This window comes from Felis catus, chromosome C1, assembly GCF_018350175.1.
Source record: "Felis catus isolate Fca126 chromosome C1, F.catus_Fca126_mat1.0, whole genome shotgun sequence".
Classification (NCBI taxonomy): domain Eukaryota; kingdom Metazoa; phylum Chordata; class Mammalia; order Carnivora; family Felidae; genus Felis; species Felis catus.
In genome coordinates this window covers 130,713,419-130,785,507 of record NC_058375.1, presented here as the reverse complement: position 1 = coordinate 130,785,507, position 72,089 = coordinate 130,713,419, and the positions used below count along the sequence as shown (strand labels likewise).

At 35.5% G+C, this 72,089-nt stretch overlaps 1 long non-coding RNA gene across 1 annotated transcript; it reads right to left on the bottom strand.

Annotated features, from left to right (window-relative positions):
- Positions 1-30,039: 30,039 nt before the first annotated feature.
- Positions 30,040-49,642, bottom strand: LOC123379387. Its single transcript, XR_006583774.1, has 3 exons — positions 49,558-49,642; positions 35,234-35,434; positions 30,040-30,240 (listed from the first exon to the last, which is right to left on the bottom strand). It is a non-coding gene; the product is annotated as an uncharacterized LOC123379387 (long non-coding RNA).
- Positions 49,643-72,089: the final 22,447 nt, after the last annotated feature.

Here is a 72,089-nt window from a genome sequence, read left to right as displayed (position 1 = left end):
TGTATTATATACTATTTTCTTATGATAAAGTAGAGGAAACAAAATGTTATTAAAATTATATGAAAGACAAAATACATTTACAGTACTGCATTGTGTTTATGAAAAAAAAAAACTGGATATAAGTGGACTTGTGCAGCCCAAACTTATTTTGCTCAAGGACCAACTGTATTTGCATTCTTAATCTTGAGGTCCTCATTTCTAGGTCTTTTTATCTGAAGCTTTCGGCAAGGGTCCTGTTCAGGTGCCTCTGCTGAGATCTCCTTATGGGGGTGAGGGAGAAAGAAGAAAACCTTGAAGACACTTGCCCCACTCTGACCATTACCTTTTATTTTCCCACTTCTAGCTTTCCCTCTTCCCCCTATTTCCCACCTCAAAGTCTTTAAAACAGCCAGAACCTCTGTTTGTGGCTCCCTCTACAGCGAGACTACCCTGCGTCTGTGCTGATCCGCTGACCCTCACCTGGTGCTTCATTCCATAGGGGAAAATGGAAGAGGAGAAGCTGGAGTCATCTCTGGTTTTAGACCTTTTCTTATACCATCATACTAAATGATTAAAGTGATTAGGCTCTTTCATTTTTGGCTTGTTTCACTACTCTGACACCAAACAGCTCAGCTGAGCTCCTGACTCTAACCTGTGTTAGTTGCAATCCATATTGTTATCCAGTCCCTAGAGAAGACTCATGACAAAACATTTCCGCACTATTGATAACCTTTGAGAATTTAGTGTTGGTGTGCTTACTTTCTATAATTTTAGGGGACCACATCGTATCAAAACCCATAATGCTTGAAGAGCAACTGGATGCCTGAAATTTGGGATTTCTCCACCCTTCACTGAACAGCTCTATTTTTCTCTTTTATTAATCCCTCCACCACACACTGAGTAGTCTAGTGTAATCCCTGAGCAAACCAAGACTTGCCACCCTCATAATCTACCATTTTGGCATTGCCGAAGCCTGATCTTTAAGTGTGTCATTTCTGACAAAACTTTTTTCTTTAATCTATGCTCTTCTCTCACTATATACCCATTGTGTGACAGCTTAATCTTACTGAGCCACATAGAACAGCCTGGTGGAGAATTTTATTTCAGCAGCCTTTCAGCAATATTTGCATCCGTTTCTATAGACAAATACTCCTCATCTTTCTATAATCCCTATATTTGGATCCACACCTTCCTGGGAAAACCTCCAGCATGGTTTATATATAATGACTATTCCAGATTGACAAAAAGCTGTTGGATTCCAGGGAACTCATTCCCAGGGCTCTGAGTCTATAACAGAGAGGCTGCTCCACACATTTGGGAATAAGAAATTGATTATATGGAAAAGCGAAAATAAAATACTGAAGTGCTGATGGTGTTGGTGGTAGGGAGCCTTCATGTTAGATGCTAAGACCTGACAATGAGTACTTTGTATCAACAGGCAATTTCTGCTGATAGCTTCATTTGCAAACACAAAAATAGTTTCACAAAGCTCTTATAATAAAAGAAAATAGCTTCAAAGTATAAAGAAGCAGCTTACTTGCTTAAGCAGAGATTTACTCAGGACAAGAGATGACAGAGAAAAGGCCGTGAAGCTTCCTGGTCCCTGAGACATGTCCTCAGTTTTCCTCAGTTCTGAGAATTCATCGGGAAGGGGCATCATGTCAGGGTTGAGCCTTTTTTCGTGGGGTAAGTGAGCCAAGTCATGTGTAGTACAGCAGGATCTTTTGAGAAAGTAATCATTGCTTGTTGTTCCTAACACCCCATCCACTGGTATTATTGCCTCAAATTGGAGTGTACATCAGCTTACAGCATAGAGGACACAGTAATTTCGCAGTCGACTTTTTTTGAATGCATAGGGAAAAAAAAGTCACAGCACTTTTTATTAGCAAGCGCCTGGTTTTAATAGAGTAAAAGATTTTTGGAATTCTCAAAATGTGGCTTAGAGTATTATGAGGAAATTCTAAAGGAGTTAGAGTTTTGAAATGATGCCATAAAGAAGAAAGAAAAAGTTGTTGAGTGAAGAAGAAATTGTGATGATAGAAGAGCAGTTTTCCCAACCTCAAGCGAAGAAATGATACTTTAAAGATTTCTTCAGGATTCTGCATAGAGAGGTGACTCAGTAAGATTGAGTGATAAGAGGTAACGAATTTAGAAACCAATTAGGAAGTTGTATCAATACCGATGTGTTCTCTGTACTTGAAACCTTGTTTAAAATTTCATTAAAAAAACAAAAAATGGAAATGGGAAGACAAAATTATCTGTCATTGGACTAAATAGTGCCTCACAGGTTACTTTGAATTTAATTATAGTGACATAAAACAAGTTTCCAAAATACACCTGACTCTGGATGATATACCTATTTATATTTAATATATAATTAAGTATATGTTTGCATGACATTTTATACATTTATATTAAATACATTTTACATTAAATATAGAATATTTAATATAAATTATAAAATGTTATACAAACCTATAACTACACAAAATAAATATATAAATATAAAATCTTATATAAAGTATAATTAATTATATATTATATTATATTATATTATATTATAAATTTATATGTATTTAAGTCCCTATTTGATATTATACTTTCACTTTGGGTGACAGAAACAAGGGAACAATTTGTCAGGACTTGTGTCTAATGACCAAAGAATATATTCTGTGAAAGTTTTCCAAGGATAGCTACATGTATTGGTTTTCTAATGCTGCTGTAATGAATGACCACAAACTTAGTGTCTTAAAACACATATTTATTTGGCATGTCAGAAGGTCTAAAGTCAAGGTATCAGCAAGATCTCATTTTTTCTGGGGGCCCCAGGGGAGAGTCCAATTCCTTGGCTACTGATTCCTTTCATGCTCAAGGTCCCCAGCTTAGCCTTCAAATCCTCTGTCACTCTCTGAGTTCTGCTTCTATTGTCATATCTCCTTCTTTGAATCTGATCCTTTTGCCCCCCTCTCACAAGGACCCTTGGAAGCTCAGCCTCATGCTCCATGATCATCTTCCTATCTCAATATTTCCAAAGTCTGAAAAACACTTTTCTCATTTAAATTAACATACTCACAGGTTCTGGGATGGAGAAGAGGCAGATTTGGTGGCCCATTCTACCTCAGTATACTTCAGAGCACAGTGCATAACCCTCATAACAAACCATTGATCAGAATCAAAGGTGTATATTTGGCATCTTACAGCAAAATCTAATGTCTTCTTAGAGAACATGAGGTTTTTGGAAAACCCAATTAGTCATTTCTAATTTAATTCTTATACCAATTTATGGTTTTATTCTTCCCAAACAGGCACACAAAGAAAATTAACTATATTGGTAATCATTGAGGAACAAAAACATTTTCTTCCATAGATTTAATTAATGTGAGAGAAACTTTGAAATACAGGGCTGAAGAAGAAATTGTGATGATAGAAGAGCAGTTTTCCCAACCGCAAGCCACCCTCATGCCATTGATACACTACTCATTTATACTCACCCCATAAATGATACTCATTTATCATTCACCCCATTTGAAAGCAAAAAAGGTAAAAGGCAAAACGATCTCCAAATGTCATTAAAGATATAGTTTTTGCTAAAATTAAATCATTTTAAAATTAAACTTCATAAGTTTACATGTTTTTATATAAAAGATTATTTTAAAACATTCTAGATAGTTACATGGTAAGTCATTAAATAGAATGATTTACGCTTTTACAAACTTATTAAACCTTTTGACAGCCAATCTTTTTCCATGAAAGGTTAAAGCAGACCATATGTTCCATTGGGCACATGACAGTCCTAACTATTAACAGTGTCACCTTTAACTTTCAGAACGGTTTGATGATAAATCATATGGTCACCCCACTATTAATTCTTCCTATATCAAAACAAAAATGGGAGATGATTCCATTCATTGTCTTTCTTTTCCACATTACTATACATAGAGGATAAAAAGGGAAAATGTGAAAATGTCTATAACTAAAAGGGGATGTCTTGAGCAACAGGTGTTGTTAAGGACACGAGAGACTGCAGGCAAATGCGGTCTGACACAGGAAGAGAAAAGCAGCCTGGGACTCTTGCTGACACCTGGGTGAGGCCTTAGTACTGAAGGACTTCTTTCTTTATTTTTTTTAATGTTTATTTCTTGAGAGAAAGAGAGTATACACAAGCAGGGGAAGGGCAAAGAGAGAGGGGTACAGAGGATCCCAAGCAGGCTCTGTGCTGACAGCAGAGAGCCCAATGAAGGGCTTGAACTCATGAACTGTGAGATCTGACCTGAGTCAAAGTCAGACATTTAACTGACTGAGCCACCCAGCCGCCTCAAATACAGAACGATTTTGTAACTGTAAACATTAATGAAGAAAAGACCAACAGACATCCAAGAAACACCAGCACCTAAAGAAATTAAAAACAGACAGAAGACATCATGTCCAAGGAAACAGATGACTGAGTAGTCAGAATAGGAATCAAAGTAAATGAAACTAATGATATCAGAAAGGTGAGAAGAGGTACTTAATCAACAGAACATCGGTAGGAAGTGTCAGCAACAGTAAATAATAAATATACAAACTTTTCAGAGATCTTAAACAAGAAAAAAATACCATTTTAAGTTTATTTTTTTTAGTAATCTCTACACTCATTGTGGGGCTCAAACTCATGACCCCAAGAACAAGAGTTGCACACTCCTTTGAATGAGACAGCCAGGTGCCCTGAGAAAATGATAACATTTTAGTTTAAAAAATAATCAGTAGTTGTGCTAAACAGTAGACAAAGCCAAATTTGGATTTAGGTATTACTTTTCAAAGTATCTTATCAGAAAGGAATTGTGAGATGAAAAGTATAATATAAACATTAGAAAGAAGAAGGTAAAGAAGTGGAATTTATTTATTTAAAAAATTTTGAAGTATTTATTTATTTATTTATTTTTGAGAGAGAGAGAGAGAGAGTGAGCATGGGAAGAGCAGAGAGAGAAGGAGACAGAGAATCCCAAGCTGGCTTCTCACTGTCAGCGCAGAACTCAGTGTGGGGCTCAAACCCAGGAACTGTGAGATCAGATCATAACCTGAGCTTAAACCAAGAGTCAGAGGCTTAACCAACTGGGCCACCCAGGTACCTCAGGAAGTGGAATTTAAAGACAGAAAAGAAAGAGTATAAAAGGAATTACTAATACAATCACCACTACTTTTAATATATCGATCTTGTATTCAGATACCCTGTTAAACTTTTGTTGTTGTTTTTGTTTTCAATGTTTTATTTATTTTTGAGAAAGTGCAAGTGAGGGAGAGGCAGAAAGAGAGAGGGGACAGAGGATCTGAAGTGAGCTCTGTGTTGATAGCACAGAGACAGATGTGGGGCTTGGACTCAGGAACCGGAAGATCATTATAGGAACCAAAGTCAGATGTTGAACCTAGTGTGTCACCCAGCTGCCCTACCCTGTTAAACTGTTTAAAAAATAATTCTTATTTACTTAAATTTACCCATTTATTCTTTGGATTATCTACATAGATGATAATCTGTAAATAACAAAATAAAATATCTTCACTTCTAATTATTATACTTTGACTTTCAAATGAATATAAGACGATATTCACAATAATCATAATAGCAAAAAGAAAAAGAAAAAGAAAAAGAAAAAGAAAAAGAAAAAGAAAGAGCCTCCTTTCCATTAGTGAGGAGATAAATCGACAAAAGTATGATGAAATGCAATATAAACAGTTAAAAATAATAAACTGACTTGTAAATAGCACATGCATGGATTTAAAAAAATATGATATTGAGGACAAAAGCTGCCAAAGGAAACATGTGCTGGGATACATTTTAATATAACATCTTAGACTAAACATTAAGTATTATTATTCATGGTTTGTGGATTTCACACATATAAGTAACAGCCAGAAAAAGGATGAGAAACATTTACTTTAGATATATTATAATGGATGTTTGTTGGAAGAAAGAGAAAGAACTGGGAATGAGGGATAAAGCACATAAAAATCAAAAATAAAAAGTGGGGCATTTCTTGGACCAGTGTAGATGTTATGCTACCAACTAAGGAATATTGATTAAAACAGTGCAATCCTTCCCATCTAGAGCTTGGTGCCTCAAGACAAAAAGAAACCAACCCCAAACTAACAAAATAGAAATAAATAAATAAATAAATGAATAAATACATACATACATAAATAGGCAGATTCATTTAAAAAAAAAAAAGAAAACCAATGATAACACATTGACTGCCATTTCTAGGAGACACTGGTAAAGAAAGTGATATATGTGATTCTCCATGCTTTTATAACTAGAAAAGTGGCTACAGTGGTCCCTCCTCAGAATAAACTCTAAGAAATGCATGCTCTATGGGCTCATACCATAGGGATGGGTGGACACTTTCTCATTAACACCTCCAAAGCATACAGAAATGGAATTCAAAATTAATACAAACTTTGGATAGCAATGTGATTATAAATAAATCTGGATTATTATGATAGATGATGTTAAATGCTGGTTCTTATAGTGCTGTCTGATAATTATCAACGTCTTCACCATGAAACATAATGTAGTGATGGTCATTATGTGAGCAATAGCATGAAAGGTGCCAAGCTGACTCATTCCCAAAGAATTGTGCCTTGTTGAAGATTACCTATAATGCAGCAACTTTAAAAAACTGGTATGCAAATATTTATGAATTTAGAGGAAAAAGGCACCCAAACTCATAGAATTACCTGAAACTAACAAAAGTAAATGACTTAGTAGAGTGACTGAAACTTGTATTTAAGTAACTTAAAGTAAGGTTTATATCCAAGAATTGGAAGGAGGGAGTTGTAAATGTGAAGACCTGCTTAGAATAAACTTCATTTCAGATCTAAGATACATGACTTTTAGAATAGGAATTTTATCATATTTGTGGTTTAGCCCTCCTCACCTTCTGACTCCACGGAAAATAATATAGTAGTGATCGGGAAAGTCTGAACACACTACTTGTGTTCAGTATTAGGAGTACCAATATTCAACATGCTATAGAGTTGTTTGCTCCCAATTTAACTTCTGTCTTTCAAATAGTGTTTGTATTCATTGGCTCATCTGATGATTTCTGGGGATTTAGATGCCAGGCTTGATTAAGTCACTGCCAAAGCTTTGCTCATAGACAATCTGGACTGGGACTATTGTTTCCCCAAGGGCTTCTTCTCAGTGTTCGCTATGTGAATCCAAGAGGAAAACAACAGGTCTTGTTGATCAATAGATAGAATCAAATACAGCTGAATGGCAGCCTGTGGGACAAATCCAGGCGACATTTTGCTTAGATAACTAACTGGCTGCCTCTTTTTTTTTTTTTTTTTTTTTTTTTTTTACAAACTCCACTTGTCAAAATCTCTGACCTGGATAAAATCTCCATGATGCTCAGAATTAGGGAAAGGAGATTGAAAAACTCCCTTCGGTGTTACAGGCTGTGTTTCTTAAATTTCAGTCTGTGAACCACCTACTTTGGATTCACAGAGACATGTTTTTTTTTTATTAAATATTCAGTTTCCTGGGCATTAAGGCCAATTAAGTTATCTGAAGTAGACACCAAAAACACACATTTTAACAAGTTCTTCACATTCTGAAATCGTAACTTAGAAAACCTTAATTTTAATTCAGTAGTCTTGGGTTTTTTGTTTGTTTGTTTTTTGTTTTTTTTTGAAAGAGACAGAGAGAAAAAGAGAGAGAGAGCATGGGGAAGGGCAGAGAGACAGGGAGAGGGAGAATCACAAGAAGGCTCCATGAACCATAAGATCATGACCTGAGCCGAGATCAAGAGTCAGATGCTTAACTGACTGAACCACCCAGGTCCCCCTAATTCAGTGGTATTGGTAATTCCTTATCATTTCTTATTAGAAGTGCTGTCAAAGTCATTGTTTATTATAATGCAATGAGTTCTAAAATTATAATGAATTTTCCTGAATAGAAATCTACCTTTGAATCATTGCTCAATTGTGCAGCCATCTGTTTTCATGTATTAAAGAACAATGGGTAATTCCATTGGGTACAAACTGGATCTAATCCCACAGCTCTGTGTAAATGACTAAATGTTTTAATATGTGAGAATTAAGAAACTTTTTAACAAATCTCATAAAATGATGTTTTGGTTGAGTCTACTATTAGTTCAGAGAGAATTTTGGTCAGGTACTTGATTACATTATCAATCTCATTAGGAGATGAATTAATGGTTTAGCTTTGGAAGACTAGGAGACTAGGAGCATCCTAAAAGAATAATTGAAGGTAGGAAAAATACACCAGTCTTGTTGTTCAAGATATGGTTTAATTCTTAGGGCTAAATTGAACATGCCCAGGTGTTCTACTTACCTCATTATTAAAAACAACAAGAAGAAGAAGAACAATAAATTTAGACTAAAAAAGAAAATGAATTCAAACAAAACTTTATAGTTATAAAAAGTTAATTAGCTAGGCTAGTCTCATAATCCTAAAAAATAATGTAAAAAAATCTAAAAGGTAGGAGAAAAAAAAGAGAGGAATAAGATAAAACAAGATAAAACCATTAATGAATACTTAAAATAAATTGGAATAGGGTTTTTAAAAAGGAATAGAAATCTGAAGAATAAAATAACAGAATGAATATATAAGAAGACAAGAACCGCTTATAAGGATCCGAACTAAAAGAAAATCTCTTTTGTTGATCTCTCATGATTTAGGGCTTCCCAGGAATATTTCCCGGAGCTCCAGACTTGAATATCAAAGGCTTCTTGGCAACTTTGCCCCCCAAATTTTATCTCACATTAGGGGACAAAGTGGGTAGATACCATGTTTTCCACCCTCTGATACTCCAAAGTGAATCCTTTCCATCCCTCTCTGTCCCTGGGATCCTTATATTCGTGCAATGCAAAAACCTCTATCTCATTTAACAGTCCATCTGGAACAATGGTCTCACAATGAAAACTTTTAAAGAGATTTTTGCCAGTATTATTAGTATCTGATATTAGTATCAGAACTATTTGACATTATTTGATTTCACTTCTTATTGGACTACAGCTATATATGAAGCAAATATATACCCAAAATAATTTGGCACAGCCACCATTTCAAATCTTGTACCATTTGTCAGATATCAATCAGATCATGAGTCTCAGTTTGGGGTTATAAAATATGAATGCCATAAACAAATACTAAAAATTAAAAGTAAAAAATTGGGTACCTATTATGTGCCATTTATTTATTTACTTACTTATTTACTTATTTTTGAAGTATAGTTGAGATGCAATATTTTATTACTTTCAAGTGTACAACATAGTGGTTCAACATTTGTATTCAAATACACTAAGACTAAAACACGAAATAATGCTATAAGCTACATATTAGTATTTCCATTGAATATATGAGGAAATGAAGACATAAAAAGGTTAACTAACATGTCTAAGACAGCATACCTAGAAAACACTGGCAATCTGAACTTAATTTTAGGTTTCTATGACCACAAACCCATGTTCTCTTCTCAGTAATGCATCTTTCTAGGCTTGTAAAGGCAGGCAGCCTGGGCCAAGCAATGCTAATTTCATTCTCCATAGAGCATTTCTTAAATCCTTTTCCTTCTGTGCTACATAAGGCATGTGATCTGGTACAATGGAGAATAACAAATATAGGAATACAAATGAAGTGTGCTTATATCAAACACCAAACTTCCCTTAGGGTATTTTCCTGTTACACGAAACTAACGTCGCCTTATATAACACATTTGAATGTCATGTTTTATGCAAACTGGATTTTACAGCATGTGGATAATAATGCTGAGTTTAAAATAAACTTTATTTTGCTTTATCTAAACTTTGTGAGTATAATAGACAGATAAGTGTTAAATAATAAAGAAATCTCCATAGTCCTTTTTATACTAAGTCCTACACATATGTGGGACTGGTTTTCTGTTCTGCAATATTACATAGTTGTTATTGACACACTGCTCAAATATCACAATTACCATAATTTTAGCTAATTTTGAATTAATTTCTCTACTTTTGATAAACTTCATTTACATTGGGTACATATGAAATCATTGCCACATTTTCAGATAAACTCATAGCTTGTTCATTGGTGCCCAATACATGAAGTGTTGGTTTGTTATTGGTTTTTGTGGGTTTGGTTTTATTTTTTTGCTTCTGAGAAAAATTCATATCACTTTGCGTCTTTCTGCACTCATGCTTTTCATTGTATATTTTAAGAACACTAGTAGTAAGCTGCATGGCAAGTTAATTAATCAAGCTTTGTACAGTAAAACATAAAGGCCACATTTTGGGATGTTTACTAGTTACAAAAAAATGTTAATGGTACGTAATTGCATTTCACCTTATGGAACATTTCAGGCTCTTAAATAAGGAAAGATCACTCTAAGAGCATTCCATATTCCGGAGGGACCATTTCTTCTTAAAAGGAAGTTTGATGCACAAGTTTTTCTTCCAAAAGGATTTCACCAGAAAATATAGTATACTGAGATGGGCAAAATACGGCTTTTTTGCTCTCTCTCTATACATCATTAATGTCAGCTGTTTAAAAATGGATGCCTCTGAGCCAGTTTGCAGCATGTTTTATGGCTGCAAAAGTGTTTAGTGTGGATATAAGTCAGAATATGATTTGTTCCTGACACCAGATGCTGCCTGTGACGTTCTGTGAGGAGAGAATAATGAAGGGAGGCTGCTGCATAGAATCTGTTCATTAGGCTTTTCGTTTTAATCAGGTCACAGTTTGGGACGTTCTGACAAAGCAGTGCCACTGCTGTACTGATCCAAGCATGATCATGTTTGACGGACAGTGAGTGCACCACCTCACCATCCTTTGGGCTGCTGACTTTGGCTTACAGTTTGCTAGTGCGGCATTTGTTTTCGTATCAGAACATGAGAAGGTGGAAGACTTCACTGAGTCATTTGCTTTTGGTGATTAATTCAATACAAGGAGAACTCTTACAAGTTTTCCTGCCACTTGTCGACTCGTCTATTAACTAGAAGGGAGAATGAATTGATACAGTTGAAAGTGAATAGGTTTAGCTTCCTAAGTTTGAAGACTTCTATTTAAAGAGCTGCTACAAGACTGCTAGATTTCAGATTTGAAAGCCAGGGTAATATGATGAAGGGGGAAGAGTTGAGATCAACTACAAGAACTAGTGCGGATTAAGGACAGCAATGGCTCACGGCTAGAAATTTGCATACAGCTAAGAAGCAGTTATTTCTTTTTAATACACTGCAGTCAAATCTGAACATTCTGTTCAACACCTTAAGACTTAGTACTTTCTAAGGGAGGTCAATCCTGATTACTTGGAAGCACTGATCATTCCTCTCCGCTTCTCTCTCTCTGAATAGGAAAATCCCAACTATCCTAATCAGCTTGTGACTCTTTCTCCACTCAGTTATAAGTTTTTGTACTGTCATCTTTCTGGGTAATCATTTATTAGATATGACATTAAAAATACAAATGACAAGGGACACCTGGGTGGCTCAGTTGGTTAAGCATTTGACTCTTGGTTTTGGCACAGGTCATGATCTCATGGTTGATGGGATCAACCCCAGTGTTGGGCTCTGCACTGACAGCGTGGAGCCTACTTGGGATTCTCTCTCTCTCTCTCTCTCTCTCTCTCTCTTTGCCACTCCCCTACTCACATTCTCTGTCTCTGAAAATACATAAACAGTAAAAAAATGGCAAGAAAAAGAGATAAATTGGATGTTACTACAATTAAAATCTTTTGTGCTACATTTGATACCATTAGAAAAGTGAAAAGGCAATCAATCCAAAGAATGGGAGAAAACATTTATAAATCATATCTGATGAGGAACTTGTATTCAGAATATGCAAATAGCTCCTCAACTCAGTAATAAAAAGACATATGATCCATTTTAAAAAATAGGTTATGTATCTGAATAGCCATTTATCCAAGGATGTACCAATGACCAATAATCACATGAAAATGTGTGAAAACATGTTTAGCATAACTAGTCATTAGAAAAATTGCAAATCAAAACCACAATGTTAATACAACTCTACAAGGATGGCTACAATAAAGGAGATGGACAAAAATAAATGTTGACAAAATGGTGGAGAAACTGGAGCACTCAGACATTGCTGGTAAGAATGTGAAAGGGACAGCCGCATTGGAGAACAGTCTGGCAGCTGCTCAAAATGTTAAACAAAGAGTTACTATATGACCTAGAAACTTCACTTCTAGGTATATACTCAAGAGAAAAATAAAACATGTTCACACACACACAGATGGACATGATTGTCCCTAGCAGCATTATTTATAATAACCCAAAATTGAAAGCAGCCCAACCGTCCATCCACTAATGAGTGCATAAAGAAAATGTGGTATATAGTTAAAACAAAATATTACTTAGCAATAAAAAGGAATGAAGTGCTGGTACATGCTATGACATGGTTAAATCCTGAAAACATTATTTGACATGAAAAAAAGCCAGTTATAAATGACTATAGATTATTTATAGGTAATGTCCATGAGAGACCAAATTATAGGGTCAGAAACTAAATTAGTGGTTATCCAGACTTGGCACAAGGAAAGGCAGTTGGATATGGCATGACTCTTAATAAATGAAGGATTTATTTTTGGTGATGATGAAAATGTTATAAAATCAAATTGTGGTGATGGCTGCACAACTTGAAGATTATACTAAAAACCACTTCATTACACACTTTAAATAGGGGAGGTTTGTGGCATATCATTATATTTCAACAGTGCTATTTTCATTTTTTTAAGTTTATTTATTTATTTTGAGAGACAGAGAAAGCACAAGTTGGGGAAGGGCAGAGAGAGGGAGAGAGAAAAAGAAACAGAGAGAGAGACTCCCAAGCAAGCTCTGCATTGGCAATGCAGAGCCTGATGTGGGGCTCAAATTCATGAACTATGAGATCATGACCTGAGCCAAAATCAGATACTTAACCAACTGAACCACCCAGACACCCCTCAACAATGCTGTTTTTTTTTTTTTAAAAAAAACCTGCTAGCAACAAGAGTATATTGACTTTTAACTGCTTCTTAAAAATAACTGCAAGTGTATAAATCAATCTATACCAATTGATTGCAATTCATATCTGGGTCACAATATCAATATAGTTTGTTTACTCTACTAGCATCTTTTTCAACATGAAACAGAATAGAATAAATTAGGATGGAATGGAATGGAATGGGATAAGGAAGAAGAAGAAAGAAGAGGAGAGGAGAGGAGAGGAGAGGAGAGGAGAGGAGAGGAAGGGAAAAAATGAGAATATATTAGTAAATGTATACTAAATTATATTTAACTGTGGCTCATGATCAAAAAATGTGTGAAAAGTACTGACCTATATATTCAATATTAATTTACTACCACTTCCCCTCCCTGCCTAGCCAAGTACATGAAATTATTTTATTTTCACAAGAACTGTCAGACTGAATTTAAATGACCATTCCCCTTCACATTTGCTCTTTGTTATCAGTGAATGGGATTCCATCTTTCTAAAATTCTAAAGGATTTGGGGAAATAGAACACCATACAAGACTGTTACCAGAGAAAATAACCTGGATTTCAGCTCATGTTCATATGTGTGACAATACTTAGACCATATCCTTTGACAGGAAATTTAATTGTTCTTGTTTCTTTGTTTGTGTGTCTGTCTGTTCTTTTGTTTAACTTTGATGTTCCTTCAAGTGTGATACTTTTTTAACCAAACAATACAGATTTATATTTGGCTGTGTAATTATTGTCTACAGCATAGCAGGTGTGAAATTGTTAAACAGCAGCCCACTATATCTGGCAAGTGATTTATTCTAATATGGAAGTATTCTCTATTTTAAAACCAGGATAAAATGATCTTGTCTTGGTATTCCAGGGAGCACACAGCCAGCAAAGGAAACAAAAATTAACTCAAAGAAGGTACTCCAGTTGGAGACAGAGGTATCCAACATCACAGCTCTAAATAGCTATCTCATTAATTCATAAAGCAGGCAGGGTTTTATAGAGTGTATTTGAGGGGGAAGAAAAATATTCCCCCATAAATCTGTTAATGACAAGGTCTTACATAAGATTAGACTTTGCACAAGGGCATAAGCAAAGTCCAAAATCTCTCTGGGACTGGTTGTAAAGCTCTCAAGCACAACCTGGACACTTCATTAGCTCCAGATGGTGTCAAGGAGGAGTCAGCCAGAAACAAATACAAGGAACCTGAAATCCATGAGATGAAACCAGGGCAGGCAAGACACTCACAGACTGTGTCTCGCCTCTATCACTCCAAACCACCATTATTTCATTTAAGAAAAAAAAAAAGAATAGACAAATATCACAATCCAAAGCATATCCTTTTGTATTCATTTTAGCATATTAACCTTATTTTTTCAAATAACTATCAAATTTAGAATAATGAAAGCTCAGTTACTCACAAGGCTATTTTTTTTCTGCATTGAAAAGTACTAAACGGGGTGCCTGGGTGGCTCAGTTGGTTATGTGATCAACTCTTGATTTTGGCTCAGATCATGATCTCACAGTTTGTGAGGGAGCCCCGTGTCAGGCTCTGTGCTGACAGTGTGGAGTCTGCTTGGGATCCTCACTCTCCCTCTCTTTCTGCCCTCCTCTCTCCCTCTCTCTCTCTCTCTCTCTCTCTAAATAAATAAATAAATAAACTTAAAAAAAATAAGGGAAAAAAAGTCCTAAACAGAAAAATAAAATCCCACCCTCCCCACCTTCAACTGGCCATTGAAAATGTTATTTGTCATCTTTGGGTCACGTGGCTCTTCAGATTGTAACTATGAATATAAACTTAAATTCAAACAGTTTGCCCATCTTTTAAAGGCTGTCTTCATAAGGCTTATTTCCCCATAGATGTTCTACTGAGAATGGCACAGACCCTTGAGATAAAAAAAACTGCTTCCAGGCTTTTCAGTGCCCGGTCCATATCGTTCCATTCTTCTCAAGATCAGAACAGAGCAACACCTACTGCCAACAAAGATCTTAACTGTGACACAGTAATTTGAAATATTTTCTATCAACAGCTTCAGGTTTTCCATTAGCCTGTCTCTGCTGTTTCACACAGCCTGGGAAGTGCTAGACAAATGCATGGGACCAGACAGATCTGGGTTCAAATTTTATTTCTTCTGTTCATCACTCATATAACCTCAGGCAAGTCCCTCAAATTCTGTTTCCTCATCTGCACGATGAACATAGTACTACCTGGTAAGTCTTGTAGAGTCATCATAGAGCATTAAAATATGGTAATTTAGGTAAATCTCATTATTTAATGAATTTGTTGCTTTGGATTAATAGTAGTTTTCACTGTCTGTGTCTTTGTATCTTGCTGATTTTTCCCTCTTGTTACCTTTTTCCTCTAAGATCTGGTTGTGATCTTTATTCAACCATGAACAGAAAGTACTCTTACTTTTCCCTCAGATAAAACAGAAAATATGCAGAAATTAAACTGAAAGCAAACACAAAATGAGCTCTTGGAACTAAGATGTACAGAAAGAGAAGGAAAACTGAATAAATATATTGCTGCTCTCAAACTCTGGTCGTTGCATAAGCCTAAGCTAGAGTTTCTACAACCTCAGCATGCTATTGACATTTCAGGCTGGATGATTTGTTGTGGGGGGGACTGTCCTGTATATTATAGAATGTTTAGCAACATTTCTGGCCACTTTACACTACATGCAAGCAGCACTTCCCCTCTCCCCTATATGACAACCAGCTTACTTATTGTCTGAACTTACAGCCCAAAGAAAGCCTCCCAACTGCAGCGCAAGGAGAAGATGTCAGGCGGGGCCCACTGGAATTCATGAGTTGAGGAGATGGAGCTGAGATTCCAGAGAGACCAAGGCATTTAGAGTTTGCAGAATAGAACAGCTAAGAATAGAGACCTACGCACAGAGCAGAGAATACATGGAAACCTGAGAGTCAATCAAGTCACTGAGCTCAATCGATCAGAGTTCTTCGGAAAAGCCACAAAGTAAATTGAGCAGATAGAGGAAGAGAGTGAGCAGAGTGAGACCACAGTCACTTGAGAGCAAATCAAAGATGTAGACCAAAGAAAAGACTAATTTTGTTTTTAATGGAAAAGTAGGGTAAGCCAGGATCTAGGGAAGTAGCTGGAGCAAGAGCCTCGAGACACCAAATGCAGGCAGGGCACTACATGATAATTAGGCTATCATTTGAAGCTCAAAAGGAGTCAGATATTCTTCTCACTATTCTAGAAGTAATCTAAGGGCCTGCAGTGGCAGCAAATGAATAAACTGATGGGACAGCAAGCCTCTGAAGACTGTGATAGATCTTTACACTTAGCCAATCATTGATCTATAGAGTTAGTGGATGATTGAGATTCATGGTGTTTCTACATAGCACATAACAGAGTGATTATTATTATAGGGGTCAAGCCAGCCCTTAGATATTTCTTCCATTAGAATGCATGAACCTCAATACTTTTTTTGGTGACTCTCAAGAATTTTTAATTTTTATTTATTTTTTTGTTTTTTGTAGATCTGACACTTCACTTTGCTGCCCTGTCTGGTTATATAAGTGTTCCTGTCAATATGTCTTGCCTCCTCAACTAATTTCTATGTCCCTTAAGGTCAGCGATTTCATCTTCTTTGCATTTCCCATGCTGCCATGAAAAATGCTAAGTATTTAGAAGATGTTCTGCTAACCTGTCTAGAATGAATAATGAATATCACTACTCCCCAAGTGTGACCATCTGTTTTAGAAAATGACACGAGACAATTGAAGGGTTTGGGAACACATTTGATGGCATTGTGGGTGTGGGGGGTCATTGTTATGGCACTAGAAATGATATTAAGTTGGTCGCCAGGGTCTAATTTATTATGTAAATCTTAATGAATATAAAATGATATTAAATTGAACAATGAATTTAAATGAGGAGATTTAATGAGAAATTTCCATCTGCATATTTCATCTGGGCCACTGGTTCCCAAACTTAGTATTAAGGTACTCAAATAGATGAACCATAACATCCTTAGCCTTTTTAAGATGACACAAAATAACCAGTGAGTCAACAACAAAACATAAAAAAAAAGGTGGAACATGTGTGTGGGGGTGGAAGAAGATTCACAAGGGGTATGTGATTGCATATGTATGTGAAGACACGTGAAGTCCTTTATGATTTCACATATATTTAGGAACTAAATCCACTTCCCTAGTAATTCACCAAGAAGTTTCCAAGAATAATGTACATGTTTTCTTAGGCAAACACAAAATACATGTGCTCAAATCTATCTTATATAACTTGTCTGTAATTAGACAGTACATATGTTGCAAATGGTTGGGAAAAAACTGACTTTGGGCTACAAATTTTAAGGTTTTATGGGAATGGGTAAAATTGATTTGAAGGTGAAACAGGGTCATTCTCACTAGATCAAAGTTTCAGTGTGAGTCATGGCTCTGACAAACTAGGCAAAACCAATGACAACCATAAAATTGATCCAACAATTAGGTTAAAGATATTTCATTGAGTAAAACTATACTTTAACAATAGCAACAAAGTCTGCAAATTTGCTTATAGTTTAGCTCTCTTCCTCTCCTAAACTTACTTTTTTTATTACTCGTATGCTAAAAAGGAATTTAAAACATATGAAGAATGTGTAGAAATGTGAATGAAGTTTTAATTTATTACAAAATATTAAATTATCACATGGTACACATGCTATGGTTTTAATGATATGAAATTTTATAGGCAAATGGATAAAACATTGGAGGTATAAGAACTTTAAAGTAGTCATGCTCTGTTGACAAAGTTATAGGTCATTTGAAATGTGCTTAAATATGTTAACTTGTAGTTTGCCTTGTTAAAAACTCTCAAGTAAATGTTAAAAAAGAAAAGTAGATCACCACCTCTTCTAACCAGAGACCATTACAATTTTAATGGAACTGCCAACACTAACACATTAATCAAAGAGAATGTCCATCACACATCTTTGGTGTCATTGCTTTATCTTTTTATTTGCTTATATTGAAGGCAGAAGATCAATTTTAAATTGTGCCAAGCCCTTTGATAAATACATTTAATTTATATGGGGACATTTAACTCATAACTCTTCACTTCTTTTTTTTTTACCCAAGGAAGTGGCTGATAATAAAAAATGTTCCATTTTCATAGTACAAGCTCTATGAATTTGAGCTTGTTGATAAATTTAAGTGCAATGACATTAATTACGCTGGCAAAAGCTCTGAAAGTGCACTTTTCTTGTATAGCAAAAGGCCTTTTCAATGAAACATTTTCAAACCTAGCAAAAAAAAGTTGGGGGGAAGGGAAAGATAAGCTTTTTTTGTTAATTAAAAGTATTATAAATATTAAACCATTTTGTGTCATAAATTATGGATTCTTAAAAATGAATTACCAGCTTCAAGCTAAAATGATTTTTACTTCATAGTGATACAGCCCAGAGTGATGTGCATGTAACTGTAACTTCTGGTATGTTTTTAGAGTTAAATTTTGATTTGAGAAGTTAAAAAAATATTTTGTCAATCTCACTTGAGTTCTCCATTTTCTTAAAAAAAAAAGATTGTATATTTCATCACCATGCAAGTGATGATTTAGAGCACAATAATTTTTGATCTTTGGTAAAGAAACTCTTGTCAAAGAATGAGTAGAAAGCCTGTCACAAAAATATAAGCTTTTGAAAATGCCAACTCATATAATGAAGACAGTTTTAGTTCAGAGGAGGAAATAAACTAATGTGTTTATATTTCTTCACTTCCTCCTACTCTATGTGTATAAAGAGTAGGGTCAATTTGCCTTCTACTAGCATTCAAAAAAAGAAATAAAAAACAAAAACAATTCACAAACATTTTGTTGGATTTATGAGAGTTAAAGATCAGAATTTATCTGTAGAAATACATATCCCCCTCCTCCCAACACTATGAAGCACATCTCTCTTCTCTACTTCCCAAGCTGGTTCAGGAATTACCATGCACTCCAAGGCCACCTACCTCTGCAGTGGTGAGGTTTTGACACAACACTGCCGAGAGAAACCACAGTTCTTTTACAAGCAATGTGTACCAGAACAATTTACCTCAACTCTCCTAGAATTAGGATCTTCTTTCATAAAATGATGACAATGGTATCTATTTTTTATGGTTGTGTTAAGTATTAAGAAATAATCCTTAAGTAGGTAATCAATCAAATTTATTTTAATACTTGCCTGTCCTTCATCCTTAATATCCAAAATGCAAACAAATCATTTGTGCTCTAACTTAAGCAAATGTCTCTCATAGCTAAAACCTCCTTTTATTGCCAAGTGTGTCTCATCATCTTCCATCTCTCCCTCCTTCTATTCACCTTCTGCAATATTGCTAGTGTTCTCTCCCTCTCTCAAAATCTATCTTTTCATGTCACTCCTATGCTTAATTATATTCTGCAGATTCCTCATAGTTTACATTCAAAAAGTCAAACTCTGTGTGCCATTCAGAGCTCATTACTGTCTGGACTCATCCTACATGGTAGGTCTTATTCTGGCCACACCACAGTTAGTGTTCAGCAAACACTCATATATTGATCCAACCAAGTAACTATAGAGAACAAACTGATCATTACCAGAGGGGATGGGCAAAATTGTGATGGGGATTAAGGAGTGCACTTGCTGAGATGGGCACTGAATGATGTAGGAAGTGTCGAATCCTATACTGTATACCTGAAACTAATATTACACTGTATGTTAACTAACTGGAATTTAAATAAAAACTTGAGGGGCGCCTGAGTGGCTCAGTTGGTTGAGCGTCTGACTTCAGCTCAGGTCATGATCTCACGGTTTGTGGGTTCAAGCCCCACATCGGGCTCTGTGCTGACAGCTCAGAGCCTGGAGTCTGCTTTGGATTCTGTGTCTCCCTCTCTCTATGTCCCTTCCCACTTGGGCTCTGTTTGTGTCTCTCTCTCTCTCAAAAATAAATAAACATTAAAAAAAAACTTGAAAAAATTATCATTTCATCCATACAAATCTCTCTACCTGAAATACTATTTTCCAGTGTCTCATTCTTCATGCCCCAGATCAGTCATCTCTGTGGAACCCTTCCTTATTTGTCCTTCTATAGTATATATTTCTAAGATAAAAATTTTAATGACATATTTGAATTTATAAAATATTTTCTGAAAAATATTTCCAATAGCCCCTGGCGCTAGACAGTGAATAGAAAATATCAATGCATAGAAGTTTTTAGCTAAATAAACAAAACTAGTTACAATATACTTGCTAAAAGAAGAGAAAGTTTTTTTTTCTTTTTGTATTCTCTTTCCAAATAAAATAGTAATAATAAAAATTATTTATTAATAATTTTATTATAAATTTATCATAAATTTATAAATTATATTTATTATAACTTTATTATAAATAAATTAATAATTTAATTATGTGTTAATAAATTAATATTAATAAATTAATAATAGAAAGGTAAATTACAAGGGTGTCTGGGTGTCTTAGGTGGTTAAGTGTTCGACTCTTGATATCGGCTCAGGTCATAATCTCATAGTACTTAAGGTCTAGCCCCAAATCAGGCTCTATGCTAAAAGCACAGAGCCTGCTTGGAATTCTCTCTTCCAATCTCTCTCAAAGTAAATAAATAAACATTTAAAAAAAGAAGGGTAAATTATACCAAATTGTCTTATAAGTGAAATTTTAACCATTTTTAATTATTTAACACTTGTTAAAATTAATATTAGGCAAAAATCTAAACTGCAATTTCAAGTAATTGGAAAATAATGGAAATTAGTAAACTCAAAATATATAAGGATTTTATTCTAGTTAACTATTGTATTTTTTAATGCAACCGTCTATTGTTTATCTTCCGAAATCCTGAAGCAGCAGTTCTCGACTGATTCCCAGTCATCTCTCTTTGAACAACATCCAGGTTGTTCAAGGAACACACACTGAAAAAATTACATCACTGACAATCAGTTAATATGTACATAGAGGAATACTGGTAGTCTTAGAATCATTTTTTTAAGGGATGAAAAATAAATTACACATTGACGTTAATACATTTCATAAAACTCACACAAACTGAAATCAAAGAAAACATAAAAGAAAGAAGCAAAGATAAAAGAAAGATTAAGAAAATAGAGAATAAAAGGCATGCCAATTAATAAAATAAATTCCAATGCTTCCAAAGTATTAATAAAACAGCCGTAGCTGACCAATTTGTTTAAGGAAAAAATAGAAAATGAATATATGATGGAATTCAGAGTGAAGGACAATGAATGAGGTTAAGTAATCATAAAAATAGTATGTGATATATTTTCATAATGATTAATTTGAAATTTTAGCTAAATTTTAATATACATATTATCATAATTTACCCAAGGAGCTGAATGACAACTATAGCAAAGAAAGAAAAGAAAAGAAAAAAACAAAACAAAACAAAACACAAAAAAACAAGAGAAGTGAGGTGAAGGAAGAAAGAGAGGAGAGGGAAAAGAAAGAAAAAGAGAAGGTAGAGAAAATACATTTAAGAATATACTTTTTCTCAGGGGAATGTAAAAACATTATTATTTTACTTTAAATTGCCTTCCAATGGAAAAAGCATAAATTTATCTTTGCATATTGTTTTTGAAAAAGAAGAAAGTGGTCTATTTGAATTGAATCAGTTATCACAGTTATTTTGACCATCTACGGGATTTCAGAATCCCCAGAAGCCTCAAGAATAAGCAGTGAAACACAAAAGACTAGTATCCTGGTAAAAGTCTCTTTCTAGAAGGCAAGGGGACACTTTCAGCACTTGAATTCAGTGGTGAAAATTGGAAAAGAGAAAAGTAATTTCCTGTGAGAAAAGTCTAGCCCTCTACCATACTCTAAAAATGTCTTATTCTTCTTTGGGTGAAATTTTCTACAGTAAGACAAAGGATCTCAAGAGACAGAATTGAAACAGCATGTAAGCCTGATCATGTCTGCTACCACCTCAGGAATCAGGCATTTAAAGCCTACATGAAGGAAATTGATCCAAGGGACAATAAGTAAGCCAACTTACCAACAACACCAGATCACTGTCATGAGATGCTTCAAGATGATCATGTTCCTTGCCCAGTATTGCCCTAAAAGAGATCCTCCTATGTCATGACTCTTCTCACTATGCACAATTGCCCTTCTTCTCTGACAGGACATCGTGATCCCAAAATGGGCCTTCAAACCCATTCTACTGGCTTCAAATGGGTCTTATTCACAACCTATTGTTCGAGTCCAGTCTGATTACTGCCTATGGTCATACTTATCAGAATCAGATTACTAAAGCAAAAACGTTTTTATAAACAAAAGGCAAGCAGTCAGGTGCAGGACAAGGACAAGGAGTTTTAGCTCCTTTCAGAGGGCTTATTTAGGAAAGGAGTATCATCAAAGCATTCTAGAAGTGAATAGAGCTTGCAACTGTAACATATTCTCAAAGAAATATGACTTAGGATATTTCCTTTTTGGAATAGTCTTAGCACAAAGCTAATATTTTAGGATGCTTTTCTTACTGTTATTCTTTAAAATGAATGTTTCCAAGTAAATTTCACATTTTATACAACTTTAGGAGAGTCATGTTCTGCCAAAATTCATCCATTAATCTATTTCCTTTGATAACTATTCTGTTTAAATTATATATAAATCATTTATACACACATACATGCATACTATGGAAAACAGTATAGAGGTTCCTCAAAAAATTAAAAATAGTACTACCATATGATCCAGCAGTCCAGCTTCCGGGTATATATCCAAACAAAATAAAATCTCTGTCTTGAAGGAATAACTGCACCCTGATATTCATTGCAGCATTATTCACAATAGGCAAGACATGGAAACAACCTAGTGTCCATCAATAGTCAAATAGATAAAGAAAATGTTGTACATATAATCAATGGAATATCATTCAGCCATGAGAAAGAAGGAATCCTGCCATTTGCAACAGCTTGGATAAATCTCAATGGCATTATACTAAATGAAATGAGCCAGAGCAGAAAAACAAGTAATGTATATAAGATATTACTTATATTTGGAATCTAAAATACCCAAACTCAGAGAAGCAGAAAGCAGAATGGTGGTTACCAGGGACTGGAGAGTGGGGGAAATGGGAGATGGTGGTCAAAAAGTACAAACTTCCAATTATAAGATTAACAAAGTCTAGGGATCTAATGTACAGCATGGTGACTATAGCTAATAATGCTGTTATATATGTGAAAGTTGCTAAGAGAGTAGATTTTGTATGTTGTCACTACAAAGAAGAAATAGCAGTTATGTGACAAGATAACAGGTATTAGGTAATGCTATGGTGGTCATCATTTTGCAATATATAAATGTATCAAGTCAACATGTTTCAACTTTAAACTCACACAGAATTCTATGTCAATTAAACCTCATTAAAGGTGGGGGAAAACAAATAAATAATTGTCACCAATTTAATACATTAAAGGAAGAAACTATGAATATATAATAGATATTAAAAGGTTCTTTATAAGATATAGCAAATACTCTTGACATAATTGGCAAGAAACTTAAAATAAATGAAATATTTCTGAACATTATGAGACATATTTATATGAAATCATTATCAAATATCATTTGTTTTTTCAAGTATAAAAACATTTCCATTAAGTCAACAATAAGACAGTGGTATCTGCTTCAATGATATTAGAAACTCTACCAGGTCTAGACAAATAGATAAAAAAAGAACTATGCACATATGATCATTTAAGATATGATAAAGGTGACTCAAATCTTCCGAGAAGAGATTATTTTTTTCAATAGAATGTTGATACAATCAATTATTCACTAATTATATCTCAATGAGTGTTGTGTATGTTGTGTATGGGCCCCTTTTATGCCCATACATGAGCAAGAATTCCAAATGGAATTAATATGTAAATATTTAAAATAAATAATATTTTCATTAAGAGGTGTCTGGGTGGCTCGGTTGGTTAAGCATCTGATTCTTGGTTTTGCCTCAGGTCATGATCTCAACGTTCGTGGGCTTGAGCCCTGCATTGGGATCTGTGCTGACAGTGCAGAGGCTGCTTGGGATTCTGTCTCTCCCTCCCTCTCTCTGCATCTCCCCTGCTCTCTCTCTCTCTCCCTCCACTTCCCCCTCTCTCTCCCTGTCTCTCAAAATAAATAAATAAACTTGAAAAAATAAAATATTAATTAGAAGAAAACACATGACTTTAAAATATCTTTACGAGGATAACAAATCTGACCAAGACCCAATATTAAGGAGAAATTTAAAAAATAGCCAAGTTTTTAATAATCCATATGACAAAAATTATCTATACACAAAATTAACAAACTATAGACAGAAACAAAATATTTCGAGCACATATGACAGAAAATCTCCTTGACCCATAGTCATGTAGGGCCCGATATACCAAAAAGAAAATGGCAAGCATCACTTAGAAAAGGTAATGAAGGCTACTAATGCAACTTTTATAGGAAAAGAATTTTAAATGTTAAATAAACACGTGAAAACTCACCAGTTGTTAAATATAAATTAAGTATCTTTTGCAAACCACTAGGGTTTGCAAAAACTTTTTAAAAAATGATATCCAGTGAAGAGATACTTAGGAAAATGTTCTCACTTTTCTACACTGTTCTCACTTTCCTACACTGTTTCATGGACTGTAAATTGATGTAAACATTTTGGAGGTTGACCTGGCAATGTCCTCTAAAATGTGCTCATGCTCTCATCCCATAATCTAAAATAAAAGAGGTTATAAATGTGAAGTTCAAGTAGTATTGCAGGAATAAGTAGACTTGTCCATTGGAGGAATACGAGCTTGCATCAAAAACACAACCACAAGCACCAGGATCCTTATAACACACATAGATCAATTTAATACCAACTGAAAATAAAAATGCCGACTCTTTATATATTTTGGGCAAAAAACACATAGTATGATTTTCACTTCCCTGATGGGGAAAAAAATTATAATTAGCTTTCTCACAGGGAATGACTGTACAGGAGACAAACAAGGAAACATAGACACCCAGTTACAAAAACATGACCATATAAAGACGATATAATGTTGTAATTTGTAAATGGAAGTGGGCAACAGTATGAGACCACTCAAAGAATAGCCATTGGTAAGAAATTAGGATAGAATCGGAAAGGCAATATTGACAACCATAATGACAAAAGAGGTTTTTAGTTTCCCCAAAACTTCATATGTGTGCTTAAGAACATCTGGATTATCTGGGGCGTTTGGGTGGCTCAGTGGGTTAAGCGTCCCACTCGATCTTGGCTCAGGTCATGGTTTCATGGTTCGTGACTTTGAACCCCAAATTGTGCTCTGCATTGGCAGCAGAGAGGCTACTTGGGATTCTGTCTCTCCCTCTCTCAGCCCTTCCCTCTCCCTCTCCCTCTCTTTCTCAAAATAAAAACTTTAAAAAATACTTTAAAAAAAATCTGGATTATTACAGGCCAATAGCCCCTTGTCCCGTCCCCAGTCTAATCACTGTTCAAGGTAAATTAATTCATAGTAGTAGATCCCCATTGCTTTGTTTGGTCTAACTACAGATATCACGGCTAAGGCTTGCTTGAGGCATGGGAGCCAAGAGAGGTTTCTCCCTTCTCAATGCCAGGGAGATGCACTGAGATAACGTAGCCACCTATGAAGAATGGCATTACCACACAGGGATCAACCACCAAACCTGCTTTAGACGCTAAGATGCTGGTGAGGTGTGAAACCAAGTCCTGAAGGAACATATTTATGCTTTATCATACAGAATTTATGATAAAGATAAGGTTTTGGGGTTAATTTTTGCATTCTTATTTGAGACTTTCAGATTTAAAAGATCAGCCAGGATACATTATAGATCAGAAAAAAAACCTGGTATATTTTTACAGTAAAACCTGAGACATTAAATGTATTCATGCTTTTGACATGCTGCTTCAAGCCATATCTCCAGGCTCATTTGGAACAAGTCATACCCTGGTATCTTTTTGCTTCTAGAAGTATTTTGGTAGACAGGGTTAGATGGCCGCTCACAAGACGGGAAACATTACAGTGCTTTACAAATATTGCTTACCACCTTCTCAACTGAAGAACTGAGAAGTGTGCCACTGATTTCCCTTTCATCCCTACCCCCTTTCTGTATTCATCTTTCTTGAAGCATCATATTTGTTGAGAGCACACAATGACTTTTCGTTTAGTTGTATTAATTTTGAAGGCTTCTAACTACCCCCTCCCCTACATAGATGGTCTTTGCACTGCTCTTGAGCAAGAGCTTTTTTCTTGAGGCCCATCTCTTCATGCCCACAAATAACCAAGCAATTCCTCATGCCACAGCTTCCCTTATGTCGATCTGCTGCTCAGCCCTGTTCACTTTTTGCTTCACTCAGAGTCCGATCTGCCCTTTCAGGTCCAATTCAAATCACCCTTGTCCTTAAAATGCCTTCATCAGCCATGTCAGCTCACAAAATTATACTGTACTTTGAAGCAGTGGTATCTTCAATTAGCACAAATTTAATCTTCAACTCTTTATTTTCCCTTGTATTACAATTCTTCCTTTTGACTAAACTAAGATACAGACCATGGTTATAACTTTGTAATATTTCCTCAGTCACTCTATGTTACACTCAATTACCCTTCAATATTTCCCATGCAATGCTTACCAAAATCTTTATTATTGAACAGTTGATATTCTAGCCAAATGTGCACTTTAAAAGCAGCAATATTTACAGTGAGAATTTCACTCTGTTAGAGATGTTTTAATAACATTTCTCTGCATTGATCATCACCTTCAATTTTTCATATTGGTCAATGAAAAAAAATGCATCGCTTGAAAAGAAAACAACCACAAACTTCAAACAGCAGATGTTAACCATGTACAGGTGGCTGAATAGCTCATGGGATGGCTGATTGGATTTGAGACTTTTCACCTCATGGTAATCAGTCTGGATTTGGCCCATGGTTGACAGGTCACCCTACAGCTGTTAAAAGGATGCCAGGTGGGATAAGCTCTCATTACCAGCATGGTGGGCAGGTGTTTACATCACAGTGAGCGCCCTTGTGGCCACTTTTAGGGGCAGCGAAGGCCCTGGTTCCTGGAAGGTACAGCTACCTGTCAAGAGTAATGTGGGTTGCTCTGCATAATGGCTGCAGCATTCCCCAATTGTACCGGAAATGCTATCAAGTGAGAAATGGCATCTCAATGTGACTTACTAAGATGTGATAAATGCACATTTGGAAATAATCTGGTGCATTTTGAAATACGAATATCAACTCCAATTTAAGCCCATTATTCTTTCTAAATGAAATGGCTTTTTTTTAGATGACTAATTTACATGAGCTATTCACTTAATAATATTTAGGTTGTGTTGTTTAATTTTCCTGGTTATATCTGCTTTGTAAGCGAGGGTCTCTATTTTATGGAGTGTCATCTGGGAACATTCTGTAAACTTGAAACCACAAAGGAGGCAGGGTCAATGTGGTAAACTCATTCATTAACCACTAAGATTTCTGGGTAAAGGCTCTTAAAATTGCGTCTCTTGCCAATAGAAGCCACTGAATAAATGCCCATTAAATTAATATATGAATACATTTAATTTCTATTTTAAATAAAGGGATTGGACTTAATGTCTAATAGTTTTCTATTCTCACATGCTGTCTATAAATGCTCAAAAGGAAGTAGATTCCTACAGTGTATAACTGAAATTATGCACAGTGATTCATCCTGCTAGAAGCAGAATAATTTCCCAAAGAAGGGAGATTGTAATTGGTTTTTTCTTCTGCCCCAGAATTCTTTCTGCCACTTTCTCCTTTATAGTCCTCTGAATTTCCAGTGCCTCAAGGTAAGGTTCATTAGTGTGACTCCTTCCATTATAATTTTCTCTTTAACTAGTGAAACTTAAGTAAAGGTGGAGGCTATCCCCAGAATAAGTGACAAGGTGAGTATTATATGCTAATAGCAGATCGGGAAAGAAAACAGTATATGTATAACAGGATAGTCCCAGTTATCTGGCAGTCAACGTCTATATATCAAGTATAAAGTAACCATATTCTCTATAGAGAGCTTCCAAGGACATTCTTGAATCCCTCCACGCTTGTTAAGAAGCTGTTGCATGAGTTTGATTATCTTCAACCATCACCTCATCCTCTTGACCCCACACCAGTATATATAATCTGAGTGGACACAGGAAAAAGAATAAAAAGTAATCATTGAATTTATATACATACCCTCAACCTCAGAGGGGTCTCCAGATAGTCAGAGATGGAGAGATGAGTTTCACTCTATAGAAGGATACTGGCCACGCTGTGAAACCTCAGATTATCCAAGGCTCTAATGACAAAACACTGCACAGAAGAGAATTATTGTGTACCTGAGATGTGTATGTCCTAGAATTGGGTTCACAAAGAGTTCTCATGTCTGTTTCCCTCCAGGAAAGTATTGAGGAAGCCAGTTGGCATAGGCCACACCAGTCGAACAGTAAGGGACCATGTTATCATATGTCTGGGAAGAAGACATCAGCAACTCTCCACGGCATCTAAGAAACCTGGTTACTTTGAAGAGCACAGAAGAGAGGCTCAGCAGTCCAATGACCCCCCTCTCTGAAAATGCCCTCAACAGAGACACATGAGACCAGAGATTTTTTCACTTTACTGAAAGGAACCCCATTATAGGAGTCCATTTTGCCTATTTTCTCATCCTAGTCTCCAATGCCAGAGAATTAGAAAATGGAATGGACAATCAAATTCATTCTCCTACACACTGAACCCAAGATACAGGTCAAGTATGAGCTGGGAGGGTGAGAGATGACAATGAAATTTTAAGTAGTCTTGAAGTGGTCATTTTAATAGCTGAAAATGGCTAGAAAGTTACAGTGTCTAGCCAGAATGCCATTATGGCTCCAGGAAAGAGAGAGTCAGAAGAGTTTATCTGAAGGCAGCAGTTAATGAAAAAGCATAACTATTTTATATTTGTAGCCTGCTGGCTTCCAGTCGTTCAATAAACTAGCTGCACATATATGGAGTGAGGACACAGTGATGTGGAGTAGAAAACCAATAATGGGGGGGAAAGAGGAAAAAAAGAGGAGTAAAATCCCATAATTAGTATGCATCCATTAGAACCTTAATATCCAAATATGGCATATGGACCAGTATCACTGGCAAAACCTGGGAACTTGTTAGAAATGCAGAATCTTGGGCTCCTACACATCTAAACAGAGCTTTACAAAATTTAAAGTGCATCAAAATCCCAGGGAGACTTTGATAAAACAGATTTCTGGGTCCACTCCAGAACTTTTGAATCATTAGGTCTGGGGTGGACCCAGAGATTCTTAATTTCTAATAAGCTCCCAGGTGATACTGATGGTACTCATCTATGGGCCACATTTTGAGTTAGTAAGGCAGGTAGAAGCCTAAAACTTGTGTTTATCTACTTGCTTGATTTTCCCAATAATTAAAAATTATCTGAACAAGAGGGATGAAGGGATGTGTTTCTCTTTACTTCCTTCCAAAAATCATAGCCACTTTAGCATGCAGCAAAGAGCTGTTCTCCTCCCTTATCTTGTAGAAACGTGAAAGAATTGGGGAACAGATATCTAGCTAAATGCAAAAACAAATAACATATATATAAAAAAGCAGATAACAAGAAAAATCATATCTTTTAAAAATTTCTTTCACTCTTCTGTTCTCTTATTAGACTTTTTGTATGTATATACAGATCTTCCATGGCTTATGGTGACATTACATCCTGATAAGCCCACCGTAGACTGAAAATATCATAAGTCAAAAAAGCATTTACTACTTCTAACCTACTAACCTAGCTTAGCTCAGGCTACCTAAAACATGCTCAGAACACTGATATTAGCCTACAGTTGGGCAAAATCACACAAAGCCTACTTTATAATAAAGGGTTAAATATCTCATGCAATTTATTGAGTACTGTGCTGAAAGTGAAAAACAGAATGGCTGTATGGCATAGAATGGTGTAGAGAAAAAGAAAAAAAAAGACAGTGTAAGATAAGAGCATCCACTGTCTACCCTCTTGCTCATGTGGCAGACTAGGAGCTGTGGGTTGTCTGCTGTTGCCCAGTGTCAGGAGAGAGAATCGTATGCATATCACTAGTTGGGGAAAAGATCAAAATTCAAAATTGGAAGTGAGGTTTTTACTGAATGCACATTGCTTTTACATCATTGTAAAGTGAAAAAATTGTAAGCCAAAGCCTTGTAAGTTGGGGACCATCTGTAGTGCGTTCTCTCCACCATTTCTTGTGGCAATTTCCCATTATTTTACTGCCTTATTAGGCTCTGAGTGTATTCTTTTAATGTCTCTCTTTTCTTCTTCATGGACTCTAAAGGAAAAAAAAATAGAGCTGAGAAGTATCTAATAGAACTGAAAAAATTACATAAAATCTGCCATGTAATTTGCAAAACTCCCAGTTCTATTGTTTTATGAAAATGTAAAACTTGCACATTTTTTCCATCAGGCTAGAGAATAAAAACCCATGACAAATAATCAAACCATGTCTCTGTTATGAAATCTCCCACAAAGAAAGCAACTGCCATTTCCTTTTTGTGTGAGGAAATGTTCAAAGAGAACATTTTGATGAGGAGTTGGATGAGGTATCTGAGAGAAAAGATAAGATAGAAAATTCTGCACAGCCTACCCTTACCCCAACCGGCTTATCTGAGATTCTCCCTGGGGATCAGCTAATGCTTCCTCCGCTCTCAGCAGGGAAGCTGTAGGAGAAGCATTGTAAAAGTTCCTCTCAGCAGCTTCTTTCCCCCATGGCAGTCATTACCATTAACAATGGCTGAGGGTTTCATCACTCTGCAGTTTAAACTCTTTGAAATAAAGTTCACAGATAAACATCTAATCTGCTGCATAAACCAATAATTAGATGATGATTCCAAATAGCATAGCTTACCACGTATTGGATGGAAATCTGAAGAACCAAACTAAGGGGAAAATATCGGTCCCCAACATTTATTTTCTATACGGTGCTGAACAACCACCTGGATTTTTGACATAGGAGAATCCCTGTGTTTTGTTTGTGTGTGTGTATTTGTTTTAAGGTTAGAAATCAAGACTATATTTTTCTTTTAGTTAATATTTGCATTTCCCTGAGACACTGTTCTTGTGGTTAGAACCAGTGGCTATTCCATAAGTAGTTTCTGAACAAGCTTGATGTCTCTCCTCCTTTGTCTCCTTCACTTACAAAAATCATTTATCCCAAAATAAGATGTCAGGTCTCCAAACTGTAGTTTCTACCCCATCTAGGTACCAAACTAAATGAAATCCAAGATTCAGACTTCTCAGGGTCAAGTGTCAATGAAATTCTCCACAAAGACTGGTTGACAAAATAAAGCATCCCTGTGGAAACCTTATAATTTTTACAACACAAGGAAGATGACTTTTTCTTGTCTTCCTGAACCAAAGGTGCTGTTAGAATAATCTTCATGAGTCTCATTATATGTTATTAGCTTTAAAATGCAAGCTGTATCTTTAATAACACGATTGTATTTTTCTGTTGCCATTTTAACTAGAGAATTTCTCAAAGTTCTGTGAATGGTAAATAACTTTATATATTAATAGATGCATATTACTATTGTGCATTCAGAGCCCTGGTGCTTTTAAAATAGGGTATGCATTGACTTGACTCTCATTTGATCATAGAAAAAATAAAGAATGCAACCCCTTGAAACATGCTGAAGGTTTGTGATGTTTTTTGAGGGGGTGGAGGAGAACCATAATATGTCTTTCACCACTCTCACTTTGACCAAATCTGCTATAGAACTAATAATTTTCTAAGGAAAATAACTTCTTTCCCATGCTATTCATATACAGTTCATACAGCAGACAGAATACTTTGTTAAGAATGTGAATAAGGTCGTATCACTGTCATGTTTTCAGTGTTCCAATGACTTCATATCACTTATTACAATCTAAATATCTTACCAGGCCTAACATAATCTAGGCCTTGATTACCTCTATGGTCTCTACCACTGTGCCCTTTTTTCTGCCTCAATCCCACTTGTCTTCTAATTATGTTTTGAATATGCCAATTGCAATCAGCGATGCCTGGGGCGTATTCTCAGGGCTCAAGAACTAAATAAAGATAGTAAACTAAAAAAAGATAGATTGATAGCATTAGTCTGCTCATAGATACCTTTTTTTTTCCACTTGTGAACTAACTTACCATACCCTCATCTTGAGAAATGGTGTTGAATTACTATTATTCATTATTTCCTAAAAAATTCTCAAAGCCAATGCCTGAATAGATATTTGCCTAAAGGACTTGCACATTGAATACAATGTGAAAGGTCTCCCATTGTACCCATTGTCAGGAGTCTTACATGTCTGAAAAAAGGTAAAGCAAATGGAGTATAAGATATATCCATACATTTGATTATCTGATACAGTTCAAATAAATAAATACATAAATAAATAAATAAATAAATAAATAAATAAATTTCCTTCCCTTTCCAGTAATAGCTTGTATAGCTTGTATCATACTAGCCCTTTTTCTAAAAACAATTATAAACTCAGGACAATATATGTAAAACAAGACCTATAAAGCATTGGACAGCAACCATAATAGGGAAAAATAGGCAAAACTTGAGACAGTGAGAACATAAATGAGGGTGAAATCATCTTGGGGAAAAACTCCAGTCCACAAGGCATGCAGCAGATAAAGATCAAGCAGAAAGCTGTGGTCCCTTGGGTTGGGTAGTCAGATATTAAATTTTAAGGCAGCCTTTGTAGCTGGAATTTAAGGGAAAGAAATCCTTGGAAAAGAAGAATCTATAAAGTGCACACATAAACTCACACAAATTTGTGACTGACATCTGAATTATTTGCACACGGGATGAGATTCCATACAGTCCTGGAGAAACAGCAATTCTAATGAAAGGAAGATATGACTAGAGATTTGAATTGTTACTGGCTGCTGGAGAGACAGATTTTTATGTTCAATTCATGCCAAACTAGAGGGCCTTGGTAACCATGTCAGACTTCCCACTGAATTCCCAAAAAGGCCATGTCTTATAATTAGAACCCATATTCCAGAACTAAGCTATTTTCTTTAGGGCTAAGAGAAAACAAACAAACAAACAAACAGATTGACTTATAGAAAGTACAACCTAAATTCAAGTCTCCATAAAATCAAGATAACTCGCTTGTAACAGTCTGCTAAAAAAAATCAACACAATTTAGAGGGAAATAATAATCTTACGTCTTAGCACATCACTTAAAACACATAACCACCAGACATGAAAATACACAGGAAATGTATGATGTAGAGGAAAATAGGCAATAGAAGCAGATAAATGACCCAGATTTTGGAATTAGCAGACAAGAATTTCAACATAATTATGCTAATTCTGTTATTGACCATCCTGATGTAATTGGAGTAGTCATGCCTATTGCTGTAAACATCTAAAAAACTAGACACAATATTTAGACAATTGCTTTCAGATATTGGATAATAGTCATTGCAGAACTTTGATCCCTGAAAGGAAGAGAAAAGTGAGACAAAATCTCACCTAGCATTCTGTCTGAAATACATTTCAGAATACTGTGCAGATAATACAAGTAATGTATGGAAATTTCACTAAGTTTAGGAGTGAGAGATCAGAGTTCAGGAAGGATAAAGTGGTTAAAATTTCAGAGTAATGAAAATGAGGTGGCTAAATAGAGAAAAAGGTCAAGTAAACTGCTCAAGATTCCCTTTGAGTTGATTGCTAAATTGTATGCTGTGGATGTTCAGACTGAAACTCCATAAGGATAAGAAAAGAATGGCAAGGAAGCAATAGACTAAACAATTTCCCCTAGGCTGAGGGAAACTGAATTCTAATTCATCAGAGTGGACATTCCTTGTTTATTATAAAGGGTGCTCAGTAAAGACTCTGGAAAAATCATGCTTTGGTAATGCTAAACTAGACCTGGATTAAAAGCTTTTCTGTGCTCACCATAACTAAATTGCAAAGATAATTTGAAAGGGTCAAGTTGCTTGGTATATAACTGAATTGCCTGTCAGAACCAAGTCTAATATTAAAAAAATAATAACAAACTACATCACTCAATAATGTAGAATTCACAATGCATAATGTCTGGCAAAAGAAAATTTCTAGTAATAATAAGGAGATGTACATGAACAAGTCAGTCAATGGAAATGTAAACATGGTAGAAATATAAAATTAACAGAAAAGGCTTTTTAAAGCAGCTACTAAAAACACGTTCAAGGACGAAAAAATAAGGAGAGAAATGGAAGCTTAAAAAAGAGCATAAAACATAGTAATATAAAAATACAATGTGTGTAAAGTATAAAATGAATTAGAAGAGTTAATAAACCTCCAAAGAAAATATCAACAAACTTAAAGACCTGTTAATAGAAATTATAAAAGCTAAATCACGAACAGAAAAAAACCAAGAGTAAACAGAGTTTTCATGACCCATCTACTAATATGAACAGGTCCAACAAATGTATAATCAAAATCCAAGAAAGACAGGAGAGAGGATTTAAAAAAATAAAATTTCAGGCATGCCTGAGTGGCTCAGTCGATTAAGTGTTCGACTCTTGATTTTGACTCAGGTCATAAGATCAAGCCCTGTGTCAGACTCTGCACTGAGTGGGGAGCCTGCTTGAGATTCTATCTTCCTCTCTCTTTATCTCTCCCCCACTCACACATGCATGCACACTCTCTCTTAAAATAAACATTTAAAAAAGTAATAAAATTTACAAATTTAATGAAAAGTATACATCTACTAATTCAAAACTCTCAATGACCTGTAAACAGAACAAACAAAAGAAAACCACATAAAATCATGTTGAAATAAAATTTCTGAAAACCAATAATAAAGAGAAAATTTTAAAAGCATTGAAAAAAGACACTATGCAGAAAACTCTCAAGTGGGAATTCTACATCCAGGGGAAAATGTTAATGAAAAGAATATAAAATTCTTTCAGACAAAAGCTAAGAGAATTCATCTCAAGCTGACCTATGCTATGTCAAATAATTTTTTAAAAATCAAAAAAAACTATGCCAACTGAAAATTTGAATTTATACAAAGAAATGAAGAGCACCAGAGGGATGCATCCATGTAAAATATCAAGTATTTATCCATTTAAAAATATGATTTAAAAGATAACTAAGAACTTCTAGTTGCATCTCTGACAAGTAAATATTTGGAACGTGTCATTCCTAACCTTACAAAAAGAAAAAATTGTATAAATTACAAACCACAGTTTTTTCACAGACTCATCGGAGGACTGAAGTCACAGGGAAAATATCCCCATTCCATCTAGAGAAACTGGAGGAATATAGCAACCAAAATCTGCTTACCTGGAAAAGAAGCTGCTGAAACCTAAAATGGGAGAAACACTTATATGGTCTTTTGACTTTGTTGGGGGCTGAGTGTACATTAGTGTACGAGTGAGAAATTCCTGGGAGTTGCAGTCTTAGGGAGGGCATACATTTTTATGTGTTTCTCCAGGAGTTCCACTGCGTTCTCACAGTGAGGATCCAGAAAGAGCTCCACATGGCCTTGACAAGGAAAAGGAAATAGTAAACATTTTAAAGTCTGGCAGTAATAACACGAAGATGAAATTACAAATATTCTGGAAACTTCCATATCATTCTGTTAATAATCAATAAATCAAAACAGCAGAAGATCAGTAACTTAAATAGCACTGTAAATTAACAATCTAACTGACATTTATAAAATACTCCATCTAGCAATACTGATGAAAGAAAATATACTCATACATAATATACAAGATATAATATACAAGATTCACTGTATCAAAAACAAAAGAGATCTATTAAAGAACATTACAGATTATATGAAACTTAAAGAGGACAATAAAAAAATATAAAATACTTTATGCCAATAAATTCAGTAACTTAGATAGTCCAGACAATACCCTTGAACAATACAACTTACCAAAATAATATACACTTACAACATTTTAAAAATGTGAATAATTTTATAACTATTTAAAAAAGTTGAATGCACAATTAAACTTTCAAAAATAAAATTCCAGATCCTGCCCCAATTTTTTAATTGGTGAACTCTATCAAATATTTGAGAAAAAAAAATACCAAAATTATACGGACTGTTTCTAAAACATAGGAGAGAACTATTCTCAACATGTTTTATGAAGCCAGATTACATAAAAAAACATGGGAAAAATATCATGAGAAATAAAAATTACAGACCAATATTCCTTGTAAATATAAAAAATAATACAAAAATAATTAAAATAAAATACAAAAAAAATTCTCAACAGATATTAGATAATTAATTTCAGCAATGTATAAAGCAAATAATATACTGGGTCCATGTGTGATTTATCATAAGAATGGAAAGTTGATTTTACTTTCAAAATCATATATAATTTATCATGTTACTAGGATAAAGAAGAACATAATTATGGTAATCTTGATAAACACAGAAAAATGGATTTGACAAGGAGTCAACACTTATTTATCTTCAAAACATTCCTACTGTTCGAAGTAGAAAAGAATGCACTCATTCTTTTAAAAAACACGCATACACTTTAATTAAAATGTCACTGAATGCTGCAATACTGAAGCTTTTCTGAGTTTGGGAACAAGGCAAGGATATATCCTCTATTTCTTTTCAACCATGTACTGGTGATGTTATCCAATGAAATAAAATAAGAAAAAAGATTAGAAAGGATGTAATAAAACACTCTTACTTATAAATGATGAGATGTTACATAAAAAAAACTCTAAGGAATTCTATAAAAAACAGAAGAGTATTTTACTACTTTAGACTGGAAAAACTTTACTTACATAAGATAAAAAAGTAAAGCAGTATCCATAAAGAAAAAAACTTAATAAATTGGACTTCTACATAACTAAAATTTTTTGCTCATCAAAATTGCTGCTAAAAGTAAGTTAATAACATACACTGTCAATATTTAAAAATTTAAGGATAAACAAAAATAGATTAATTGAGCCAGCTGAGCATCCAGGAATAGAACCACACTTATATAATAAATTGATTTTTAATAAAGGGCCAAGGTATTTTGGAAAGGAAATTCTTTTTCAACCAAGAGTTGTGGAACAACTAAAGAGCTTTATAAAAAATAATATGTGTTGGGGCGCCTGGGTGGCTCAGTCGGTTAAGCGTCCGACTTCAGCCAGGTCACGATCTCGCAGTCCGGGAGTTCGAGCCCCGCGTCGGGCTCTGGGCTGATGGCTCAGAGCCTGGAGCCTGTTTCCGATTCTGTGTCTCCCTCTCTCTCTGCCCCTCCCCTGTTCATGCTCTGTCTCTCTCTGTCCCAAAAATAAATAAACGTTGAAAAAAAATTAAAAAAAAAATAATAATATGTGTCAACGCTTACATCAAACCATACACAAAATTTAATTGGATGGATCATACACCTAAACATATAGCTGATACTATAAATCTTCAAAGCAAAAAAAAAATCATAGGAAATATATTTTTATATTGAAGTAATAAAGATTTCCTTAGAACAGAAACAGCACTAGCCATAAAAGCTAAAGATTAATTGAACTTCATCAATAAAATGTTCTGCTCATTAAGAAAGTAAAAAAATATAAACCACTATTAGAGAAAAATTTGTAATACATTTATCATAAAAAAACTAGTATCTGGATTATACAAGGGACTTTCAACTCAATAATAAAAAGGCAAACAGCACAATAAAAATAATAGTTAAAAAGTGTTAGACACTTTATAAAAGAAAATTTGTGAATTTTCATAAAATACTAAGAAGATATTCAAATTTAATGGTCCTTAGGAAAATTAAAGTTGCAAGTTAAAATTACAGTGAGATACAACTATGTATTTACTAGAATGGCTAAAATTACATAGAATGAGTTTCAAATTTTGATGGGATATAATTCAACTATCAAATATTACTGACATTAGAGTGCATTAGTTTCCTCTTGCTGCTCTGAGAAAGTACCATTTGGCTTAAAACAACACACATTTATTCTCTTATAGTTATGGAGATTAGAAGGCTAAAATCAAGGTATTGGCAGGACTGTGTTCCTTCTGGGGGTTTCAGAAAAGAATATGTTTCTTTGCCTTTCCTATTTTCTAAAGACAACCTACATTCTTTGGCTCATGACTCTTTTCTCCTTTCTTCTTTAAAGTGCGTTCTTCTAACCTCTTCTTTACCATATCTCCTGTACCTGTTTCTCTTCCCTTCCTCTTATAAGACATTACTTGGAATTACTACTTCGCATCACTTTGGGCCCATCAGCATAATCCGGGATCTGAAAATCCTTAACCAAATTACATCTGCAAAATCTCTTTGTCACCATGAGGTAACATATTTACAAATCCTGGGGATTAGGACACAGACATCTTTGAAGGTCCATTATTCTGTCCACCAGAGAGCATAAAATGTAAATTTATTTTAGAGTACTATTAAGTTGAGAGTATACCTACCCTATTAGCATTTCTACTCTAAATATGAAAGCATATTTTTAGGGGTGCCTGGATGGCTTAGTAGGTTGAGTTACTGATTCTGAATTTCAGTTTAGGTCATGATCCCGGGGTTGTGGGATTGAGCCCCCTGTCCGGCTCCATACTGAGGACGTAGCCTGCTTGAGATTCTCTCTTTCCCTCTGCCCCTCTCCCCTGCTCACTCATTCTCTCTCTCTCTCTCTCTCTCTCTCTAAGAAATAATATTTTTAAAAAATAAATGAAAGCATATTTTTATAGAGAGTTTCATTCGAAAATGCTCATAAAATCTTTATTTATGATAAGCCCAAATTAGAAACAGCACAAATGTCTATCAATAGGTAAGTGCAAAGATAAATCGTACTAAACTCATAATAGAACACACTTATCAGGAATAAAGTTGCTTTAGCAATACAATACCAATACAATAATGGTATTGTAATAGCAATGTATAGTCACAGATGGCAGCTTCACTCGTGATGAGCACAGTGTAATGTATAGAATTGTTGAATCACTATGTTGTACACCTGAAACTAATATAACATTGTGTATCAGCTATACTTCAATTAAAAAAAGCATTATCAAAAAGGAGAATCAACTAGTGATACATAAACAACATGGACAAATATTTAAAAACGAAAACAAAAATATTATGCTGAGTGAAAGAACTCTTACATTGTGGATGGTTTCATTTACACAAGTTTCTAGAAGTAGCAAACTAATACATCCTGATGTAAATCAGACCAGTGGGTACCTTGCAATAGGAGAAAGGCAGGTAGAAAAGGAGATCAATTGAAAAGGGCACAAGGGAAGTTTCAGGGTTTTGAAGATGCTCTATATTTTGTTTAACATGGTGGTTATATGGGGATTTACATTAATCTAAACTCATTAAACTCTGTACTTAAAATTGTTACATTTCACCATATAAAAATTAAAATAAACTGTTTCCCACTCAAATCCTTAAAATCCTCAAGGGGAAAAATCTTTTAATGTTTAAAGAAAGAGAAGAAAATCCGTTTGCAAAAATTCTGAACCTTTCTACACTTATATTACCAAAGCAGACTGTAAAGGGATGTGGTTATGGTACAAAAGGACCAAATAAAGGGACCAGGGATATTGCAGAGGCACTAAAAGTTTATTTTATATTTACTTTTATGTGTCTGACTGTTAATTTTAAACTCTTCTGGAGGTTTTTGGATACTGTGAAGGAAGGACACTGTACCTCTCATCTGACTGCCTGAGGAGAATGCCTGGGACAGTGTGTGCCCAGGTAAGGAAAAGAGAGAAGAGCCCTTCTGGCTCTGAGGCTGAAACGGTCTGCTCAGCAAGACCCTCTTCCAGTTCTACTCCCCCCCACAACTCCCCACCCCAACCCCTCCACCTTTCCCATCCTGCCTGCTTGTGGGTACTGTTGTGATGTCCTCATGAGTCTACATATACTTAGAAGTGGTCAAGAGATTGAATTTTCCTGTAACCACAAACTATTACACCCTATCCTTTTACTGTAAGTTTTTTTTTTTTACTAAACCAAATTTCATCTCATTATATCTTCTTAATTTTATAATCTTGCTCTCATTTCCCAGGTTACCATTTTTTACTTTGAGCCTCATATGTAGATAATTTAATGATACACACAATGGTATTTCAGAAATTATTAGATTCTCAATATTCTAACGAAAACAATGGTAATCTCCACCCTCAGAGTAGCACTTGTAGTGTATTTTTCTACTGCAACCCTAATAACCCTAACTTACCTTCTTACTATTCACATCTTTACACATCACTTTTTTTACTTTCCAGCTGCATCTTCCCTGATAAAACTGTAAAATACTTTTATTCTTTTTTCTTTCTTTTTGCAGATATTCCTTCATATATTTACTTCATTGCTTTAATCTCAATACCAAAGGCCTCACTTTTCAATTTATTCATATCAAGGTAATTTGACATGGATTTCCTTGATTTTTTTTGCATTTCTGAAAACAAAAAACAAAACAAAAAAATGTCTATTTACCAATTGTCAGTTTGCTTAATCTTTCCTTTGTTTCAATGTTGCTTTTCACTTGCATTGTTAACTATTAAGTTTTTTTAAAAACTAATAGAATATTTTTCACTTTTTTTAAATTCTAAAACTAGTGTATTTTTATTACGGAAAAATAAAAAATTCAGATAATCAAGATGATTCATTTTTATACAACATATATTACCGAGTAGCTACTATGTGCTGAGTATTATTCTACAAGATAAGATACAGTCATTGCCCAAATATATAATGAGCTAATTCTAAAGGGATTTATCTTTTATTTCATTTGTTATTAGCACTTTGTCTCATCTCTTTTTTTTTTCTTTGTTATACTCACTGGAGGCTTATCAAATTTATTTATTTTCTTAAAGACCCAATTTTTAGTTTAATTGATTTTTTTAATGTTTATTTTTGAGACAGAGAGAGACAGAGCATGAGCAGGGGAGAAGAAGAGAGAGAGAGGGAGACACAGAAACAGAAGCAGGCTCCAGGCTCTGAGCTGTCAGCACAGAGCCCAATGCAAGACTCGAACTCACAAGCAGTGAGATCATGACCTGAGCTGAAGTCGGACATTCAACCGACTGAGTCACCCAGGCGCCCCGTTTAATTGATTTTTATATTGATTTTTGTTTTTGATTTTATTGATTTCTACTCAAATTTTTATTATATCTTTTCTTCTGCTTAGTTTGGATTTAATTTGCTCTTCTTTTTCTGGTTTCCAAAAGTAGGAATTTCAATTATAAATTTTAGATCTTTCTTAACTTCTAATATATATATGTTTAATATAAATGCATTCACCATAAATTTCCCTCTAGGCATTGCTTTTGCTCCACCCCACAAATTTTGATACATCATATATTTATGTTTATTTAATTAAAAATATTTTAAAATTTCTCTTAAGACTTCTTTTGTGGCACATGTGCTATTTTGAAGTATGTCATTTAATTTCAAACTATATGGGGATTTCTAGCTACCTTTCTGTTCTTGATATACAATTTAATTCCACTATGGTCTGAGAACATACTTTTTATGATTTCTATTCTTTTAAATTTATTAAGGTGATTTTTATGTCCCAGAATGTGGTCTGTCTTGATGAATGTTCCATATGAACTAAAAAGAATATGTATTTTGCTGATATTTTACAAAGTATTCTATAAATGTCAATTATATCAGTTGATTGACGGCACTGTTCAACTCAACCGTATCCTTATGAATTTCTGCCTGCTGGATCTGTCAAGTACTGATAGAGGGGTATTGAAATTTCCAGCTGTCATAGTGAATTGTTATGTCTTCTTGGAGAATTGACCCTTTATCATTATGAATTGTCCATTTTTATAGATCTTATTTATCTTCTGTTGGGAAAAATAGATAATAGTCAAGGTAAGTAAATATCAAGATAATTTCAGGTAAAGTTAAAGACTGCCAAACATAATCCAGGACAATATGCAAATGGGTAGGGAGGCAGGGAGATATGAAAGATAATTCGAAAGGGTGGTAAAGAAAGGTTTCCTGAGGGATGGTAGTTCAATGTGAAGGAGACTCTTTATGAAGAAATGGAGGAGAAAGTATCCCTGGCACATTGAACAGAAAGAACAAAGGCCTTGAGAGCGAAGCAAACTTCATGAATTCAAAGAACAGAAATTCCATGTATGTGGAGCTTCATAAGCATACAAGATTGTGGTGTGAGTAGAACATACTTACAAATTCCCAATGTGCAGGTACGTCACCGTTAGTAACATTCACACATTTTCAAGTGCAATTTCTGTTACTTTCAAACCACAGAAACACATTCTGGCTAAAGTAAATAGAACATATATTTACTGGGTATTCATGGGGAGCTCAGAAAAGTGAAATGAGTAAAGAATCATAGACAGAAGAGATAGAACCCTGACAAATCAGGGTGACTGGGTAACAGGAAGAGATGGCAGTTCTCACTTGGACCCAAGTAGCAGAAAATATCCACTATATGTAATAAATTCACTTTTCTCCTCTGTATCTAGAATGGTATTAGCTGTGTACCATCTTTAGAAGAATTGAGGAAATACATAAATCAGTTTCTGTAAAACTAATTTGATTACAGACACTTGGTTAAGAAAAGATGAAAGGTGTGCCACTGAATAATTATTTTTCACCACAAGGCTTAAGATTCTCCTCCCTGAGATTTGAGTTAGAAAAGCAGAATACCCCCCATCATCCTACAACTACTTTGAAGATTAGAAAAAAGTAGTTTCCTCAGGAAAATTTAGTTAATCTAGAAAGAAAAAAAAGGAAATGGATTCAGAACAACAAAATGCACACATGATTCATAGTTATATATGCACATAACCATTTTCATTCAGACATAGATGGAAATTCATTAATTGAATATTTCACATAAAAACCCCACAAATCTTTATTACTGGATATTAATGTAGGTTTAAATATTCTGAAATCACACAAAACATGGCAATGAATACTGACATGTATCTGAGTCCACAAATGCAGCCTTACTTTTTTTCCTAAGGAATGACTATTATTCAATCTTATTCAATATTATTCAATGACTATTATTCAATTATTCAATCAACTAGTTGTTGGTTTGTCTTCCAGAATTCAGTCTTATTAGCCAAGGAAGAGACACCTTGTTTCCCCATAATTTCATTGTTTAATGATGTATATTTGATAGGTATCTATTGTTTCATTTAAAGTCAAGCAAATTTAATTTTCATTTCTAGGTTTAGAACTAAAATTAAATATGTTATTCAAATATAACATGCTTTTTTTCCTTAGAATAAATTTCCTGTTCATGTCTGTTATCAATTTTCCAATTAAGATCTTCATCTTTTTATTGCTTTTAAAAAAATAGACTGTTTTTTAGAAGTTGTAGAAAAAATTGTAGAAAAATTAGAAAGATAGAACAGAGAGCTTCCACCCACAATCATTTCCCCCTCTTAATAACATCTTACATTACTATGGTACATTCTTTACAAATAATGAATAAATATGGCTATATAATTATTATTATTGACTGAAGCCCACAGTTACCCAATTTCTTAAAATTTTGCTTAATGCTCTTTTTGTGTTCCAGGATCCTGTTCAAGATACTACACTACATGTATTTGTCATGTCTCCTTGGACTTTGCTTGGCTATGGCACATTCACAGTCTACCTCTGTTTTTGATGACCTAGATGGTTTTGAGGAGTATTAGTCAGGTGTTTTATGGGATACCCTCTATTAGAATTTATGTTTTCTCACTATCAGACAATAGTATTGTTTGCCAGATTACTCCCCTGTTAAATTATTCTGCCCTCTTTATTTTTTAAAATATTTAAAATAAAAAATATTCCTACATCTAGGCTATTTGCTTTTTATTTGGCCTATGATTTACAAACATTGCTCCAATTTACTGTTTTGATCTAAATTTTATTGTTGATATTTTTATTGAATAAAAGTTTTAAATACTTGGAGAGCTCTTCTATTTGATGCTCTTTACTTTTTTTTTTAATTTTTAAATGTTCATTATTTTTGAGAGAGACAGAGCATGAGCAGGGGAGGGGCAGAGAGAGAAGGAGACACAGAATCTGAAGCAGGCTCCAGGCTCTGAGCTGTCAGCACAGAGCCCCATGTGGGGCTCAAACCCACAAACTGTGAGATCATGACCTGAGCTGAAGTTGGACGCTTAACTGACTGAGCCACCCAGGTGCCCCTGATGCTCTTTATGTTAAGATTTCTAGCATGTAAAATTTTACATTCACTTGTTTTCTCTTCATAATTTTATACTTTTCTCCATTTATTTAACCTATCAATTTAAATTATATTTGAAATGTATGCATTCTCAGCTTATGATTAGTACTCTTTTTCCTCCTGGATGTCCTTAACTTTCAACTCTATCTCCTGATGTCATGAGTTTTCAAGATCAAACTTCAAGTGGACATTTTATGAGTTTTCCTAAGTTACTTCCATTAAGTTTTAGGTACCCTGCCCCTGTGTTCTGGCTGGTACCTCAAACTTCTGTAGTACTTATTGAATCAATATTGTTTTTTAAAGTTATTCATCATTATGTTAGTCATTCCCTCTAAACTCTGAGCCCTGGGAAGCAAAGGGCATGTCTTATTCATGTTGTGCACTGCGTGATGCATACAATCATGCAGAAATTCCATAAATACTTATTGAATTGGATCATGTCCTTGTCCTTTACTCTTTTTTGTCCCTCATTAAAAAAAAATGTTCCCTACTGCCAACAGAATATATTAAAATGTGTCAGCCAAACCTTCCTCAACTGGTCCAAATACAACTTTCTAATTATTTTTCCTGCTATTTTCCATTATGTGCATAATCCACAATGGGCTATCTATGGGTCCCCAAACTCATAGAATTTTCCTACTCTCATCTCAGCTGTTACCTGGTAAGTGTGAATATTGTTATAAATCTCTCAGAAAGCAATTTGACAAGGTTCAAGAGTTTGCAAAGTTACTTTTGTGACCAGAATTTTTCCCTCTCAAATCTAACAAGGAAAAATAACCCTAATTATTGTAGGGGGAAAGGAAAATCTCTAAGACAAATAAACAGAAGATTTACATATACATTAAATTTTCATTGCAACTTTATTTATAATAAAGTAATTCACAAAACAGAAAAATGAATATAAAGCTTAAATGTTTATTGTCATACAATTTAGATAGACTTTAAATTTGGTAAATACTCATTTTTAACATTCCAATTTTTTCCTCTGAAAAGAACATCAGGTAAAGTCGTACTGCTTTCCCCTTTGTTTTGGAACTTAGAGCAGGTTATGAGATCCTTTGAGTTGGTACTTACAACTATCTTATTTATTATTAGTCTCTTTTTCCTTTATTTATTTTTATTTTATAGAGAAAGAGAGCATGTGAACCAGGGAAGGGGGCAGAGGGAGAGAGAGAGAGAGAGAGAGAGAGAGGGAGAGAATCCCAAGCAGTCTCCACACTCAGCATGGAGCTGATCCGGGCTTGATCTCATGATCTTGGCTGGGATCATGACCTGTGCTGAAATCAAGTCAGAGGCTCAACCAACTGAGTCACCCAGTTAGCTTGTTCATTAATCTCTTTTCTATGCAGAGCCTAAATTACACTGTGTTGAGCTAATTCCCTCTCTTTTTGTCTCCTACTGTCCCAAATGAAAGCATTATATGCAAATTATTTTTTAAAAATCACAAAACTATAAGAGATTTTTAAGAAAACAATTGTCTTGCCTCTCCTTCCTACTGCATCCCACTCTTCAGGTACAGTAACATTTAATTCTTCTTGTATTTTTTCAGATATACACGTTCATATTCTAAATAATAAATGTATACTGTTATGAGATTGTCAAGACAGAATCGTGATATATTTTAGTGAGAAATGCTAACCTAGTTAGAAGATAGTGAATTGTTTAATGGGAACTTATGAAGATGGTGTCACAAAACAGAAGACACAGCAGGATGCTCCCAGGTGAACGCATGACTTTGCAGTTTCTAGGACATAGAGCTGCCTATGACACTATCCTAGGCAAGTGGAGAGTCCACTATCCTAGGCAAGTGGAGGCACAGGGACACTTTTATTTCCTTCTGGGAGTAGCCTGTCCATTCAGATGCAAGAAAAGAGTCACTCACTATAAAAAGTTGGGATTGAAATCTCTGTGTGATTCGGCAGTGCTGATCAAGGGAGCAGGAGGAATTCATTACACAATGGCTGGCAGCTTTTTGATCAGCAGCCTCCACATGTCAGTGTCGTTAACTTTAAAAAAAATGTTTAATGTTTATTTATTTTTGAGAGAGAGACACACACAGAGACAGAACACGAGCAAGGGAGGGAGGACAGAGAGAGGGAGACACAGAATCTACAGCAGGGTCCAGGCTCTGAGCTGTTAATCCAGAGACTGATTTGGGACTTGAACTCACAAACTGTGAGATCATGACCTGAGCTGAAGTCAGACACCCTACTGACTGAGCCACCCAGGTGCTCTAATATCAGTAAGTCTTAAGAAAAGGGCTTCCTGTCCTTCTTCTTGATATTTATCAGCCCTGCTGTTGGTTTTCTGGAGTTGTGTGGGAGAAAGTGCTAGAAGGCTCTACTAATCAGAAAGCAGAGTTTTATTCAGATCCTCATTTGCCAAAATGAGTCTTCAGTTTTCCCTCTTTAATGACTAATATCCCAAGCCAGAAGTCCCTTTGATTCAGTTTCATAAAGGAAAATAAAATCAAGTCTAGAAAGTTAGGGAACAAAGGCTGGGAGCCCAACTGGCTTCATTCTACACAACCATTCAAACTCTTAGTTTTTAGCCCTTGTCTCATTTCTACTCTCTGCAGTACCAGCAATTCCTGAGTCTGCAATATCTAAGTCCTAAAGGAATTGCAGAAGAGAAATCAGTGATCTCTTCATTGGTACTTCCCTGATAAGCACTTGGGTTACTTTCTCTGTAGCCATTTACCACTCTTCTTTTTGCATTCTATATAGTGCAAGTTACAGAGGGCTCCTTCTCTTCATCAAATGTAAAACTTCTGTATCTTATTCTTGTGTAATATGTAGTAGAGTGATTCTGGAGCAGATAAGTGTGGCATTGTGGGATAATATGATTTATAGTAAGAAACATATTTGGGGCACCTGCGTGGCTCACTCAGTTAAGTGTCTGACTTTTGATTTCTGCTTGGGTCATGATCTCATGGTTCATGAGTTTGAGCCCTGCATCAGGCTATGCTCTGACAGTGTGAAGCCTGCTTAGGATTCTCTTTCTCCCTCTCTCTCTGCCCCTTCTCTGCTTGCTCTCTCTCTCTCTCTGCTCCTTCCCTGCTCACTCTCCTCTCTCTCTATCTGCCCCTTCCCCACTCATGCTGGCTCACTCACTCTCTCTCTCCTCTCTCTCTCTCAAAAATAAAAAAAAAACTTAAAAAAACAAACAAACATATATTTGGTTTCATATCCTCTTCTGGCACAGACTTCCTAAACCTCTGGAATTTAAGTCATGAGACCATAAAGGTGTCTTGCTATGTGAATGAGGTGACTTTTGGGAAATGCTTAAAGATGAAGACTGGTTGCCAAGAGAAGCAACCAATAACAATTGGAAGATTGGAATTTTCAGTCCCATTTCTCTGACCTCTGGGGAGGAGGGAGGAGCTAGAGATATAATCAATTATGAATGATCAGTGATTTAATCAATCATGTCTATGTAGTGATACCACCATAGAAACCCAGAAGAAAAAGATTGGAAACTTCCGGGCTCGTGAACACATGGAAATTGGGAAGAATGGTTCATTCAGAGACAGCATGGAAACTCCACATTTTTTTCCCCATACCTGTCCCCATACCTGACCCTACTCATCTTTTCCATCTGGCTGCTATTCAGTTATATTCTTTTATAATAAAGTGTTCATCTAGCAAATATGGTTTTTTGAGTTCTGTATTTTTCTCTGAGTTCTGTGAGCTGCTTTTAGCAATTTAATTGGAACCAAGGAGAGAGTTGTTGGAACATCTAACCTGTAGCCGATTGGTCAGAATCCCAGGTGACATTCTGGAATAGCAGTTGGTGTCTGAAGTGGAAGAGAGGCAGAATCTTGTAGAAATAAGCCCTAAACCTGTGGGATGTGACCCTACCTCCAGCTAGATCATGTCAGAATTGAGTTAAATTGTAGGACACGCAGCTAGTGTCTGAGAAGTGCTTGGCGGATGGTGTGGGACATGCCTCCCCATCCCTTTCCAACACCTCCCCCACCCCCGCTTGCCCCCACACACGCTGGAATTGGTGACCAGACCCTTTAAATTGCCTTTATATTGCTAACTTGAATCAGAAGTTGGCACAGTCATATTTAAACATGTGGATACTGACTCTGAGATTCCCATCTAGACAAAGTAGACATAATACCTCAGAGTACTGGACATCTAATTATCAGAGGTCCTGAAATGCATCCAGTATTTTCATGGTCGCAATGCTGTAGTAAGAGCATCAGATGAAAAAATCCAAACAAAATTAAAAGCTTCTTCTCTTCTTTTCTCTTCTAATGGTGCTTGCTAAATAATGTGGGATATAGATTTTTATAATGGTATTGAATTGATAAAGATAAAAAAATAAAGTCTTGACTGAAATTCAGATGATATATTATTAGGATAACTGTTTTAGTCCATTTTGCTGGAGTTTAGAAGTCACATTGTCTGTCCCCATTCATGCCAGTGGGCATTAGGAGTTTAATAAAGTTTTCTCAGTTTCTTCAAGACTAATTGGTCTCTATCTTCTCTTTATTACCTTTGGACCCCCAGGGAGACTTCAGCCACTAATGGAGAAGAGACTCCAGGGTCTATTAATAATGCATTTATAACAAATCAGTTTCATTAAAGCTGTGGAAAAATGTGGGAAGATGCTTATAGAAGAATGACAAGGAAAGAAATCAGAATAAGCTACATAATCAAATATTATTATGTATAAGAAGACTTGAAGTAAATATACCAACATACTAGTCATAATGTTTTGTCATCTTATTTTTTCCATATTCTTGAAATTATATTTAATGAGTATATATGACTTTTAACATGCACATTATTTTGGGGGGGACACCTGGATGGCTCAGTCAGTTAAGCATCCATCCTCGGCTCAGGTCATGATCTTGCAGCTCCTGAGTTTGAACCCCGCGTCGGACTCTACTGACAGCCCATAGCCTAGAGTCTGCTTTGGATTCTGTCTCTCTTTCACTCTGCTCTTCCCCCACTCACATTCTCTCTCTCTCTCTCTCTCAAAAATAAATAAACATTATAAAAAAATTTTAAATGCACATTATTTTTATAAAGGGTTTGATTTTACATATTTTGAGGTCTGACTCAAATATAACTTCCCTTTGCTTTTCTGGTAATATCCTCAGTAGAAATAATGTTTTGCTCCTTTTAAAATCTACAAATTTGATTTGGTACAGCTTCTGCGCACTTATCACATACTGCCTAGTATTTTAATTAGCTGACTATTTTTTTTTCTTTCCATTTAAGAGCCAGCATTCAGTAGCTTGTGTGCTAGCTATATTGGCCAAGGCTCCAAGCAGTGTTTAGCATAGTAGTTACTCAGAGACACAGGTATAGATGAGTGAATGAACTACCTTCCCCAGCTCCACAGTCATTTTGGTAACTTGCTGGACACTATGAGCACATTGCCCAACACTGATTTTCCTTCCAAAGCATCATGCAGTGAAAGCTTCCCATTACAAAACTCACCATATTTATTACACCCTGAAGGTAGAGATTTTTTCCCATTTGCCTTTATCAAATGTTTATCCTCTTTTATCCATGTCTGTTGCCATGGTAGCAGCTCAAGACAGGGCTGAGCAAATCATAAGAATTCTTACACACACAGACTGGTTACTACAGTGGTGGCAGCTTGCTTACGATGCCGAATGAGTGTTTTCACATGTCCTGGACTGCCCTTGTTTTCAAGGCCAGATGTCTTATTGCCTTTGTGAAGACGCTTGCCTTTTAAAGCTGTAAATAAGCAACCAAGTAGAAAGATTCACGTAGCGTTGCTAAATTCCGAGGTGCATTTGTTTTGATCTTTTTAGACACCATAAAAATTATAATTTTTAAAAATGTTTCGTTAACTATGCAAGTTCTTTCCTTTATTTAAACCCTGTACATGGGGATAGTGGCTGCTTCTACATTTCCTAGGGGAAAAATAGTTACGTAGTAACAAAACACTCAAGGTCCTGTGGTCTAACCTCACATGTCTCCCAAAAGTACTGTACTCTTCGTAACCAGATATATATCTATTGTTTTCCTTCAATTTTCCTGAGAAAGCAGTACTAAAGCCATCCTAATATGTTATCTCTGTGATATGTTCCTAATGTCTTTCACTTTGTATTTTTCTTCTTTCTTGTTCAGCCTATTGAAAACGGCGATTTTAGAAGTTAAGAGTCAAGGATCATAGAATGTTCTGTGATGAAAAGGACCTCAGAGAATATCTACTGCAACATTTTCACTTTATTTGTGTGAAAATTGAGGCATAGAGACAAAAAGTTAACTTTCAAAGGCCATGCAGTGATTTAAAGGTATATTTTGTTATAACTAGAATGATCTGATTTCTAACCCAGCGCTACTCACTCCTTATGACTGGACATCAACATGAGTTTCAAGCAAAAAAATTGGATCTGCTTTAAATATAAACAACAGCAACTACAAAACCTTCAATGTTAAGGGAGATCTTGGAGTTTGTCATGAGAGATGCAAGGTGGGTTTGGGCTTAGAGAGAATTATACCAGATCCCTCACAGTTCTAAAAGGTGCCATATGACAAGACAATGTCATTTCTTGGAACATCTTCCTTCTTCTTTACTGCTAGTCCCTGTCCCTTGTCATTTGAGCACCAAGTCAAAGTCCAATATCTTTTTGTGAGATGCTTTTGTTATGCCCCTTCATACCCATCTGGTTCCTTTCCATCTAAGCTTCTCTATTGTAGCAGCACTTCGTCATGGCACCTTATTCACTCATATTTTCGTACATCCATTTTTTCAAGTGTTTATTAAGAACTTACTATGTCCCCCTCCCCAGAGTTGTAGGTGCTACGAATACCATGAAACCATGATGAATAAAAAAAATCACTGTAGTCAAGAAATTTCTGTTTAGTTGGGAAGTTCATAGCCCATTTTCATATGTTTCTGACATTAGACTGTGAGATTTTTCAGAACAGCAATTGATCTTTCTGCATTATTATATTCTCAAAGTGTAATATAATGCTTGGAATTTAATGACAATTTATTGAAAGAACAAATGAGGGGCACCTGCATGACTCAGTTGGTTGAGTGTCTGACTCTTGGTTTTGGCTCAGGTTATGATCCCAGAATCGTGGGATCTAACACAGGGTCAGGCTTCACACTGAGTGTGGAGGCTGCTTATAATTCTTTCTCTCTTCCTCTGCCCCTCTCCCCTGCTCGTGCTTTCTTTCTCTCGGAAGAAAGAAAGAAGGAAAGAAAGAAAGAAAGAAAGAAAGAAAGAAAGAAGAAAGAAAGAAAGAAAGAAAGAAAGAAAGAAAGAAAGAAAGAAAGAAAGAAAGAAAGAAAGAAAAGGAACCAGTGAATGAATAAATCAGGTACAGGATGTAAGAACCACAAACTACAGAAAAAGAAAATGTTGATACATGCCAAAGCATTTTTAGATAACTTCATGGGCCACTGGAAACTATAACTTTGTATTAAAAGTACAGGAAATATTGGAAAGGAAGTAAAGGAGAAGGAAAAATTCAAGGCAGAGGAAGAACATGAAGGTTAGAACATGGAGGTTTAGATTCAAGTGATATTCATGGAAACAGATGACGACAGTCAATGCTGTTAGAGAGATGACAATAGAAAGGTGGATGAAAGCAATCTGAGAAGAAATGGAAATATTTATTTTATTAGTATTTAATGAAAATTATTTTATTTGCAATAACAAAATGCCTGGCTTGTTTAGGTATATTAGGTAAAAATAAACAAAAGCTTATTTTTAGATCAGTATTTTAATATATGCCCTTGTGAGGAGGTGTTAAGTTTGGTCTTTCTAGTCACTCATTCAAGTTATTCCTGTTTGTCTACCAAGATCAACCTACTGACAGATAACTTATTCAATGGGCAGCCATTCTACGTGAATTATTTTTTCAAGGATTTTAGATATATTGGTGCTAATCATCATCATTTGATGTTGTTCCAAATTCATTTTTGCCAGGAGTTCAAATTTGGTAGCAAATTACAGACATTGTCCATGACCAATAAAAAACAAAACAAAACAAAACAAAACAAACATCAAATCAACTGACCACCTAGGGAAAGAAACTAGACTAGATATTTGATGGATGTATATATATAAGAAAAATTATGCAAAATCCTAAAGAGTTAGAAAAAATAATCAACAGTTTTGTGTTAGGCAGAGAGACACTTATTTTTATTTCTTTTCCTATTCTAATATTTTTTTCTTCCTAACTTAGAAAATAAATATAGAAGAGATACTTCACTAGGACACGAAGTTTCTCAGATCCTCTTATAGCCAAGTATAGTAACCATAGCCAAGATCTTGTAACATTGACTCATTGTATGTCCATTTGCTCTTTTCCTTGGATAAGATCTAAGAATTTACGTGAAAGATGGAATATTTGAAATAGGGGAGGGTTATGTTATTTTATGGTGTATTCACAGAATCCTCATAATATAACTAAATTATTACCCAAACAGGTTTAAAAGTTGCATGGTCACACACACACACACACACACACACACACACACACACACAACAAAAGCAGTCATCATTAGCAACTCAAAAGAAAAAGGTAAGATGATGATTTTATACCTCATCATGTAACATTTAAAAGCAATTAAATTACAATCATTTTATGTATGTTTCACAGGAGAAATACCTCTGAGATAGCACACTGTACCAACACATAATGTCTAAATAATTGAACTGGACCTAAAACACTCATTTGTGGGGGCAAAAATGCTTCAAAAGCTTGAAAGAAAAAGAACTAAATTATCCGAATTGTATATCTTTATTAAAAACTCTTAAATGTCAATATGCATGTCTGAAAGTGGAAGAGGAGGGTAATTTTTCCTTCTTAAAAAGGTAAGATTAAACAAAAATTATTTACATAAGGCTAATAGTTTTAGAGGAAAATTCTAGCTTAATGTATGTAGCTTTGATTATGCGAAAGACCCCAAATGGCTTTGCCTGTGGTTTAATTCTTTAAGTCTATCCTTTCAAGAGCAAAAAAGATTGACACAGATTCTTAGCCTTTAAAAAGATCAATCCCAATAAACTGGACTTACCAAATTTAATGTGTTGTTTTCATTCTTTAGTAATTCTTTTTATAATTAGTGCTAAATGGACATAAATTACTAAAACACAATTAAGTAAAGTCTTGGTTATTCATACTGAATTTTCTACTTTGTGATTTATTTATGGGAAAGTATTAATCCCATAATAATTTCCCCTAATGCCCCAAATCTTTAAGCCATTCTCTCCTTAGGTGACACTGACTTTCAAAATGAAAACTAATTTTGGTCTAAATTCAGTATAATTTGAAAAGTAACCTGAATCTAAAGAAGTAATGTTATATTCTATAAATACCACACATACACAAACATACACACAAAACCTCCACATATTATGGAAAGAAAAAAAACAGAAATAATTTCCTCTCCCAAAGCTTTCTCAAAACACCGACTGCCCCTGTAAACTATGTTGATTTAGACCAGAGTAGAACAAGGGTCTGGTAGTAGATTTGAGGGGGTGGTTAATGCTATTGTAAGGAAAATAGGGGAAATGGAAGGTTAAGAGAAAGATAGATGATGGAGAAAAGTCGAATATAAAATCTGGAGGTAACTAGTGCCTCTCTTCCAATTCTCCACTCATGAAACTGAAGGGTGGTTTAATAACTTGAAATGGAAAACTATGACATTATCCTCTTTTTATCTTTCTTTTTTTAATCTACTCTCTAATCTACCAAAATCACAAATAATTTGGAATTCACTTTACCTTTTCCTTAAAATAAGAATACCATAGGTGACATCTCACAAATGAATAGACTGTCTCCTTGGCCATAAGGCATTTTCAGTCTTCAGGATGCAGCACAGGGCTAGAAAGGTCAAGGTTGTATCTACCACCCATAGGTGGGGAATCAGGAGGCTGGGATTTGTTCATTTATTAAAAATTTTTATTTGTCCCAGACATTATTCTGGATGTTAGAGTAAAATAAAAGACCAAAATAAGTCTCAGAAGAGCTTGGGAGAAGATAAACTTGAGAATTACAGGTAATTTTTTTGTTATACCAGTTTAATGGTGAAATCTGACACTGTCACTCACACGTCACTGGTTAGAACTGATCACTCAGCCACATGAACATGCAGGAGTCCTGAGAGAGCATATGAATCATAGAACAATTATGTCACACTGCCAGTGAACCTAAAATGTTATCTGTATATTCCAAGGACAGAATTCAGATCAACATTTAAAAAATGCACTGATTAAAATCAATGACAACCAACACAAACAAACAAATTAAAAACATAAGATTATATCCTAACAATTGATGATTTGCTATTTGTTTGGAGGAAGAGAAAGAAGATGACCTTTTCAGTTCTGTCACATTAAACATTACTGATGTGCATTTCATTAGTAATATACATTCCTCAAGACTAGTCATTAAGGGTGTGAATAGAAATAACCCACAGAATCAAAGCAGCGGAGTATGAGCAGGATCATAAAAAAGATATTTGCATTCTGCGGAGAGGAAGATACTTACAGTACAATGGGAATCTGATTTGACAGGCAAATATTCCTTAAACCACTGATAAATTGCTCATTAATCCAACAGTTTGTGTCATTGCATGGGAATCTTTAGTGAATCATAATTCTCTTAAAAGAATGCTGACATGAAGTACATTGTATCATAGAAATGTTCTAAAACTTCTCATTTTCTTATCTGTGGCATCTTTGTTAAAGGGGATATGGATGATGCTGCAATGTCAGAGGGATTGGTCTCAGTGCCTCACAATGATAATTCTGGGAAAAGTTCTCTAGAAACTTGCAGGTGAATCTACCCTGGGTTCTTTATACATTATTGACAGTCTGGTGTACCCTTGTGGGATTAATAAGGCAAACTGGGGTTTAAACCACAGCTCTTTTGGCAAATTACTTAACCTCCTTCAAACTTACTTTTCCCATATGTAAAATATGGGTAATTATCCTTATCTTTTAAAAAGGTAATGTATTTCTTATAAAATATATTTAAAGTATATAGCTAAGCACCTGATATAGTACAGATCCACAATCTCTTATAATGCAAATCTGAAAGTCAAAAGCTCTGGAAACAGAAGTTTTTGTTTTGTTTTGTTTTCAATTACTCACTTAGTGGCAAAATCTGACCTGACCTGAACTGCTTTTGGCAGAGAAACTTGACCTCAGTCGATGTGTGGCTATTTATAGTCTATTAATCCCACTTAGCATGAATGCTCATATTTTTACTAGAGAAATCTCATATTTGATTTTAGGCTGCTGTCTATATCCCACTGGCAGTATTATATAAAATACAATATTTTCATGTATTATCATTCTGAAATCCAGAAGGTTCTGCAAAGGATTGTGAAACTTTATAAGGTAGACCTAACAATTATAGAGCTAGCAGGCAGACAACTAGGGTATCATCTGTCCTTGTTTCTGAGTTCCTGTTTTACATACCTGTGGATACAAAGGTTTGACAGGAATGATAAAAACAGCCCGGAAGAGGGAGTTCAACAAAATTATTTTGTGTGCCATAAGTTTGAATAAGCTCAAGGAAGCCTACAAGAGCAGAGAGGAGAGGTCCCCTAACCTAGAAGGGGAATAGAATAGTAAATATTTAATACTTTGGTAGCTTGGGGCACCTGGGTGTCTCAGTTGATTGAGAGTTCAACTTTGGCTCAGGTCATTATCTCATGGTTCATGAGTTTGAGCTCTGTGTCGGGCTTTGTGCTAACAACTCAGAGCCTGGACCCTGCTTTGGATTTTGTGTTTCCCTCTCTCTCTCTGTCCCTCTCCCACTCAAGCTCATTCTCTCTTTCTCAAAAATAAATAAACATTAAAAAAATTAAGTAATGCTTTGGTAGCTTAATTCATTATTGTAAATATTTAGATATAATGGAAGATGAGCACTTATGTGTACTTTTGGCCAAGATTCTACAAATCTGTTAGAAGTAGGTCTGAACAGTGATTAAATATGTTACCTTGCATCAGTTGTGTAGAAAGTTACTGCTAAAACAGAGAATGTGAGTGTGATATCGATGCTGTAAGACATTCTGCTGTTTATTTCCCTTAATGCTGATCTCTGATGCCTATCAACTTTAAATTAGAAGTATTTAAGCCTTTAGAGAGTATACAATAAATATTATTCTTCATATGTAAATGTATTTCAAGCAGATAATAATGAATAATAATTAGCTTTTTTTTTTTCTTGTTAGTAATGCCTGGAGCTGTTGCAGCCATTTTGACTATAAGCACACAAGCATGAGAGTGAAGCCAAACTGAGATTGGTAGAGTAAAATATGAAAAAAAAACTAGTTTTTTTAAATGAAATATATCACCTCAAACTGTTTACCATGCAATCTTCCTTACATCATTGTTAGTGGGTTACCACAAACTGAATTCATCCTACTTGATTCGAACAGGAAGGCCATTATTGACTAAATGTAAGAAATGCCATATGAAATCAATTACTGCACTTACAGCAAAGATGTTGTTGAAGATATTGCTGATTCCATTTCTCTCATGCCCTCTTTTTAATAACTTCTGGGACAAATCACTTTTAGAATTCAGGGTTAGGAAAATTCTTTCTCCTGGAGAACTGTTATCCTTCCTATTTCAATATTGCACGTGATAGGTACCCTTTAACTGTTTGTGAATGAATAAAAGAACTACTAGAAAACAAAGAAAGACAGATACCATATGTTTTCACTCTTATGTGGATCCTGAGAAACTTAACAGAAACCCATGGGGGAGGGGAAGGAAAAAAAAAAAAGAGGTTAGAGTGGGAGAGAGCCAAAGCATAAGAGACTCTTAAAAACTGAGAACAAACTGAGGGTTGATGGGGGGTGGGAGGGTTGGGAGGGTAGGTGATGGGCATTGAAGAGGGCATCTTTTGGGATGAGCACTGGGTGTTGTATGGAAACCAATTTGACAATAAATTTCATATATTAAAAAAAAAAAGAACTACTAGAAAGCTTATCAGTGTGCTTTGAAGGGATATCTATGTCAACTCACCGGTAAAACTAAGACAATTATAAACCCTATTTTAGTCTTTATTGCCATTGTATTTTTACTTGTGTTTCCTTTGATCTTGAATTTTTACTTATGTTTATATTTTGCTAACTATTTGTATGTTCTTATTGTTTCAATTTGCCTGAATATATTTTATAGAAAGGAAGTAGGGCAGAAAATTGAAATATATAAATAAACATGAATAAAAGCATTTTTTTTTGTAATTTGGGATAATGGAGTTGCAGGCATTCTGACACATAATTATGCACAAAATAATTTATATTGAATATAAAGTTCAATATATGGGTTCTCTTATTGCAAATTTATCATTGTATTTTTCCTTTTGCTGAGGAAATTAATGTATAATTGTCAGAATTTAGAAAAGAAAGTGATCAAAATAATCCCACAAGAAGCAGAAAATACATTTTTTGTGATTAATCTTAAATAACAATAACTAACATATTTTGAGTGCTTATTATGCCCCAGTCACCAATCTATTTTTTTGTATATTAATTCATTTATAAGGTAAAAAATATGATTTTCATTTTCAGATGAAAAGAGTTAGGCCTACAAAGGTTAAGTAGATTTCCTGAGGTCTCAAAGCTAAAAAGTGTTGAAATTGGAATTCAAAATCAGGCAGTCTAAGACCAGAGTTTAGAGTTTAAACAAACCACACTGCCTCAGATGAGATGTTTTTATTCATTCAAAAATTATTTGTTGATGGCCTATGTTCCATGTGTAAAAAAAGGCACTAGCAACATATCACTGAACAATAATCCACAGCTGAAAAATTGAGAAATTACTTAGTTTATAAATTTGGTATCACTGCTGGTCTATTACTATGTGTATCCAAATGCAGGCTAAACATGATGAACAATAAAATAATGTTCATTAGATGTGTAATTGAGATTTTCAGATTTTAGCTATGTGTTTGATCACAGAACAGGCATAGGCACTCACCATATACAAGTTTAAAGAATGTGGTTAACTTGTTTCACAAATAAAACTTTCCTTGTTTGTTATAATGATGGATATCAGATTACATTTTTTTTTTGTCAGCCTGCTTTGTTGGTCTTATGTAAGTGTACTTGCTTTGAGTTTTTATTTGTTTACTTATTATTTAATACATTTTTATGCAATACTCTCCCCAATTACATGATAAGCTATCAGAGGGCAGGGACCCTTAATTTGAGACAAGCCTAATCCATGGCCCCAGTGGATGCTTGGATAGCAAGTTTAAATGTGACTTGTGTAAACTGGCGGAGGTTGGAAATGAAAAGCTTTTTTTGTTCAGACTGATGGCAACTGAGTGGTAATATAGATTTAACAGTTAATATAAAAACCAATTTCCCTTATGACGAAACAGTAAGAGACTCAAAACTACCGTGACAGCTTTGAAATATCAGTTCCCTGAGACAAACTCTCAAATGATAAGCTTGCTTATTTTAAAAGAACTTAGGGTGGGGCGATTTTCTTTCTTTTCCTGTCAGATATTCACATCATTTGAAAACTATTAGTAAGCAACTACAGTACTAACAGTAATGTTCAAAATGCTTAGTGAAACCAACCAAAAGTCCATTTTGGTCATTGAAACACTAAGTAAGGATGTTTTGTTTTGTTTTGTTTTGTTTCCTGTCAAGGTGTTTTTAGGAAATTTAACTCACTAAATGTTATATTCTTAGCTGCTATTAATTTATGGAATCTAATGTTGGCAAGACAGGAATGAGGCTGAAATTAGACCCTGCCGCATCAATTTGAATACGTTCAATGGCCATCTTGGCATACCAACCAATAGTCTTAATGACGTCTACAGGCTAGAAGATTGCATCCCACCTCATCTGGTGTCGTATTTAGTAAAGACTTCATTGATTTAGTTGATTGAGATAGAAACAGAAAGATGCATAGATGCAAATCGTATATGCTTTCCATGACTTTTCTGCATTAACTCTTAATGATCTACTGAAAACCCCACATTGGAATATTCTAAAGGCAATGCCAGGGCCTAATATTGCCCAACCATTAGTACATGTTTTCTTTTTCTTTTTTTGAAATTTATTTATTTATTTTGTAAAGGAGTGTGAGCAGGGGAGAGGCAGAGAGAGAGGGAATCCCAAGCAGTCTCCATGCCCTCAGTGCAGAGCCCGATGTGTGAGATCAGACTTGAGCCAAAATCAGAAGCTAGATGCTTAACCTACTGAGCCACCCTGGGGCCCCTAGTGCATGCTTTCTACCATGCCACATATAAGTGCACACCAGACAGTTCCATAGCACTCAAGGATTCTGTCACAAATTTTGCCCTCAAAAGCTGCCAACTTCATCTTCAAAAAAAAAAAAAAAAAAAAAAAAAAAACCCTAGGATATTCAACCATTTTGGAAAAAGTCCATAATTGACAGTCAGGTTGGAGAAATGTCATTCAATTCCCTCTTCCTGACATTCTTTTGTGCTAATTGCACTTCCTGAATATTAAATAGAGATTTCCTCCATATGAGAGCAATTACAGAACTTGTTAAAAACACGCAAGTGGCTTGTAAAAGCAATGCACACATTAAAGACAACTTCCTAAAAGGACTTTGGAAAGGTCTTCTGAAAACATAAGGAGATGAGTAAGTAATGAAAATGCACAGGATCTTTGATGATTATGCTGTTTGCTAGAGAATGGTATGAAGTAGAAGGCAGAACAATGTCAGAGCGAACATTAGTTACCAAAGTCTGAAAACATCTTCACTGTGACTATGAGGAAGTTATGCTTTCAGGTCCCATAACACAACATGATCAGAGGGCCTTAGGGTATTGAGGGAATAAAAAATGAAGCAGAATAATTAACAAGTCTCCTTACTGGATGAGAAATTTTGTATTACTATTGCAAAAATTAAATACACATCTACATATCTAAAGTATATTTTAGCAAGTCGCAGAATTGAATACTTTATTCATTTCTTTATTCAACAAATACTGCCAACCTGTGATCATTTTATTCTATAGATTGGGAAATAATCATTTGTTTAAAAAAATTATAAATGTACTTTGAATTCAGGCAGATCTCTGCTGTCTTAGCTCTGCCACTTACTAGCAGTTGATCTTGGGCACATGTAGAAGATTGAATTATTGGCCCCAATACTTTACTTGTCTCTGTATCCATCTCCTGTGCAGAATCATATTTTATCTCACTAGAGGTAGGATATGTCACTCTGTCCCACTGCTGCCGGGCTATGGCATGTGCCTTGCTTTTGCCAATGAGATATGAGCAACTATGAGACAAGCTGAGATTTGGCAAGTGTTTGCATGGTTAGGCTTGCCCTCTTATACTTCTTTCATGTGATGAGAACATACTTCTGCTGGCCCCTGGTCAAAAGCAAACAATATGGAAGAAAACTGGATTTAGCGTGTAACTTAATCTAGCCCAACCAACCTAGATCAATTGATTCCCAGGTAATCCCCAGGTGATTAGCACATGCATGAAAGAAAAGAAATCATTGTTTTAAGGCACAGGAAATTTTATTTTATTTTATTTTATTTTATTTTATTTTATTTTATTTTATTTTATTTTTTAATGTTTATTTCTTTTTGAGAGAGAGACAGACAGACTGCAAGCAGGAGAGGGGCAGAGAGAGAGGGAGACACAGAATCCAAAGCAGTCTCCAGGCTCTGAGCCATCAGCACAGAGCCTGATGTGGAGCTTAAACCCACAAACCATGAGATCATGACCTGAGCCGAAGTCAGGCTCTCAATCGACTAAGCCACTCAGGTGCCCCAAGGTACAGGAAATTTTAAAGTTCATTATGTAGTAGTAGTAAGTGATATGGGATGTAACTCAATCATTCTTCTACTCAGTTTCCACATCTGTAAATTGATGTTAAAAAAAAAGTATGTAATGGGGTGCCTGTGTGGCTCAGTTGGTTAAGTGAATGACTCTGGATTTTAGCTCAGGTCCTGATCTCAGGGTTGTTAGATCAGGCCCAGTATAGGGCTCTGCATTGGATGTGCAGCCTGCTTGGGATTCTCTCTCTCCCTCCTCCCCTCTACCTGTGCATGCTCTCTCTCTCTCTCTCTCTCTCTCTCTCTCTCTGACAAATAAAAAAATAAAAATGAGAATAAGTAAATAAATAAATGTATGTAACATATAAGGTTGCCATGAGGACTATTGATGCTTTAAACACCTAAGTGTAAATATAAGAAATCAATTGCATTTCTATATACTAACAAAAAACACATGAAACTGAAATTAAAATTAAATACCATTTACAATTACTACCAAAAAAAAATGACACTCTTAGATGTAAACTTACCAAACACGTGCAGGACTTGTATGATGTAAACTATACCATGCTGATGACAGAAACCAAAGAATTTCTAAATAAATGGAAAGGGTAGGGCACCTGGGTGGCTTAGTCTGTTAAACATCTCACTCTTGATTTCGGCTCAGGTCATGATCTCACCTTTCATGAGACTGAGTCCCAAGTTGGGCTCTGTGCTGACAGCACAGGCCTGCTTGAGATTCTTTCTCTCCCTCTCTCTCTGCTCCTCCCCCACTCATGCACACTCTCTCTCAAATAAATAAATAAACATTTTAAAATAAATTAAATAAATAATTAAATAAATAAATGCATACGCATATTGTATTGATGGATTGGAAAACTAAACATAACATAGATGTCAATTTCCGCAAATTAATACTCAGATTTAACATAATTCTTATCAAATTCCCTACAAGATTTTTTGTAGATATAGATAAGATAATTCTAAAATATAAATGAAATTATATATGTATATCTGTCTTTATATCTATATGCTTAGATATAAATATATAAAGAAATTGAAAGAAAAAGAAAAGCCAAAAATTTTTGAAAAGGAAGAATAAAATTGGAGGAATCAGTCAACCTGATTTTGAGACATATTATATAGCTACAGCATTAAGACTGTTTGTGCAGGGATAGGTATAACAGATGAATTGAACAGAACAGAGAATCCAGAAATAGACCAACAATAATGTGCCCCACACAAATATGACAAAAGTGTAAAAGCAATAGAAGAAAGATAGGTTTTTCAGAAAATGGTGCTGGAGCAATTGGATGTCTGTAAGCAAAAAAAAAAAGAAAAAAAAAAAAAGGAACACTGACCTCAGTCTCAAACGTTATTCATAAATTAATTTAAAATGGACCACAGACTTAACAATAGGATATAAAACTATACTTTTTATTCTTTTTAAGTTTATTTATTTTTGAGAGAGAGAGAGAGGGAGAGAGAGAGATTGTGCAGGGGAAGAGAAAAAAGAAAGAGGGAGAGAAAGAGAATCCCAAGCTGGCTCTGCACTGTCAGCACAGAGCCACACATTGGCTTGAACTCACAAACCATGAGATCATGACCTGAGCTGAAACCAAGAGTCAGGTGCTTAATTGACTGAGCCACCCAGGTGCTCCTATTTTTTTTTTAAATAGGAAAAGAAATCAGGGTCTAAGACCAGGAAAATAATTCTTAGACTTGATACCAAAAGCATAGTCTATATAAGGAAAAACTGATAAACTGGACTTTATCAAAATTCTAATCTTTTCCTCTGAAAAAGAAAATCTTGTTAAGAGTATGAAAAAACAAGCTATATAGTATGAGAAAATATTTGCAAACCACATGTCTGTTAAGACCAAACTGTGATATCTCTATATATCTATCATTAATGGCTAAAATATAAAATAGTGGCAACTCTAAATGATGCAAGGACACAGAGAAAGTAGGTCACCCACACATTGCTGTTGGGAATGTAAAATGGTACTGCCACTCTGGAAAACAGTTTGGAAGTTTCCTTAAAAGCTAAATATGCACACAACCGCTATTGAAATGACACCAGCATTTTTCACAGAGCTAGCACAAACAATCCTAAAATGTCTATGGAACCAAAAAAGACCCCGAATAGCCAAAGCAATCCTGAAAAAGAAAACCAAAGCTAGAGGCATCACAATTCCAGACTTGAAGCTGTATTACAAAGCTGTAGTCATCAAGCCAGTATGGTACTGACCCCAAAACAGATACATAGATCGATGGAAGGAATGGAGAACTCAGAAATGGACCCACAAACATATGGCCAACTAATCTTTGACAAAGCAGGAAAGAATATCCAGTGGAAAAAAGACAATCTCTTCAGCAAATGGTGTTGGGAAAACTGGACAGCAACATGAAGAAGAATGAACCTGAACCACTTTCTTACACCACACACAAAAATAAACCAAAATGAATGAAAGAACTAAATGTAAGACAGGAAGTCATCAAAATCCTAGAGGAGAAACCAGGCAACAACCTCTTTGACCTCATCTGCAGCAACATCTACATGTCTCCAGAGGGAAGGGAAACAAAAGCGAAAATGAACTATTGGGACTTCATCAAAATAAAAGGTTTTTGCACAGTGAAGGAAACAATCAGCAAAACTAAAAGGCAACTGATGGACTGGGAGAAGATATTTGCAAATGACATATCAGATAAAGGGTTAGGATCCAAAATCTATAAATAACTTATCAAACTCAACACCAAAAAACAAATAGTCCAGTGAAGAAATGGGCAAAAGACATGAATAGACACTTTTCCAAGGAAGATACCCAGATGGCTGACAGACACATGAAAAAATGCTCAACATCACTCATCATCAGGGAAATACAAATCAAAGCCACAATGAGATAACACCTCACACCCATCAGAATGGCGAACATTAGCAACTCAGACAATAACAGATGTTAGTGAGGATGCAGAGAAAGAGGTACCCTTTTGCACTGCTGGTAGAAATGTGAACTGGTGCATCCATTCTGGAAACAGTGTGGAGATTCCTCAAAAAATTAAAAATAAAACTACCCTACGACCCAGAAATTGCACTACTAGGTATTTTTTCCAAAGGATACAGGAGTACTGTTTTGAAGGGGCACATGCACCGCAATGTTTAGAGCAGTACTATCCACAATAGCTGAAGAATGGAAAGAGCCTAAATGTCCAATGACTGATGAACGGATAAAGAAGGCATAGTGTATATATATATATATATATATATATATATATATATATATATGGTATATATGGTATATGTGGTACATATGGTACATATGGTACATATGGTATATGGTATATGGTGACTACACCAAACATATATATAATGGAATATTACTCAGCATTTAAAAAAATAATGAAATCTTGTCATTTGCAGCAACATGGATGGAACTAGAGAGCATTATGCTAAGTGAAATAAGTTAGAGAAAGACAAATATCATATGATTTCACTCATGTGGAATTTAAGATACAAAACAGATGAATATATGGGAAAGGAAGCAAAAATAATATAAAAAAAGAGAGGGAGATAAACCATAAGAGACTCTTAAATACAGATCAAAAATTGAAGGTTGCTGGAGGGGTGTTGGGTGGGGGGATGGGTTAAATGGGCAAGGGGCATGCGGGAGGAAACTTGTTGATATGAGCACTGCGTGTTATATCCAAGTGATAAATCATTAAATTCTATTCCTGAAATCACTATTACAAAAAAAACACCTAAAACATGAAAACATATACGTGTATGTAGGTATAAATATATCTACATGTATATATGTATTTCAAAATGGAGTTTTTACTAACATTAAAAAAAGGAAGGATTAATTTAAAAGTATGCATTTTTAAAAAATACTAAAACTAAAACCTATTATCTCTTTTAAACAAATAAAAATAAATAAGGGCAAGGAAGATGATTAAAAAAAAAGCAAAAAACTATACACTTAACATATGACCCAATAATTGCACTCTTGTTCATTGATTCCAGAGAAATAAAGATTTGTGTTCATACAAAAATCTGTATACAAATGTTTGTAACAACTTTATTCATAAGACAAGAACTAGAAAGAACCCAGATGTGCTTCCACAGGCAAATGAGTGAACAATCTGTGGTACCTCCACAGATTATCAACTACTAAGAAGAGCTGCTGCTAATATGCAATGATCTGGATGTATATCCAGAGAACTATGCTGAGTTAAAAAAGGCAATCCCAAAAGTTCTATACTATATGATTCCACTTATGTAACATTCTTGAAACAACAAAATCACTTGAGTAGAGAATATTAGTGTCAGGGAAGGGGATACTCAGGAAAGAAAGTTTTAGTAAAAGAACAACATGAGGGATCTCTGTGGTAATGGCACTGTTCTGTATCTTCACTGCATCAGTGACAATATCCTCTGATTGTGATATTATAAGACAGTTTTGTAAGATGTTATCGTTGAGGGAAACTGAGTAAAGCGCATATGAGATCTCTTTGTACTATCTATCTATCTATTTATTTATTTATTTGTTTGTTTATTTATTTTTGAGAGAGACCATGAATGATTGAGGGGCAGAGAGAAAGTGAGAGGCAGAAAGAGAGACACAATCCCACAAGGGGTAGAGAGAGAGGGAGAGAGGGAGAGAGACGAAATCCTGAAGTGGGGCTCAAGCTCACCACAGACAGGACTCGAGCTCACCCAATATGGGGCATGAACTCAAGAACCATGAGACCATTACCTGTGCCAAAGTCAGATTCTTAACTGACTGAGCCACCTTCATGCCCCAACTCACTGTATTATTTATTATAATTGCATGTAAGTCTACAGTTATCTCAGAATGAAAAGTTTAATTAAATGTTTATTATTTTTTAATGTTTATTTTTGAGAGAGACAGACAGACCGACAGAACATGAACTACGGTGGGGCAGAGAGAGAGAGGGAGACACAGAATCGAAGCAGGCTCCAGGCTCTGAGATGTCAGCACAGAGTTCCAGGCAGGGTTTGAACCCAAGAACCACTAAATCATGACCTGAGCCAAAGTTGGATGCTTAACAACTAAGCAACCCAGGCACCCATAATTAAATGTTTATTTAAAACTTGGGAGAAAATGACACCTTTTAAAAGTTTTCTAAAAACCTTAGTAAATGCGACATAACTATTTTTTTTCTCAAAAATGTTTTCTGTTCTTCAATTTAAATAGTTTGTCCAGGTGCTGAACAATCTGAGTTTTGTTTTGTTTTTTGTTTGCTTTTTTTTTTTTTTTTTTTTTGTCAAAGAGAGATGCATCAGCTCACCAGGCTGCTGTTAGCCTAGTGGATGCACTATGCTGAAATCAACATGTGCAACCAGCTGCAAATTCCGTGTTCCAAGGCTCTAATGTGCCAGCCGCATTTACTGGACTCATTTATGGCAGGCACATTTCTTCTTTAGGCTCATTTCCAATCTGAAGGGTCACAGCTCTGCATTTGTTCCAGGTTACACCAAGGACTCTAACACATTCATGGTTTGCGGAAGAGAAAGTTGTCATTTAAGACAAATCAGTGATTTTTTTCTACTCCTGAAGTAATTGGAATTTAGATATAGTAAGAAACTGCCTTTGTGTGAGTTATATGAAAGGATAGAAATCTCTGCTTAGCATATAGTAAGTACTCAGCTACATTTCTTTCCCCTTAATGAATGGGATATGTTTAGGAAGTCCTTAAATAAGAACACATATCACCAATGGACTGAGATGATTTATTATATCAAATTCATTATCAAAATGAACTGATAGCATCCTTCCTAGAATTCTCAGATTAAAGTAAAATTAACAACTTCATTTTAGACTTGTACCTTTTCATTGTCCTCGAAAGAGTCTTGAGCCAGGAATCTACATAATTGATCGCATAGTCACAAATAAGTCCACAATCTTTTCCCCTCCTTCCTTTTTTTTTTTGGAGCATATTTTGTAATCATTTTTTAAGAATATGAATTCCAGGGGTTTCACTTTACCATAATCTAACCTAGATGATCTCTGACCAAATACAAGGTACTCTAAAGCCCTACTATCAGAGGGTAAAGCCCAAGTTAGTTCCTGTTGAGTCCATATGATGGATCAGCTTTCTCCAATGTTTCTAGATGTGAGAATTTGAACAACCACTTACTTCTGTAAGCCTCCTTTTCCTAAAGTATAAAAATGGATTTTGGTGACTACACCAAACATATTTTATTTACAATTTCACTGTCTGTTTTTCCATTATGGCTCTTATTTCAGCTGCTTGTTCCATGTGAGCTCTAATCAATTTCATGCAGGTGCACCAGACAGTGCCTTTCCAAATGCCCATGATGCAACCTTCCCACTTGCATCATAGAGCTTCCAATTTTTGTTGATCTTGCTCAGAGACCATACAGGTATAGTATAGAAGAGGCAGAGTTGATAATAATAACCCTGGGGAAAATTCTGACCAATGGGAAATAGAAATGCAATTGATAAAATCTTCTTTCCTTCTCCCCATGGGTAGATAGGCCTGAGATAACATGTCATTCCTTGAAAAACTATCACAATGGACTGAGGAATTAATTGTACCTGGTCATGTCAGGGCTTGATAATGCCCTATGGTCTTAATTCATTTTTTATTCTCACTTCCTGGGATTGCATTTCCTAATAAAGTGGTAACATATAAAATGTTGGCACAGGCTCTGCTTTCTGAGGGACCCAGGTTAAATGGCTAGAGGAGTAGTGATTAAGAAAATCTCATGATGAGGGGCACCTGGGTGGCTTAATCCGTTAAATGTCCAACTTCAGCTCAGATGATCTCACAGTTCGTGAGTTCTAGCCCCGCATCGGGCTCTGTGCTGACAGCTCAGAGCCCGGAGCTTGCTTCTGTGTCTCCCTCTCTCTCTGCACCTTCCCCCACTCATGCTCTACCTCTCTCTCTCAACAATAAATAAATGTTAAAAATTAAAAAAAATCTCATGGTGAGATTTTTGGAGAAAGATTCCTCATCAGTAGAATGGCAAAAGTCTCCATCACTGGTGGCATCACAGTGACTAAGGTTTTCACCCGAGATTAATTGGAATAAGGAACATATGGGAAATGTGATAAGGGGATGTGCAGTGGTTGTGACATGTGAGCTGTATGAGAACAATTATATGTTTGAGGATTTCTAGTAGGCTTTTTAAAAAAATTTGTTTAAAATTACCTTGAAAATGCCAATTTTTAAAATCTCTAGACGTCACCTGCCAACTAAAGGCAAACTGGAAGATAGAAAGTCTTTGACTGCAACTCATAAAATGCACTTGTACTTTTTAAAATCCTCACATGCTACCCTTATTGACTTCAGACTAGCATTCAAATTCAGGTATCAGCAGTAGTAGCATTGGTGAGACAGTGGTGAGCATATCAGCAAAACCTAAGTAGTTAAATACAATTTTTGTTAACAAAAGAAATCACTCACACAGTGAATAAATTATACACACTTACTTTCCGTACTGCCAGGGACCATAAGCAGATGCAACAGTGGGTCTTGTGGGTTAGGAAATAGAGCTATACATGGGATATGTAAAAATTTATTTACATGAGTCGCTCCCCCATGACTTGGGCTTCAATGCTCTGGCATATTAAGTTGGTTTTTGTTGTTGTTGTTGTTGTTTTTAACATTTTATTGAAGCACAGTTCTGAAGATGGTCAATAGTGATAAAAGACTTCCTGAAAATAATACTGAGAAAGTAGTCAGTAGGGTCAGAGAAGGTGGCCATGTTATGATGGATTTACTATATTGGACTTGAGAACCTGCCACCTGTCTATGTTTCCTTGTTGGCCCAAAGACACTCTCATTACTAAAATAAAAGAGGAATTTTATCATCTCTGAAAATCTCGATATTGTCTGTTCTTTGTAGCACAACAATGAAAAATGCTGCCTTGGAACTGGGCTCCCTGGTAACAAATATGGGTGATGGATACCAGAATTATGGAGATCCAATGGCTGTATGTTACTCTCAGGGGAAAGATGAACACAATTGCCATAATGGGCAGCAAAGGTAAGTGGCAAGGAGGGCTCCTTGACCCATAGGGATACGTGACAATGCATAATAGCACGTGGTATTCCTAAGAGTGAGAGATAAATGGACAATAAGCCCAAAGTTGTTAGACTTGTGTAATAATACTAATCTTTAAAAAAAAATACTGATCAACAGAGGCTGGTGTCAGCTGCCACAATGGAAACTGAAGTATTCCATCCAGATTCTTATCTATCCAGATTACAGTTCCAAGTTTTCCAGAGACAGAATCCATTCATTTAAGTATTTTAGGTTATCCCCTCCAGTGAAAAAAATAAGTTATTGCCCCTCATACCACCTACCATGATGAAACAGGACTCCTTGGTGATGTTTGTTTGTTTGTTTGTTTGTTTGAATTTTAGAGGTAGCATATACCACTCTTGGGAAATATCACTGATCCATTTATAAGGTGACATGGGAGATTTCTAGATTGGAGTCAGGCCCAGAGAAAGTGAGAGGTCTGCAGCAATACCAGGCTGTTCTACCACTCAGGCCAGGTATCTTAGCCAAGCTAATGTTGCTAGACGTGGTCTCTGTCAAGTCTTGGTAAGAGTCTCAGTGAAGACCCCTAAGGCTCTGGAGCAGGGCCAAGTATTCTGATGGATGAGACAACTCTGTATTTAAAAATGTGTCCTAGGGGTGCCTGGGTGGCTCAGTCGGTTAAGCATCCGACTTCAGCTCAGGTCATGATCTTGCAGTTCATGAGTTCAAGCCCCACGTTGGGCTCTGTGCAGACAGCTCAGAGCCTGGAGCCTGCTTTGGACTGTGTTTCCCTCTCTCTGCCCCTTCCCTGCTCATGCTCTGTCTCTCAAAAATGAATAAATGTTAAAAAAAAATTTTTTTAATGGGTTCTGATATGCTACTGGGACCTGGGTAAAGCTGATCACATGACCTCGGGACATTAAGTGATAGGTGAACTGGGGCTGCCCACCTTTGTCTGAGTAATAACAGTTCCACTGTGTCTTTGTTGGGCTACTATAACAAAATATCATACAGTAGGTGGCTTAAACAACAGACACTTATTTCTCACAGTTCTGGAGGCTAGGATGTCCAAAACCAAGGTGCTGGCAGATTCAGTTCCTAGTGAGAGAGCTCTCTTTTTGGCCTGGAAATGGCCACCTTCTTTCTGTTGATCATGTGACTTTTTCTTCCATGCAAAGAGAGAGAGAGAGCTCTCCTGTCTCCTATCCTTCTCATAGTGGCACTAATCCCTTCTGGGGGCATTACCCTCATGACCTTTTCTAAACCTAATTACCTCTCAAAGGCCCCACCTCCAATACTATCACATTGGGTGTTAAAGTTTGCAACATATAAATTTGGAGGGAGAACAAACATTCAGTCCATACTAATAAGGCAGAGCCACAGTCCATAGCATGGAGGAAATGCTTTATTTGGGATTAGGCCTAAGCACTTTCAAAAAGTGGAATAAATTACATTTCAGAATCCCATGTTGCCTACCACCACTGCATCACTGTGTCTCTTCAGTTTACTGTTATAAACTTACTGAGGATTAACAAGAACTAGCTATTGAAGGAGGAAAGAACTCACACCGGCTATTGATGTGGGAGCAGTCCCAAATAGACACAGTACATTCGAGTCCCACTTATGGGGATAAGGAGTGTGGTGAAGAGAAATTCTCCCAGTGGATAAAGCTGTGAGGAATATATTCAGTCATCTGCTTTATATATAGACAAAAGTGGTCTGAATTGGATATACACATAAACTCTTGGGAAGTAACACCTAGTTTGGCTGGTTACTCAGGCAGGAGTATTCCCGGAAGGGATAAGATTCAGAGACTAGAGACAAGGAGGCCTGGAAAAGAGGTTTCAAGACTGACCCATGGTAATGAACCTAAAGCATGTAGATTTTTGTATCTCAAGGCAATGCCCTCAAAAGAATGCCTAGGGTAGAAAAATTTCTTAACATAAAAAAGGATAGGGTAGTTCATCTTGTGGAAGCCAAGAAGTTTCTTTTCTTGACCATCTCAGTGGTAATGCAATGGTCCCATGAATAGAGTGATCACTTTGGTATGATTGGAGATTATATACAGACTCAATAGCATGGTCTCCCTCTAGCTGAGATTGATGTAGTTCCTGCCATTGAGGAATATCTAACCTTCCAGCAGCAGAGACCAACAGTGAGCTCTCTGTGTGTCACTATTCTTCAAGGAGACAAGCCAGCCCCTTGGTATTAGGTTGAATGGATTGGACCCTTACCGTCCTGGGGGGAAAATGCAGTTATTTTCCATACCCAAACTGACATCTGGTCTGATTACGATATTTTTCCCAATTCCAGTACTGGCACAAGAACAAACCTCAGAGGACTTACAGAATTTTTGATCTATCGGCATGGTTTCATATGTAATATTGACTCATACCAACAGATCCATTTATAACAAAAGGAGATGTGACGGAAGATATGTGACCAAAGGATTCATTGGTATTGCCATGTAGTTCCCACCCCACCAAAATCCATAAAAAGATGGTTTGTTCAAAGCATGGAATGGCCTATTAAAGGCTCAATTATAGCACTATTTCAGGGGTAATAGCCTTAACATTGGGATACTGGCCTAAGGACATACTAAGATACAACTGATATAGGGTGTTAGATTACATGGATACTAAACCAAGGGTAGAAATAAAAATAAAACTTCTCACCATTACAGCCAATGATCCAATTTTCTTTTTGGCTCTGGCAAGTTAAAGGTTTATTTTCTATCTTAGGGGGCTATACCTTCACTGTGCTGGGAGCATCTTTAAGTCGAACTTTAAGCTGTAAATCCTTCTTGGTCTTTTGGGATTCCTCTTTCCAGAAAAGCAACAAAGAAAAGAGTGTGGAAACTAGTGGGGCTAACTCACCTTGATTAGCATGTGGAGCCAGGGTTGCTGCTACACAATGTGGTAGGGAGGATTAAGAGAAGAACACGAAGAATCACCAGAAATCAGTTAGTTCCTCCTTCACCAAGGGAGAGATGAAAACAGTGCATGGGCAATTACAGCAACAATGGCCCAATAAGAACAAAGTGACCATAGGCTCAGGCCCCTTGGGAAGGGAACTCTGGATCATCCCGCTTGGACCAGCTGCAGTGCTGACTGAGAGTAGGAAAACCTCACATGCTTGTTGTGGGTTATTACAAATAGCATTATGCCTTGTGATCAGTTACAGCAGAGTGGACTCTAGCTGGTTC